We start from the raw sequence: 72,089 nt of genomic DNA on the forward strand, positions 1-72,089 counted from the left end.
AAAGATTCAAATGAACTTGGATCATCTTAAGGAGTGAATTAACAATTTTCAAACAACTAGACAACACACACACACCCAGCAGCAAGGTCTTCAAGCTTTCCTCTTGGATTTGGAGACATCAAAGCATCTTGTTCAACAAAAAGGTCATATGGCAAAGCAGAGGCTTTTATAGTAATAGCTAATAAATAATAAAAAATCTTTAATTCAAGAGCAAGAGTCTTGTGATAGTGCCCAAAGAGAGAGGGAGAGAGAAGCAACAATAAATTCCAAAAGTAGAAGAAACCACCAAAAGTAGAATGCACTGTATTTATCGCGTTAACCTCAGTCAACGAAACCCCCTTCCCTCTCCATGACCAGCGACCTCAACACGCATTTTTTGTCAGACACACCTATCATGTCCTCTTTGTCACACTCTCCAACGACTTTGTCATCTCTGAGGTTGGTGACGGCGGCGCATTGTTGAGGCGTTTTTGCAACCTCTGGACACGATGGTTACATGAATGCATTGGAGCTTCCTACGGACGGGTCGGTTATCGCGAGTGGAAGCACATATGAGGTGGTGAAATTGTGAGCCATGGAAGGAGGCATCAATCTTCATCATGACTTGAGTTTTTGTCCCTTTCCAAGTATTGGTTGAGCATTTACAAAAGAGTCATTTTTGCGTTTGAATGAAAACATTCCTACTAAGAGAAAGAAGGATGTTTCTCTTTCTTTGGCCTTATTTTTATTCTTCAAAAACAATTCCCTCAAGAACGTTAAAATGAGAAGTTAAAGAGAATTCATGGAGGTTAATGAAGAAGTGGGAGCAGTAGTTAAAAGAAAATGTTACATATGTGGCAAAGAGAAATAATGAATCTTCAAAATTTAAAATTCAAAACTACTCTTTCAATTCAAAACCATCAATTCACGTAGACCAAATGTTTTAGAAAAAATAGAAAATGATGCAATACCCTTAATACTAAAATAAAAATCAAATATTGATATAAAGATAAAATAGGAAAAGAATTGAGAGCAGAAATCTCCTTTATATATAGGTATAAATAAAACATGAAAATGAAATGCAATATGTAGTACATCTTCCATTAGAGATTATTCACTCAAGACTCCAATTTGTAACAAAGGGTATATTAAAAAGTAGAATAACTAATGGTAGAAACTAGACTTTATTTACATAATAATTGCAAACCATTTTTCGACAAATTTTACAATTAAGGATTAAGGAAAAAAAAAGAAAAATATGAGATGCAACAAATAATATCACATTAAGAAATTAACACCTAAATTGTCGTTGTTTAATTTATAATATGAAAAACAATACTAAAAAAAGCCTACAACTTTTTTTATAAAAATGATAACAAAATTTGAATCTAAAACTTTGTACAATTCACTCAAAAAAAAATTTCAGAATGTACTTTTGAGATAATTAAAACAAACAAAAGTTCAAAGTTTTCATGAAGTTCCAGTTTTATAAGTGTCCTGGTTCTGATCTCAAGTTCCTTTAAATAGTATTATTAAGTTAATTATCACATCCGAAATATTATTTACCTTAAAATTTAAACTTTGATGTCAATAAAAAAATATTAAAAAAATAAAATTCTTCAAGATATTGTTGTGTAACATTGGCCTGTTAAAGTAGTTTTCCGAAACAATGAACTTCCTCTTCTAAAAGAACAAAGCATGGATGTGTTACATTACTAGTTATGAGAAGACATCATGTTTTCTTGTCATAATGCAAGTAGTTTCTTCTAACTTTCTATAGCATAAGTTATTTAATACATCCCTATAATATAAACCTACCCTTAAATAGATAAAGCAAAAATTGCTAGTAATGCTAATTTACAGAGACGTAACTCTCACTCCCAAAATATAATTGATTAGTCAATTATAAAGAGATTAATTAATTGTACAAAATTGCTTTTTTCTTTCTCTGCACTTGGAATTCTACCATCGTCAACAAAAAAAATTATTATTAATGTTACCAGTAATACTTTACTGATAGGCTAAGACAAATTATTAGTTTGATAAAGCATCACTGCATGTTAAGTGAAAAATTCTTAACTGTTAGCAAGTGTATAAAAAATGAAAATCTTCAGTGCATGAAGATAGTAATTATAGGGTTGAGTTCAACATTGTGATTCATTTATAGCTATAAAAAGGTGTAGAAGATAGCAGAGCTTTATATTCTCTCTGTCATGAAAAATAAACAAGCCATGTTTCCAGTTTCCATCATTCTTTTTTTCACTCTTGCATCAATTACTTGTTATGGGAGCTATAGGGCCTGATTCCGCTGTTAAGGATAATAGTTTTGAGTGCATTGAGTTGGAAAGGAAAGCCCTTCTTAAGTTTAAACAAAGTCTAAATGATCTTTTTCATTGCCTATCTTCATGGGTTGGCAGTGATTGCTGCAAATGGGTGGGTGTAAGATGCAACAAACATACAGGGAATGTTGTAAGGCTACACCTTAGAGGCACAGATATCTGCTCCAAGGCCACAAATAAGTCGGCCACACACACCAAATGGCCTTTGAGTGGTGAGTTGAATGCTTCTCTGCTTGACTTGAAATATTTTAATTATTTGGACTTAAGTCACAATGACTGTGAGAATGTTCAAGTCCCATCATTTTTAGGTTCACTTGGTAACTTGTGGTATCTCAATTTATCTCATTCATCCTTCACTGGAAAGGTTCCTTCTCAGCTAGGAAACTTGTCTCATTTGCAGTATCTTTCTTTGGCAACACCTTTTTCATCTTCATTATGGGCTTCTGATTTGAGTTGGTTGTCTGGTCTTACATCTCTCCAATATCTAGATATGAGTAGTGTGAATCTTAGTAGAGCATCAAGTTCATGGCTCCAATCTATCAATAGGGTTCCATTTCTTTCACTTTTGAGGTTGTCTAATTGTAGACTTTCTTGTTTACCTCAAACTCTTCCATTTTTAAATCTTACATCACTTACAATCCTTGATCTTTCTTTCAATAGCTTTGATTCCTTGATACCAGGATGGCTGTCCAATATCAGTACCTTGATAGAACTTGACTTGAAAAGGGCAAGCCTTAAAGGTCCCATCAGTGATGTTTCCTGGGAAATTTTTTGCAAGTTACATAGTTTACACTTGTCATCAAACCCTCAGGTTGTTGGTGAAGTCAATGGACTTGTGGAGGCTTTAACAATGTGTACTTACATTGGATTTGGCTTTCAATCAACTTACATGGAATTTACCAACCTAATTGGGTTACCTTAAAAGTTTGAGAACCATTTGGTTCGAGGGTAACAAATTGTCAGGTTCAATCCCTCCATCCATTGGAAATTTGTCATATTTGACATTTCTAGACCTTTCTAACAACATGATGATGAATGGGACTATTGCATCTAACATAGGTCAGCTCACTGAACTGTTGACACTGAATCTTGATGGGAATTTGTGGGAAGGCATCCTAACTGAAAACCATTTCCATAACCTCACACATTTGTCCACATTTCATGTGTCATCCAAAATGGGGTCTTTAGCTTTCAATATCCCACAAAACTGGGCTCCATCTTTTAATCTAGTGGATCTAGAAATGCTTGACTGTCAGTTAGGCCCTGAATTTCCAGCATGGCTTAAAACTCAAAGCAACCTAATGATCATTGTTCTCAAAAACACTGGAATATCAGATATAATACCAAATTGGTTTTGGGGTTTCTCACCACAAATCACTACTATGGACCTCTCCTACAACCAATTGAAGGGAAGCCTTCCAAAGTCCTTACACTTGGGTGATTTTGCATCAGTTAATTTGGGGTTTAATGCCTTGGAAGGGTCAATTCCAGTTTGGTCTGGTGTGACTTATCTTTCACTGAGCAACAACTTTCTCTCCGGCTCAATTCCTTCAAATATTGGCCAAGACATGTCACAGCTGGAAGGTTTGGATCTTTCAGGGAACTTTATAACTGGCACCATACCTTCATCCATGAGTTTGCTAAATGATTTGACTTTTCTTGATCTATCAAACAATATTTTATCAGGGAAAATACCTCTATATGGAGAGGAACACAAGCTACACCTTTATACTATTGATCTATCAGGCAACAACCTATCTGGAGGAATTCCTGCTTGGATGTGCACAACACCTTCCCTTAGAATAGTTCAACTAAGCAACAACAGTCTTTCTGGGGAACTGTCATCCATGTTGCCCAACTGCCCCTATTTGTACACAATATATCTTGGAGATAATGCATTTTTTGCATCCATACCGAAGTCACTAGGGAATAACATGACTTGGATAAATGAGCTGAGACTACATGGCAATGCACTTACTGGAAACATCCCTGAAAATTTGTGCCAACTATCACATCTTCATGTTCTTGATCCCTCCATGCTTAGGCAACATGACAGGTTTCAAAGCACCAAGTCCTTATTATGTTGACAAAATCCACTCATATAATCCTGTAACCTACTCTGAGCACATGAATTTGCATGTGAAAGGAAGATCAATGGAATACACATCAGAAATGCATGTTATAAATCTTATAGATCTTTCCAGCAACCATCTGGGGAGATCCCACACACACTGACAGAAGTTTCATACTTAGTTTCCTTGAACCTGTCTTGGAACCAATTAACTGGAGGCATTCCAGCAAACATTGGAGCACTACATCAACTGGAAAGCCTAGACATTTCTAACAACCATCTCTCAGGTCCAACACCTCCAAATACGGCTTCCTTGACTTTCTTGGGACATTTGAACTTGTCCTATAACTTGTCTGGTGAAATACCAACAACAAATCAGTTCCATACTTTGACAGATCCCTCCATCTATGAGGGTAATCCACACCTTTGTGGGACGCCTCTGCCGACTAAGTGTTCAGAGCTTGTTGATGAAAGCACCACAGGTAATGATGACACATATGAAGATCAAGACAGCTCCCATAATAAGTTGTGGTTATCTTTGAGCATAGGACTTGGCTACATCGTCGAATTTTGGGCTGTTTGTGGGAGCTTAGTGTTGAAGAAATCTTGGAGACATGCCTATTTCCAGTTTGTTCATTCCATGAAGGATTGGATTTTGCTTGTTACAATTACGAATTGGATTCGAATGAAAAGAAAACTGAACCTAGGAAACAATTGAGATTGTCTCTCTTTGTTCTTGTGATTATTTGTATGCCGTGAATAATGAAATGAGGATTAGGTTTTGCATTCTTTTTGACATATTCAGTAAAAGAATTTAAGGGATTGGTTAAGGATTTTTTTATTTTCTGGCATAATTATTGATAGATGATAATCAGCAACTGGTCATAAATAACCATGAAATTTCTAAGTGATTGCATAATACGCAACACTTTCTTCACGTATGTTTGATTGTTCATCTTGCGTTTCCAAATTTTCTTAACTAACAAATAACACGAACCAGGAATATTTTCAGCTATATATAAACCTAGCAGTGACAAGAAATGGATATACAAGAACCACAAAAACATTACATCATTGGAGACATTAAATCAGGAAATAATGATGAAAGATGTGAAGGTGTTGGGTGTGTGGGTGAGTCCATTTAGCCAGAGGGTTATTTGGGCACTGAAACTGAAATTGAAGGGTGTGAATTATGAGTACAGTGGTGAAGATCTTTCCAACAAGAGCAACCTGTTATTGCAAAACAATCCGGCGTATAACCGCAGAATCTATTAGGTAATACTTGTAACCGATTTATAAGTTTACGTGGGACCATAGTCTCCTCTGTCTCACCAATAAACGCAGAACTAATGTTTTACATGGGAGCATAGTCTCCTCTGTCTCACCAATAAACGCAGAACTAATGTAATTGTTTGCATTGGGAAGTTGAACACGGAGGGGTGTAGAAGAAAGTGTAAAGAAAGTTGAGAGTGTTTGATTTAAAATATGTTATATATATAAGAAAAGTTTAATAAGATACCTCATAAGCGAAAATAGATCCCTCCTTTCATTTTCTTCTTTATCTCACACTATGTTTTTTCTCTCTCCCTTTTTTTTCAATTTATCTCTTATAACTCATCTATCTCCAAATCTAATCACACCCTGTAGTAACTCAGGAGCAAGGCTACATTTTTATCAAGTCAAATTTTCAAATAGAGTAAGTTTATTTTTATTCTAAAGATCTCCTATTTTTTGTTTTTCTCCATGATTTAGTTATCAATCTTAGTGAGGTCAGTTGAGAAACGTGTTTCTCTCAACTTGATTAAGCTCAAATTAAAATTTGGTAATGTTTGGATAACTTGTTTTAAGTCCCTAGATTTTATAATGGTTCCTCACCTAATTTCCTCAGGATAAGAAATTACAGGTAAGAGAAGTTATTTATGTTTTTTTATATAGAACCTTAGATAGTTGATTTAAATATCAAGTTAATCTAGTAATTGTATGCATGTTAGGTTATAAAGTTAGTTAAAATGAATTTGATTTGATTATTAGTTTATACGAGTATGAATTTGAAATATACATGTAATTGATTTGACAAATCTTAAATGATGTATGTATGAGTGATTGATATGCATTGTATGTGAATGATATATGTTATAAGTGAATGATATGTGTTGTATGTGAATGACATGTGTTGTATGTGATGATGTAAGTTGCATGAACTTGATGTCATACATTTAGGGTAAGTATGAGATGTGTTTTGGTACATTAAATATGAAAAACTTACAAATAGAGATCATCTGGCTTCACTGATGATCTAAGTCGTATAGACTAAGGTATCAGTTGGTGAGAAGCTAAAAAGGGAGTTCATACACACCGTGACCGCTTGTAGTCACACGGTATGGATGTTTGGACTTACCTTGATCCGATTGGATTGGATTAGATGTTAGTCGCTAGTAGGGGTATACTTAATGAGTCTTCCAGAAGAGAATAAATCCATATGTTATCATTGATTGAAATGAAATCAAAAGGGTCTTGGGGATTGAAAGGAATCAAGGTACAATGAGACGAATGGATTTATGTGGCCACAATTTGATTAATGAGTCTTTCTCCAAGTGATATGGCCCAACCAATCACTCATCATACCTTTCATGCACCTACAAGGAACCCATAGCTCTAGATGAGCCCTCCTTGATCCATCACATCCATTGCTTCCGCCACCCTTTTCAAATCTCCAAGAAGAACAACCTATCATTTGGTATCAACCCATCATTTGATGATAAATTCATATGTAATCATATGATTGGCCTGAAATCAAAGGTACCGAGGGTTGAAAGGAAATCAAGGTACTGTGATACAAATGAATCTATGTCAAGTCAGTATGATTAAAATGAGATCAAAGTACTGGGGATTGAAATGAAATTGAATTATTGTGATTGATATTTGGATTTTGTATGACCATGTTTGAGTAAAAAGAAAACTAAATTTATTATGAATTACTAATCAAATTAGTTCTTTTACTTATATTTTCGTGTCATAACTTTATTTTGATAGCTTACCCTTGCATGTGTTTGTTTCTGTATGAACTGCGGATGACTGTACTATGTACACCAGCAGTCATAAAGGTGCAGGAGAGTTTGGAAGACTATAGAGTTTTGTTTTGAGTTATGAATTTGTAAATATTTGTATATAAGTCAAAATCATGTATTAGAAATGTTTTGAAAAACTTTAAGCTTGTATAAAAATATGTAAAACTTTTATTGTAATAGTTATATTTATTTTGTAGTGTTACAGTTAAATTAATGTATTTAAATAATTTTAATATTATTTATGATTAGTTAATTTATAATATATTATGTTATATATATATATATTAAGTATATGTTTTTTTAATATAAGAAAATTAATATTAATGATGATTTTCATTATTATTATTACAAAAAAAATTTAATATATTTTAAAAAGTAAATAAGTATTTAAAACATAGGATGAACATAAAATAGTCATTCATTGAAAGTAAAAATACATAAAGTCATTACATTTAATTTGGATGGATATGATTTCTTCTTAATTTTGAAATTAGGACAAAATTAAGAACATAATAATGTTAATTAGAAAAAGAAAATACACCACTACTAACAACATTTGAATCCTTTTTGTGGAGACTTTCGAACATTTTCTCTAAAAGGCATATTGTATTCCTTTGTCTGACAATAATTGTATCTCTTTCATCTCAATGCATCATTTGAAAAAATTACAGTCTAGAACCATGTCATTTCTAATTTGTTTTTGAAGAAAAGCATAAAATTCAACAATGAATAACTTTAAAATAGCATTTTTAAATTTGAATCAAACCTAATTGAATAAATTGTACCTTGTACTTAGGATAACCCCAAAATCGTTTTCCAACATTTTTTTTTCAGTTGTTATTATTCTCAAAATAACAAAATCTCCACAATCACTAATAGGTGCAACAAAGACACTCGTGTTCCCACCAACCTGGGTAAAAGTATAACATTTTTGCACACCACAACCGGTAGAATTAGTCGATGATGAAGTGTGATATCCAGACATTGAAGGTCACTAAAACAATGTTCTCAATTCTCCAAAGAAGGTAATGGAGTCTAATTTTGATTCATGGAGAATGTTCTCGCCGGCTCGAAGTCGGTCGAAGTATGGATGAGCTCTTTTCAGATTCCTTTCTAGTGGTCGGTCAGCTAGTGGATGGGGTGCTTAGGAATGGCCTCCAGGTTTCAACAAAGCGATCTTCTGGGGATGAGGGGGGCTCCACCTGCGATTACACTCCGACGCTCAAGTCAGTGAGAGCACAAAATATAATGTGTATGGTAAAATACATTGCAAAGATGCTAGTTGAGATACTCCCTGTGGGTGTTTGTCTATTTATAAGTGTCCATGGGCTTGGATTTCTGACCCTGGTCTTTCCAGGCATTAATGTGTCATTTCACAGTAACTTTCTATAAAATATGGATATAAAACATATAAATCGGAATAGTTAAACAACGTAATCAGGGATACTGAGGATAATATTTATTACATTATTGGGGATATGGTATTTATATTCATTACGCTATCGGGAATATGTGTTTGTAGGAAAAACGTTATACTTTCCTTTAGTGGAATTTGTCCCTTGCTAGCGTTGTGCGATACTGGGCAAAGGTCAAAACAGGTAGTGTTTTTGGGCCTGTTAGGTCGGTTCGCGGCCCATGCTAAGCTTTCACGCTGTCACCTTCCCTAGATGGGCCTTAGTGACCTCGGCCAAATACCTACCCGATTCGGGACAGTACACAACCCCTCAGCCTTGGGCCGAGCCTACGAGGCGCAAAGGCTAAAGCGCTATCGGACTATTCGAGCGAACTGTGTGAAGGATCATGGTGAGATCGACAATTTTCCTGATTGTAAGAAGGACAAAGGTCGGTCCACATTCCACTTCGTGTGGGTCTATGGTGAGATCGACAAACTTCCTGACTGTGTGAAGGACAAAGGTCGGTTCACATTCCACTTCGTGTCGGTCTACGGTGAGATCGGCAAACTTCCTGGTTGTGCGAAGTACGGAGGTCGGTCCACATTCCACTTCGTGTGGGTCTATAGTGAGATCGAGAAACTTCCTAACTGTCCATCGGGTTGTCGGTAAAGGAAATGACCGAGCCTTAAAGGTGAGAGATGGTTGGTGGCGTTTAATGTTGGTCAGCCCAACTCCTGACAGTCTCAGAACAGTACAGATAATATAAATAAAATGTTACAAAAATTACATTCAAAAGAATATTAAATGATAACGAGTAGCATAAAAACTTAAATATTAAATAATAATATTCAACATAAAAAATAAAAATAACAATAACATAATTAATAATACAAGTGTTCAATCTCATTTATTCGATCCTTTAATACTCATATACTCATATAATATGTAACAATCTGACAAGAGATTACACATATAGTTCAATAAACTTTCATTGGAGAGACTTGATATAATGTTAAGTAACTAAGTTTAAACTGGTCACAAAATTCTTAATTTCTTTTCTTTTTTTCTCCTGTCTCTGTTTTGTACTGTCTTGTCTTTATAGTGTTAGACCATGGTCTCTGTTTTCTCTTCAATTTCCGAAAATAACATTTAAGTACTGTTTTAATTATTAGTTACAACAATGAACCAAATATTGTTCATTTCCATCATAAAATAACAACAATAATTTAGTTGCGAAATTTGGAAAAGGACAAATCATAATCGGTCAATTTGGCAAGTAATGAGTGTTCAAGATAAGACCTAATATTAAATCGTTGTTCAAGGGAGTTATATCATGTAAGATCGTGAACATGTTTTGGTAAGGTACTTTTATAACTTTCTTTACTAGTTGTTCCTACGGAATACTAGTTCAAAATTCGTTTAATCTACGATGTTTGCTAAATATTTTATGCTTTGTAACTTCTTTTATACGTTATCTATTTTTTTTCAATATCAGCTTCTAGTTGTTTATATTCATTTTTTATCTTTATAATATTTAATAAATTTGTATTTTGATTTTTTCAAAATAAGGTAAATTGAAATTATTTTATTACATAAATCAACATAATAAAAAGGATATTTATTTTAAACTTGACTGGAAAAATGTTTTAAAATATGCTATTGCATTAATAGTAGAATACAAACTATAAAAAATATATAATAATTAAAATAAAGAAATAATTAAAACAATTGATTTATAGATAAAAATTACAAGACAATTAAAATTTTAAATTATAATTATTCCTCAATGTATTTTATTAATAAAACTAAATTATATTCGATAGAAAATATTATTTAAATTTTTATCATTTATATTTATAGACTATTTTAATAAATAATTTATGAATTGGTTTATTAAAAAAGAGTGAACTTTAAGCCTAACTCAACCCCATATAACCGGCTCATAGGATTGAGGTTTGCACCCACTTATATACAATGAAAGGCTCTAATCTCTAGTCGATGTGGGATTTCCAACTTGATTAATTAAAATCAACTTAATATCTCTAGTGTGGTATGCGAACACATAGCTACATAAATCCACACTATACAACAGATTTTATAGTCCACTTTTTAAAACTGATATTAATTTTTACAAAACCCATTCGTTTGATACGCACTCACAAACAAAAAATGATGGTGATACTTTACCAACACACAGTAAAACATATCCATTCTACATATCTATATATATAATTTAGAACCTTATTATATTATTATATTATTATAATTGGATGTCAAATGTATGTTATTTATTGTTTGAATGTTAAAAAAACATTTTCCACAAAAATATATGCTTAAAAACATTCACATGTCATTCAAATATTCCATACATAATGTTTAAATTCAACCAAATTTAAAATGAACAAATTTTATTATATATATATAATGTTATAAATATTAAATTATATAATAAAATATGAATTAAATAAGAACAAGAAGATAAATAAAATAATTTTTTCTTATGTATATATTTCATAAAGACAACGATTGAATTTCAAAAATTCAATCTGATTAACCCTTGTTTGCATTCAACACTAATAAAATCTAATGATATTGATTATCATTACTTTTTATTGGGTTGACAGAGGTTATCTTATTGACTTTCCCTCTAGCTTTAGGATGACATCCTAGTCTACTGGAGCAGTTAATCGTCTTCACTTAATAATTTCTCTTAATCCATCTTTTCAACTTAAAACTTAGAGATTAAATTGGTTTCTTCTAAGAAAATATTAGTCGTGGTAGATTCAACTATATTTGTTGTCAAGATGGACAAACATAACTCTTGAACCTCTTGTTCATCACTAGAAGGACATTCAAAACAATTTTGCAAGACTAAATCTTGAAAAATAGATTTAGATGTAATTTGTTTGAAAGCAACTAATTTTAGGACTTGTTGCATTAGTTGCAGATTTGAGATGAAAGATTATTCTAAAATACCATAATTTTCAGGAGGCAAGAAGTTCTTTTTGTTAGCAAATCATCTTATTCATGGGCATTCTCCAAAGACGACATGTCAGCAAAAATATTACCCTCCACTTGATAAAAAACAAAGATGCAACACAAGGACTTCACATAAGATCACCCATCTTAGTACTAGTCTTTTTTTATTCGGTATATTTTAAACAGTTATATTTTATCGTTTTACCATTCTGGTGTTTCGAAGGCAAGTTTCGATCTTTGTTGTATTTCATGCGGTGGGTTTTGAACAGGTTTTACGGCATCCGAGAAAGTTGATAAGAGAGCAGGTTCATTTTGGCATGGTTTTGTGAGGTTCATTTTGGCATGGTTTTGTGAGTTTGGTTGTGGGTGAAGGATTTTGATTTGTATTTGTGATTTGTAACCGTGTTGGTAGACTTTTGGATGAAGTAAGGTTTGATTTGTGTGTATTGTTTAAACTAAAGACCGGTTTTAGGATCCGGATATGATAGTAGTAGTTTTCTTTTGGTGTGGTTTAATAGAGCTGGAAGAATGTATGTTGGTCAAGTGTTGAGCAGGTTTGCCTTGGTCATATTTGTATAAGGGTTGGGACACCCTGAAGTGTCTGTATAAGGATTGGGACACCCCTGAAATATCTAATTTTTTTTTATTTATTCTCTGTCGATAAAAAAATGATAGAGTGAATGTCAACAACCTACAAAATTTGTGAGTAAGTTGATAACATACAAAGATTGCTTTCAAAATTTTACTCAAAAATGCAAATCATACCTAAGCATTTTTGATAATTTATAGGATTGTTTAATAACAAAAATAAACAATAAGAAAAAATTTATAAATTTATTACTTTAAATCTTTAAATAAAAATAATATTTTTTTATATATAAAATACTCATAAGTCATTGATATGGAATTATTGACGATATATAATATAACAAAAACATATAAGGCATGTATCCATCATTTTGAATAAAATAACAAAAACTACAAACATAATTGCGTATTGTCTTTCACGATCAACATTGTTAAATTTAAGTATGGTAGACAAATGCATGACATATGATGGCAAGGTTTCATATATTTCCCCAAAAACTTTAAATTAGAAATAGGGCAAGGTTTCATGCTTTTCCCCAAAAACTTTAAATTAGAAATAGGCTCTGTTTCCTTCCTGACAAAATCATATCAAATTTGTTGAAAACTGAAAGAAGTATATAACATAAAGCAGAATCAGGCAAAGGCAATATATTATATTTCAAGTTTTTTTTTTCATTTTTTCTGAAAAAAGTTATTTCTAATTTTTTTTTTTTGCCAAATAGACATTTAAACTTGATTTATTTTTCTCTTTTGCTTTTTATTAAGTTGGTTTCTAGTTAGAAGATGATCCATCTTTTTCAAAACACTTTACAAAGAGGTAGTTAATAATGGTGCATAGTTTTAGAATATTCTTCTTGGAGTGGTTCATGAATCCTAACAAAAACGTAGTGGAATGAGAAAAGTAAAGTGTGACGTGTTTGATCGATCGGTATAGGAACAGTTACAATGTATTGATACCTTTTACAATCTCTTTTTTTTATGGAATCAAAGTGTAAGAGATTCCTTAATAGAAGATGTGCTACAACTTAATTTGTTATAACTTAATGCCAAATTTTGTTAAGTGGCATAATAATGATAAAGAAGCAGAACTAAGACTTAAATCCAAAATCATTAAGTGAATTGTGAAACCCAAATTACTCTCAAATTAATATGGTAATTAGTTTGTAACTATTTTAAGAAAAATTATGTGATCAATGTTTTAGAAGCTATCTTAACCTAATTATATTTTAACACACATATTTTAGGTCTCTCTCAAACATGAGCATAAGTGTTGTTGAAAAAGCCATTGAAGTAATGTGCTCTTGAATAAATACATGGATTAGAATTTCTACTTAATTTTGACTTCATTACACGTTTGTTTCACTTGAGTTGGATAAAATTAAAATTAAATAACTCACTTAGCTTAACCTTCACTTAAAGTATTATGGTATTCATATTAATGCAAGAATACCATAATAATTAAATAAAATTTAATATGTTCTTACACTTGAAATAACCTGGTATTTTGTTTTTAGTTCTTAAAATACTTTTGTTTGACTTTTGATTTTTCTGGTTTCTTAATTGTTTATATTGTTGTTTTGTTTTACTTACCGTTAAATATATTTTTTGTTTTGTTTTTATCTATGTAAAATATTATTTTTCATTTTTAGTCTCTATCAAATATTTTTTTACAGACTAATAATTCAAAATGAACGATAAAAAAAACAATAAATATATCACAGGACTAGAATAAAATTTAAAAAAGACTATAAAACTAAAAAACTTATGGGGATTAAAAGCCAAAAATAGAAATAAAAAATAGCTATATTTTATTTATAAAAATATATTTAAACCCTTATTGCATTTTCAGACACTTATGTTAAACTTTGGAAATTTGAATGTCTCATCAAGAGATGAAGTACCAACCAAGGCACACATCTTTATCTTTATTTCAATCAACTATACAAATTGCAAGAGCCTTTTGAATATTAATCTCTTCTTGATTATCATGGTGATAGGTACAAACCAATGCATATAGGAATTAAGAATCATGGTTGATGTGGGAAAAGTTGACAGCTAACTAAAGCAACATCAGATGCATGACCTTCTGTCTTGTTTATTATACTAAGCAATTCAGTTTGTGGCACACATCACATTCTTTTCTGGTCACAACCATGTGCATGGCTTATAAAGTAATTGAGAAAACAGTTGTACAATTGCAGGAACCTATTGTAAATGGTTTAAAGTGTTACTAAAAGTTGCATGGAGAGTGAAAGATGCCTAGAATCTGTCTCACACAGAAAACAAATGGTGTTACTTCCTTAGAGTGGTCATGCCATGTGGCATGAACAAATAGGGTGGCTTCAAATTAGAGCAATGAATCACAATGTTGTGCAGTTCTAATCATTATAGACTGAAGATGGAGGTGCTGTTTTAAGCATTAGCTTCTGCTACACTTTCATTGGCATCATCTATCTACCATATGAACCGTTTTCAGTGTCTTTTAAGTTTTCAGTGTCTTTAAGCCATTCTCAAAAGACACCGAAGTTCGTGCCGAAAATAAAAACACATAAAGTTCATACTTTGCTGTGCTCACGCCTTTGAGTGTTTTTGTTTAATGCTAGACCTGGAAAAGGTACCACTGACTTCATCAAACTAACACAAAGGATATTGAAATTTAATCCTTGATAAATATAGTATTCGTGTACATGATAACATAGATAATGAAACTTTGATTCAACCAAAAGGGAAAACAACAACAGATGATAAACCTTTGTTAATCAATTGCACCGCGAAGCCTTCCAAACTTAGTGTACTTTAAGGAGGAAAAATTGTAGAATTTGTCATCTCATTGTATTAGTTGGGAGAGAATACGAATAAGATGGCTTTTCGAGACCGGATGAGCTGTCCTTGAAAACTTATCTGCATTCAGGGTTTAAATTAATCATAGACAAAAGAAACTTAGTAAAAAGAACTTACACATTCTTATCACACACACTCGGAGAGTGAACATGGTAGGATTTGAACTCAACTATGTAAAAAAGCTTAAATAAGGTTCACAAATTCATGCACACAAGGTCCCCCTCCTTTACTACCTACTTTAAAAATGTAAGGAGTGTCTTGATATATAAACCCTTTAAACGTGTATAATCTAGGTTATGTGAAACTCTATATGTCTTTTGTAATACCCACAATTCACAACAATCTTCCACATATTGTAAAAGGCAAGAGAAAGAAAGAAGAAAATTACGAGTCTCATATAACATATAAAGCTGGGGGATCTGAGGTGGATCTCTAGTGGGCTGGGGGGTTTGTGGTTTGTTGCTCTTGTAGCTTTGCTAGACAACAACTTGAGGTTGTTCTCTCCGGTTTGTATAAGGGTTGGGACACTCCTGAAATGTTTCCTTTAATTCATTTAATTCTTTGCTGATAAAAAAAAATATAATGCAACATAGCCGGTATAACAAACTATATGAATTAGTCATAGATTGAGGAATTTAACACACATTGTAGTTGATATAACAAGTTATATGAAAAAAAAACACTTAATGTGTGCTAGTGGTTAATCAATAATGTACTCCCACAATTCACTACAAGAAAATCAATAAATAGAAACCAATTTTAGAGAAAAAAAAAATAATTAGTAACTATATTGACTAAATATATACTATTTTACAGACTAAAAAAATTATTTGTATCTACATTAATTTCTATTATTGATAAATAGTTTCTAAGTTGTTATCTAATTAGCTACCAATTATTTAGATTCTAAAGTTGGTAGCTAAAACCTTGATAGTTAATTAGATAACAATTTAGAAATGATTATTTTTGGTCAATATAGTATATAATTTAGTCAATATAGCAATTAATTATTTTTAATCATTAAAAACTTTATTCAAAGTTAAAATTCCTTATACACATAAATTTAACTACAAAGTTTATCCTCTCAATGATACAATATCCAAAACTTCTAAACACCATAGGAATGGACAAGTTGATTTTATATCAGTTTTAATGCTAGCAGAATTGACAAGTGCCTTGTTTTTATCCATACGAACCTTATTCATGGGATCTCCAATCACAAAAGATTGTGTTATCATTACTTGTTTGTTTGCAAGTGGCTTAATTCTCATTTTCCTTTATGTTTCTAAAATCAAATTTCTCAATAGAGGTTTCGTTACAGGACTTGCTAGATTTTGTTATAACTTAACATGATCAATGGAATTGTTTCACTCTTTAGTAGCTATTTTATCAAATTATGTCTCTATTGTATATGTTTGTTCTTTCCATTATTAGTTTTGTTTTTAGCTATTGTTGATTGGCAATCACAATGCATTGGTATAGATGTGGTTGGTTTCATTCCTAATGAAATATTTGCTAAGAAGTTTTTCAACCACTCAACTTCACTTTAAGCCATTTTAAGAGCAAGAAACTCTAATTTCATTTTTTATCTTGCAATAATCATGTGCTTTAATGATCTTCTTGTAATCACACCACCCCAACTGTAAACACATAACCACTTATGGATTTTGTCTCATATGAATCAATGATCCAGTTAACATCATTATACCTTTTAGAACAATAGAAAATCCTCTATATTCAATGACATAATCCATTGTACCTCTTAAGTTGCAAGTACATCCTAATGATCTTGATTAGGAAATTGAGTGTACCTACTCAATTTACCTAATGCATAAATAATGTCTAGTCTAGAAAAAACTTTTAAAATGCAATACTCAACTATTTGGTCATATTTAGGTTGAGAAATAGATTTTGTTGTAGATGACATCAATTGTCTCATGGGATAGGTTAAGTGCGCTAAGTCACGATCAAATCTCAATGCTTGGGTTGTTGTGCTATTAAGTAGAAAAAGTTGCACCTTGACTCAGCTATAACTTTTGGTCTAGTGCTAAGTGCTCGATCCAACAATTAACATCAGAGTTAAGATCACGAGGCAATTGTTTAAGGAGAGATTGTTACAGGTAGCACAATTATGTTGTGGCATAGACCAGATGAGTCGAACAAGCGAAGAATTTGATTCATAGTGGAACAATTGTTAAGAAGAAGATTGTTGTAAGTGACATTGATGGTCCCGTGACGAAGGTCAGGTGGGCAAAGGTCACAATTGAATCATGGCACTTGACTACTATGATCTTAAGTAAAAAGAGTTGCACCATGAGTATCATCTATAACTTTTGGTGTAGTGGTAAACTCTCCACCCAATAGATTCTCCTCTATTTTTATTTAATTTAGAGTCAGCATCATAAGGGTTGCTTACTGGTTTAAAGTCATAATAGCCAAAATTCCTAAGAAGTTTCTCGATATATTGTTCTTGAGATATCTTTCTTCCTTATGACTTTAACTCCTAAAATTACATTTGTTTCATCCATGTCTTTCATTTCAAACTTAGATCCCTTAAATAATTTTTTTCTCTGGAAACTATATCATTGCATGTACCAAAAATTAACATGTCATCCACATATAAGCATATAATGAAAATTCACTTTTTCAAATTTAGTGTACACACATTTATTAGCGTCATTAGTAGAAAATCCATCACAAAGTAAAGCATTATTATAAATTTTTAATTCTATTGTTTTGGTGCATGTTTTAGCCTATATAACAATTTTAAAATTTGTATACTTTATTCTCTTGTCCAGGAACTACACACCCTTTAGGTTGAGTCATATAAATTTCTTCATCTAGTTCACCATTCAAAATTGTTGTCTTAACATCCATTTGGTGAATAACTAACTTATGGATTGATTCTAGAGCTAGCAACACTCGGATAGAGTGAATCTTAGTAATTAGGGCAAATGTGTCAAAGTAATTTATGCTAGGATTTTGAGTAAAACCTTTTGCTAATAATCTTGCCTTATATTTTTCTCTGAATAAATCAAGATGGTAATTTTTCTTAAAGATCCACTTACAAACAATGAGGTTTTCTTCTCTAGACAAATCTACTGAAGTCAAAGTATTAGTTTTCTTAATTGAATCAATTTTAAGTCCTAATGGCTTTATCCCAATGTTTTGTATAGGAAATATTAGTAGCTTCTAAAAAACTTAATTGATCATTTTCATGTAGGTAAGTGTAAAAGTAATCTTCAAAAGAATTTTATTTTCTTTGTCTTTTAGTTCTCCACAAATCCTCACACATAACATCATCACTAGTAATATCTATAAGTTCTTCAAATGTATCATTAACCTTTAAAGGAAAAACATGTTCAAAGAACTCAACATCTTTTTGTCTCAACTATAGTATTATGTTCAAATACATAACTTTTAAGAACAAGAAACCTATAGGTAGCACTATGTTTCGCATAACCTAAAAACATACAATCAAAATTTAGAATCTATTTTACTTTTCTTAGGATCATATAACATCGCTTTAGCTAGACATCCCCACACTCTTAGGTATTTAAGATTAGGTTGGTAACATTTCCTCAACTCATAGGATATTTTTATCAATTTTCTTATGTGGTATCCTATTTTTGTAAAAAATATGTTCTAAGAAGGGCTTGTCCCCCAAGATTATCAGGGGCACTAGAATTAATAAGCATAAAATTCATCATTTCCTTAAAAGTCATATTTTTTTCTCTCAACTACTCCATTATATTCAAGTGAATATGGTGGTGTTACTTCATGAATAATATTTTTTTAATAAAGTAATCATTAAACCAAACATATTCATCATCTTTATCTGATCTAATCCTTTTAATTTTTCTATTTAATGGATTTTCTACTTTCATTTTATAAGTGAGTACTGATTAAACTAGTAGACACATGCTTTACTGGTGAGTTTCAAGTTGAATAAAATTGACGCATGTTCAATCTGGTTTAACTCTGTTTGAGGATTGAGAAAGGAATAATCTTTAGAGAACTTATGAGGAATTCATTGGTGGAAGAACTTGGGAGTTAACCTGCATTTGTTACTGTTTTAAATCATCATTTATATTTTCTTGCTTAACAATCACAAGCCCTTTTACTTTACTATTATTGCTAATTTTCATTGCTAGCATATAGGTTTTGAATTATGTTCACTGGACTCACTGTTGGGTTAGTTGAGAGACGACTTGTGGTCATTTGACCACAATTATACTATCATCTCTTTAGCGTTAGACAAATCTACGATGTAATCGTTTTAATTTGACAACAAAATGATAGCTATCAATATCACATTTCCAATTTTGTTTGTCGTGCATATTAATTAATCCTAATTGTTGATATTTAATAACATACAAAGAATTTACATGTCCTAATTTAGCATGCCAAACGTCATAAGAATCAACAATATAACTAAATATCATATTCAAAATTCATTAATAACTTCATAAATGTTAAGTACAAAGAAACCTTGATCACAATATCCCTTCCCTCACAAAAATATTATTCTTTGTCATAAAATTTTGTTATCCCAAGTAATACTTTAACCCCAACCTTTCCCAACATTGCCATAAAGATTGAATTAACTCTAATAGATGGAAAATGTACCGCATCACTTAAAGCCAAAGTCTTTCCAAATGTGAGTTTTAGAAGAACTTTTCCTTTTTCTAAAATCGAAGTTGTTCTGGACTATGTAGCACATACACTGACACAGACACTGATACAACACGGAAATGGACACGAACACGGAGATACGTATAATTTCTAAAATGTAGGACATGAAGACACGAATCTATATATTATATGATTATGAATTATGTAAATTGATAATAAAGATTTATGTATGCAAGTATGTTTTTGTCTTTTTTTAAGCTAAAAGATGTTTTTCATGGCTGGTTTAAGAGGATTTGTTCCTTATTTTTATAATCATAATAAAAATCTATACAATAAGTTTGAGTTTTAAGAAAATTAATGTATTTCTCCTTATTAAAATTGTGTTAGAACTCTGCTAGAATTGTGCTAGAATTGTTAGAAATCCAACAAATATTTTTTGAATTGGATCCTTCACTGATACATGTCCTACGAGTGTCGGTGTCGGATACGTGTGTTTGAGACGAACACGCCATTTAAGAGGAGTGTCCGAGCCTCGTACTGGAGTCACTGAGATCTACTTGTTCTTTTCCATCTCCCACAATAAAGTAAAAGGAAAACACATTTATGTTTACAGAGATGTGTCTGATAGTCCTAGAGTCTACCACTCATTTTCTCACATTGGTCACAATGTTCACTTGTGAAATGACCGCAACAATTATGTCTTCCCCTTCGACTATATTTTCCTTGGATGATTTTCGTTCTTGACTTTATGTGTGTACGGATGTGATGGCATAGCCTTTGATGGACAAAACAAGGTACATTCTTCTTGAAGGTGGGGTTAGATCCAATGGAATGTGAAAATTTAAATTTACATTTCTTTGTGATAAGGTTTTATCTCGTACTTTTTTTAAACTAGTTTATCTTCTACCACATTTGCCTTAGTAGATAGTGCCTTAGCCCTTACAAAAACATATTCCTTTTTGTTGATATCTTTGATGATGATGATGATGAGTGATAAAGTTAGATAGTGATATCTATTTGTGCTCGTGCTTCAATTGTTGTTTGTAGTTAGTTAGGATTGTAAAAGTTTTTTATCAGTAATTCTAAAATGAATTCATCAGGTAGGACTATATTTTTTGCTTTAATATCTTCAAGAAACTTGTGGTATTTATTGATTTATATCTTGATGTTCCTATCTTTGATCATCTCCCAACAACAGTAATTTCCAATAACAAACCTTTTTTTGGTGACATCTTCAACGGTGTATTTGAGAATAAGAGAATCCTAAATATCTTTGACTTCTTTATAGAAGCAATACATATTGAAAAAATTGTTAGATAATGTCTTTCATGTGTTTTCTAAATGTACTTTGGAAGTCATAAGAGCAAAAACAACTTCATACATGTATAACACATTATACACATGTTCCTACCAGTGTTGGAAGTTTTGACCAATGAAAACTTCAATATTTGAAATATTCGAGAATGGTTTCGCGAAGAGGATTGTGTTATAACAACAATGTTTTACTTTTTATGGTGTAGAGTTGGTGTCGATATCCATGCCGTTAGTAATAAATCCTTAAGAATCTATTAACGACCGATAGAAAACATGAACAAGATGGTGATAATAAATTCTTCGTTCGTACCAAGGATCATAAAACTAGCAAGTAAGGTGATGATTACTTTAGGACAAGTGTACCATGTTAGAAGTAATAAGTTGTCCCTAAGGACGGACATTGAACCCACAAGGAACAATTGAATTATCAAGTATAAGATTCACTAAATAGAAAACAAAATAATAAATTTTGTTAGAAGTTTGTTGTGTATGATTGCAAGAATTATAAAGAAAGAAAAGTAAAGAGTTTGTTGGTTCAATTGGAAAATTGGGATTGGTGTTCATCATTCTTACTTTTTTGTATTTTGAAAAGCATAATAATATTCTATCCTTTGTTTGATGTTGATGTCCATATAAAATTCATTTATACTGATTTCTAGCATATAAAATTATTTAGAGAGTCTCCTAAATATTGATTCCTCGCATATTTATAAAAACTCTTTATCATTACGATTAGATGTTGATAGCAATTATCATTTCAAATTTATTCCTAGCATTCAATTTTTTTTCCTAGCAATTATCATTTAGGTCATAAACTTATAAGTACTTTTCAGTCAAATCTAAGGTTCAAAATCATGGTAAACAAGCCTTGTGAATAAAATGACAATACCAATCATCAATCAAGAACAAAATATTATATTTAAATATCACCTCAATACATAAGAGTTTGAACCGATTAGTTCCAATCCCAAAGGGTAGAATTAGTCACTCATATTGGCCATTACAAGCATGGAAAGCAAGAAAATAAGATCCAGGATGTTTTTCCTTGATGAATACCTCCTCTAGGATTTTCTATCACCTTTTATTCTCTCAATGATGTCCAGGATTGTGCCACACACCTCATGTTTAACCTAATTGGGTTTGGGCTAAGTGACTTTTTGTCTTACGTGATCGGACTCGCCTGGACGAGTTGGACGAAAACAGGCCCCACATCTCTGGAGTGATCTCACCTAGGCACAATTGAGCTTGCTTGGGCGAGATCCTCTAGAAGCTTCTGGCTTATGCAAGCTTGGGCGAGTGTTGGAGCGTTCCGGCTTTCCCTTTTTATCTTTGTATATGTTGAACAAGATGCTTTGATGCCTCCAAATCTATGTAGAAAGCTTGATGACCCTGCTGCTATGTGTGTGTGTTGTCTAGTAGTTTTTGACTTTTTAATTCACTCCTCGTTTTGATCCAAGCTCACTTGATTCTTTATCTCTTTGAAAATAAGTGTTTTCTAAAAAACTGTAAAAATTTCAACTTGTTGAATTGTCGAAACAACCTATTGTTTGACACTTAGTGGTTTTTAAAATGATTTGAAAAAGCTTTTCTTTGTTTTGTCTTTTCTGCTGGTATAAACAATTGGTTATTTCAATGAAACAACCTGTTATTTTTATGAAATCCTTAACAAAAAATGTATTTCAATATGTTGTTTTGGAAAACAATCTGTTGTTTTTATAACAAAATTCTGTTAAGAGTTTGAAACCTTTTTTAAATTATTCCAACTGCTTTTAATTAATTATATAACAGCTTTGACCACTTGTTTGAGTTTATATAAAGGTTGTTTGATATTCTTTTAAAAAAAAAAGAAGATTATTAAAAACGTTTTTCAAGAGTTCAAGAACTTTGGATCATCACTTGTGTGTGGAATAGGACTGGTTGTTTGTATACTTTTGTTCTTCTACTTTGTAAAGTCGAGGTGCATTATTTTCCTTCACTTTGAACACTGTAATTCTGTGTATTTGGTGTAAGGCAGTTTCAAAAAAGTGTTTTTGAAAATTGTGGTATTGCCACAAAATAGTGCGTGTTCTTGAGGGGTTCAAGATCATCACTCCTTGTTTTTTTAACATCACTCCTTGTGTGTGTTTTGTAATCTATGTTTGATTACATAGTGAATTCTCATTGGCTAGCTGAGGGCTGGATGTAGCTTTTGGTTAAGAGTGAACCAGTATAAACTTTTTTGTATGATTCTCTCTATCCCTCCTCTTATACATTACTTTTAACATTATTCTATATTCTACTGCTATAAACAACCTGATGTTTTGATAAAGATCTAAAAACAAATTTTATCCAGTTGAACAAAAAATCAATTGGTTGACTTTTAAGGACTTTTCACTCTATTTCCAAACTTTGCGAAAATTTTGTGAAAAAAATCCACTCCCCCTCTTGTTTAGGCCACTAATTCTAAGAGTATATTCTCCTTTTTCCCTTTCATCTCCATTTCTTCCTAGAATCCTAAAATTAACGTAAATTTGGGAATAAATAATTTTTATTAATATTATAATCACAAATATGTAAAAAAGTTTAAATTCATAAATTATGGGTTATATTATAGTTATTTCATCAATTAATATCCACAAGTGCCTGTATATATTTTAATATGAAATATGATACTTATCACAAGGTCCTAAGAACGAAGAACAAGATAAGAGAAGGAAGGAGAAGAGATGAGAGTGAGTGAATGTTTGTTTTGGATGAGAGGAAAGACATCTATTTATAGGGAGACTTGACCTACATGGTCACAAGGTCCCACATTACGAAAAACAATGTGAGCATTGTGGAAAGCATGTAACATGTTGTGGAGAAATGGGTGACAATATGCATGAAATTTTGTGGCCAAGGATCCCATAAATCCTAGTTTCCAACGTTCACAAGCAAAATAAATAAGGAAATTTAGATAAACTTAGGGTTTATATTAGCTAAAGGCAAAAATTAAACAAAATTAACAAACCAAGTGATAAAAAGAACCTAAATCTCCTTATCGCACACATGAGAGAATCAACAAGATTTGAACTAAATTGTGCATAGAAGGTCCAAATGAGGTCCACAATTTCATGCACAATAGACTTACCTCTTTTACTACCTACTTTGAAAGTGGAAGGAGTGTCTTCATACAAACCACTTAAAAATATCCGGTCCATGTAATGTAGCACTTTATATGCATTTTGGAAATACTCAAAATTCACAATTTAGTGGTTAGAAAGACTCTTCAACCAATGAATATGATATAATTAATGGATAATAATATTTTTTATAACTTTAATGTGTTTTTATTTCTTATAAAGGGCTTGATTTTGGTTATCATTTTTTTTTATTTCTATTAATTTTTAAATTTAAATTTTATTAAAATATAAAAATTTTACTTTAAAGGTATCTAAATAAAATTTCTTTTAGAAATCTAGAATATTTTTTAATATCATATGTTGACATTTACTGAATACACTAATGAGTGTTATATGCGATCTTTTGCTAGACATATAACCCACTAACTATAGTATTATTAATAGTATGAATAGAAAACAAGATTTCAACTTTTGAGATATTAAAACAATGAATTCTTTTAATGGGCTAAAAACAAAATTCATTTGCAAATAGAAACAAATTGAAGCCTATCTTTCAACTGTGTTTAGAGATTTGATTTTTACTCTCCATATCAACAATATATATGTATAACTACATTTATTTAGGAATATCTCTAGTGTGTATGAAATGTATCAGTGACAAAAAACAAATTGTAATTGATTCATTGGACTTCTACATTAAATTACTTTAGCACAGTCAAGAGAAGAATATAGCATGTGGGTGTTCAACAAAATCACATGATTAGAGAGAAAAGAATAATACCCATATAATAACAGACAATGAACATGAAGGTCTTAAATTAAGGAAGCTGTTGTCACTAAACGAATGTCAATTCCCTGTATGACAGCTGATCCAATAAAGCTTGAGCTGTCTGATTCCTATTGGTTGTGAAGGAAAAACATGTTACAGAATGCAGCCATAAATTGTAAGTAAAAAATGAAATCCTTATAAAGAAATATACCTGATTGAAGCCACAACATATTCCTAATGATAAAAAGTAGGTTACTTTTAGTGTTATAATAATAAACCTTAACTGATACCTGCCAATGTGAGGTGTGCCTTAGTCCTAAGGAAATGTATTTAGTGAAGTGCATGCATTTTAATAATTTCTATCTGTCAGTGTTCTATCTCAGATTTACTGTCTGAAGGATCTATATGAAGGGTACATTTCTAAAGAAGGAAATCTTCACTCAAAAGAAATTTCCAACTTGTTTGCAAGAAATGGCAACAGGATCAAAGTTTTTGGACACTGCAATAATGGTAGGAGGTTCTCACTCTCTCACTGCCTATCTTCATGTGTTAAGAAGTGGGGCAACCTCATCAATAACATCATCTCAACAACTTCTTTCATGTTCAAATTCTACCTCAATGAAAGAAGAGGCACCTTTAGCCACATGGATTAGTCATATCCCTGCAAAGTTCAATGGCCCTCAAGACATAAAAAATGTCATAGAGAAAAACCAATCCAATTCTATCTTCCCAGCCTCAGATACAAAAAACAGCTCCATTCCTCTAAATCTTTTGGAAACTCTCCCACCATTAACTATGGCACCATGCTTTGATGAGCCAGTTGCTTCTTCAGCCTCTTCTTCTGCCCCACCCAATTTTCCAAACTTGACTTTGGTTTTGCAGGAACCCTCCATGGTGTACTCATCAAATATGAAAGGTGGTGAAGTCATGTCTGTAACTTCAGATCCCACCTATCAAGTGCCTCACTTTGGGCAAAACCAGCATCAAGCAGGTAGTGATGCATACAAAATGGACAAGATCAACCTAACAAATTCTCGGTCCAAGTCTTTCAATGAGAATTGGTTGAGTACCACCAGGACTCAGCCTATGAAGTATGGTGGAAGAGGCAAGCTGTTTAAAGGGGTGAGGCAGAGACACTGGGGGAAATGGGTGGCAGAGATTAGATTACCAAGAAACAGGACAAGGGTTTGGCTAGGGACTTTTGACACAGCTGAAGATGCTGCCATTGCATATGACACAGCAGCATACATACTGAGAGGAGAATATGCTCAGTTGAACTTCCCAGATCTCAAGCATGTAATCCAGGCCAATTCTCTGAATGGAACCACTGCTGCACTTGTGGAGGCAAAACTACAAGCAATTTCTCAAGGTGTTTCTTCTCAAAGGAAGCCCACTGACTCACCAGCAGGGTCAAGCAATAAGCACAGTGATGAGAATGGAAAATTGAAAAGTACAAATGCCAAGGATTCAACCATGAAGGAGTGGCAGTTTGATACAGATAGAAGCAAAAGTACACACCATGAGATATCAGATGTGGAAACTGTTCAGTTAAGTAGAATGCCCTCCTTAGACATGGACATCATTTGGGATGAACTTTTAGTCTCTAATTCATGACCAGTTTTTCTTTTTTCTACTTTGAAAGCATACATATAATAGCCCTTGTTTTATCTCAATTATATTTCTCATTGGGACCACAACTTCTGCGTGAACCTCATTACTTCATTCTACATGATGCAGTTCTAATGCCACACTGGTTAAATTTTCCTATAATGATTTATTGAAAACTAGTATCCTTCTTGATACCCTTTGTTCAGGGCCAAATACAGATAGAATTTTAAGTTATACTAAAGGTTGTTAACATTGAGAACGGTACCACAGAATGTAATTTTGAAGAAATACTCTTGCATAGATGTATAGGCAAAAGAATAACACAGAAGCTAATAGTATAACCTTATTCTTTTGTGCTTCAAAGCTTGAATAGAAGACAAAATATAACAAAACTTTGTCTCCTTAACATGATTCTACTGCCATATTGATATGTACAACCGCTGTAACACCAAGATTGGCGAATATGGATTCATTACACTTCTGCTTTTGTAATAATAGTACTCTGAATCCTTGATATTTGGGTGGGTATAGGGTCTTCTACCTGATATTCAAATGTGACTTTCCTTCCCCAATTCCTAAACCTGTTTGTCATTATTTTTAATATTCAATTTTTTAAATTTAAATTAGATAAAGAAAGAAGGACGAATATGTATATATTTACTCGTTTTCATTATCTATCCCGTTTTATATTATTAAAATATTTTTTAATTTATTACGTAAAAAATTTATATTTAACTTTTTTTAGTTTTTAATTTTATAACTTGACATACATTTTATATGTTATCATATTTTTTTATGAGATTCATCTAATTGTTATTTAATATTCTAATTTGATATTTATGCAATTATATTTTTTAATATTTGATATTAAAAAAAATATCTTTCTTACATTAAATTTTTATAATATCAGTCTTTTCTTTTGTGTTATTTTTATTTTGTTATAAAAAAACATTAATTTTTGGTTCAAATGCGAAAATGTAAAAGTAAACCAACATAATATCTTATAGTACTTATATTATACTAATTAGGAATTTATTTATATGCTCTTAAATAAATAATTTAAAAAACAAAATTCTAAATATTTTACTTTTACGCTTTACGTTGTCTCTCTGATATCTTCTCTCACCTTACGGTATCTCCACATCCTCCTTCATTCCGACGCACCTCTAAAACTATTTGTGATGGTTCTTCGTATTTTTTTGAAAGCTTTTCATTTGTGATTTTGTGGCTGTAGAGATGAGTATTTGGATTTTTTGGAGTATTTTATGGCAGTTCGGTAATATTTGGTTGCTGTTTTTTTTTATTCAGAATTCTCAATTTACGTAAACCAGAAGGATAAAATGGGAGCAGATTTGAAACTAGATTACATAATCCACAATATTGAAATCTGAAAAACATGTACATGATTCCATAATTTAGAAGATATCTTCATGATTAAATAATCCACAAGTCATTTGATAACTAAAAAATACTTTATAAATTAAGTAATCCATAAGTCATTTAATAACTCAAAAAATACTTTTCGAATTGAGTAATCTATAAGTCATTTGATAACTTCAAAAATACCTTCTGGATTTTGTAATTCAAAAATACCACGGAAAATAAGCCGAAGTGCTATTATGGATTCGAGAATGAGTTCTGTATTACCCAATCTGAAACACAAAAAAATCACAATATCTCTGCAACGCAACCATGGGTAAGGAAGCTAAAAACTCATCTGAAAATGTCACCATCACCACAAATCACCGCCAACTGCCATCAACACAACCCACCACCACCACTTTCAACCCACGCACTATCTTCACTCACCAACCAACTGTGAAACACCGACAATACCTTCTATTTTAAACTTTTTAAGACAGGAATTTTTTTATTTTTATTTTTTAAATTTACAGGGTGCTTTAAGAAGTCATGGGGATGCAGGAAGAAGCAACCTTCATTTGTCTTTATTAAGAAATTGACTTTAAATTTAACTCAACCTTATAAGGAGGTTTTCACCCACTTATATAATAAGAAATGTCTTTATCTCTATTAAATGTGAAATCTGCAACACACCCTTTCACGTTGAGACATGTTAACTTGTATGTGAGATTATATATTATGTACAGTTCGATAATAGTCCAATAACGAGTGACCTTGTAAATCCAACAAACTCTTGTTGGGATAAACAATTTATATACTATGAAAGTCTTGCATACTATAATAGCAAGTAACACATCATTATGAGTTCAACCATTCTTTATATAACACATAATTAAATGTAAGTAATTTTTTTAATTCTTAAATCTCAATTATAGATTGTGTAAGAATGAAGGAGAGGATAGGTATCTCACGATAAATTATGTAATATTTTTTTTCCTGAAAGAGTAGTTTTGTTGTCGTTGAGATCTGAAAAGTAAAGTGGAAATTACGAAATATTATTACTAAAATTATGCCTTAACTAAATTACATCGTATTTTATTTATTAATGGACTATTGGGTTTGAAGAACAGGGACAGAAATTCTTACCAAGGAAAAAAAAAATCTAATCTTGAAGAAGAGGTAACATTTTCTGAATTTATAAATCTAGCAAGAAAGATTTTCTATTTTAATTTCTCTTAGCCAAATATGATTTCCGGTCATACATATATTTAATACTCTTTTAATCAGTTCACATGAACTAACACAGAAAAAAAGAAGTTCACAGGAATTAAAGGATTTAGTTAATATGATTAGATTTATCAATAGTTTGTATGAATTTCTGTATTACTTTTCATTATGTAATTTCTTTTCATCTAAATTAATCAATACATTTCCCTCCAATAAAAATAATATTTTAGTATATACATTTGAGACATTATATTCACATAATTTAATAATCTACTACTTGTATAGTACTTTCCATTATATTATTTATGTTGTTTTGTTACTTTTTCCATTATCTTATCTCTAAAAGAAAATTAACGAATTTTAAGGTATAAAGAAGATTTTTCTTTTGTAATTTCTTCCTGCATTTACATCTTTTTCTTACATCTTTGCTCTTTCCTTTATTTTATTTCATTGATACTCCTCTTTCTCTCTTTTTGGATTCTAAAATTTCAAATTATAACATTCATAATAAATTTTATAACAAATTCTAAAGTTTGAAATTGTATTTTTGAATTGCATTATGAATTTTAGAGTTCAAAATACATTTTCAAACTCAAAATTTAGAATACAATTTTGTATTCTAAATTTTAGAATTCATAATTTTTTTCAAACCCAAAAAATATCTTCAAACTTTAAAATTAAGTATTTCGAATTCTAAAATTTAGAAGATCTACAAATTATACAATTAAGAAAAAAACAAATCCTACACCTTTTGTCTAAAGGTGTAGGATAATTTTGGAATTGAAAGATTTGTGGACTTGCAAGAAAATATGGAAGTAGAGGAAGAAATTGCATTTCTCTTTTTGTTCTACGTAGTAGGTACGTTGCATGTTGGGCCCAGTTTACATTTGTTTTCTTTCTCTTTTAGATTAAATTACATTTATGCCACTTTTAATAATGTAAAAACATATCCTTCTTGACACTAAGCACTACTAAGCAAGAAAGTATGTTTGAATAAAAAATAATTACAACTCATATTGAGGAGTATAGAAGTAGAATGGTAAACATTATTCCTATTTTATTATTGAGGAGTATTAGTATAGTAATATATTTTTTAATACACTTTTATAATTGTATCTGTATGGATGATGGACGTAGGTAATATTTGTTTATTGGTACACAATTCACTGACATGTTGGTAGTCTCCTAATTTCTTGAAGATCTTTCTCTCGTTGTATGTGTTCCGCCATTCGGGAGTACCTGCGATTGCACTCCGATGCTCAAGTCAGTGATGGTACTTTTTGTGTGTTCTCCTAGGATATGAAAAACGTACATTTTCCCCCTTCAGAAGTTCCATTTATAGGTTGACTTAGGCCCTCACCTGTGTGGGTTGGATAAACGGTCCATCAGGACGTGTGTAGTGGCTCCTTGAAGTCATGAGAGTGTCTCTTTCAGTTTATCGTTACATTGAGATATTTGCCCCAATATTTCAGAACGTGCCTTTGACTCATTCAACTCTAGTTGTAACTGCCTTTTTATTACGTATTTATTATGCGATAACCATTTATTTAACCAGGTCATCGGTCGTCCGGGGTCTGACCGGTACAATTGCCCCCAGGCTCGAAGAGATGCCTCATAATAAAAGTTGTTGGAGTCTGTCATGAAAGTTGTTTTCTCTTTATCACGTTGGTGCATCTGAATTTGATTGTACCCTGAGCACGCATCAAGAAAACTGAGATATGATGCCCAGCCGCTCCGTCGACCAGTCTATTGATAGTCAGTAGAGGATAAAATTCCTTTGGGCATGCTTTGTTGAGGTCCGTGTAGTCCACGCACATCCGACATTTACCGTTAGACTTTTTAACCATCACCACATTAGCCAACCATGTGGTATAATGAGCTTTTTGAATGAAACCGGCTTTACAAACTTGTCAAATTCTTCTCGGACAGCTTTGCGTCTTTCTTCACCCAATTTACTTTTGTTCTGGGCTACTGGTTTATCCTCCTTATATACAGACAAACGATGAGTAATAACGTTAGGGTTTACCCCGGGCATGTCCGCGACGATCCAAGCAAAAAGGTCTGCATTCTTGACTAACGTTGTGCTTATCACCTTTCGATCGTCTGACTTTAGTGATGTTCCCATGTATGTCTTACGGTCGTTGTCACGAAGAAATGTGGGTTGAAGGTCTTCACCGACCTCCATCCAAGGGTCATCTAGTCGCGGATCTAGGTCTACAAGGGCAACCAAGTGCCTTCTGAAGTTTCGACCCCTAGAACGCCTCTCTGGTGACCGCCCTCTTTTGCTGGGAGATCGGTCGTTCGACGTTGTAGTGTACAACCGTCTGGTCGGTTCAACCTTTAAGCTAGCTACATAGCATTCTCGCGCAGTTTTTTGATCTACATGTACAGTTGCAATGTCTCCGATAACGGAAGGAAACTTCATGGCCAAATGTGGGGTAAAAACAATGGCTTTTAACCTGTTGATAGAAGGACGTTCGAGCAGTATGTTGTAAGAAGTATTGGCATTAACCAGCAAGTACCGGACGTTGATTGTCTTACTGAGAGAGTCATCACCGAAAGTGGTGAATAGATCGATGTAACCCTTGGTGTCCACTCGTTCTCCTAAGAATCCAAATATCTGTTCATCATAAGGTTGTACTTTTGTTTCAGGAATTCGCATCTTCTTAAAGGTTTCCCAATACAGAATGTCAATCGAACTACCATGGTCCACCAGAACTTTAGCAATTGCAAATTTGTCTATATCCACCATGATGACCATGGGGTCATCTTGGGCTGGATCGATTGCGGTGAAATCGTCATTAGTAAACGTGATTGGAGGTATGTGCGGACGCTTATGTGTCGAAGTAGAATGAACGGATTGAATTGCACTTAAATGTTTCTTTCTTGCGGAGTTAGAGCATCCCCCACCTGCAAAGCTACCTGCGATATAATTAATTTCTTGATCTGGTGCACTGAGCAAAACTAGGCCAACAATAGTGTTAATAACTTCCCAAACTTTTTGTTTGGTTCGGCTTCCTTGTTAAGGGCTTTCACTTCGGAGACGGGTCCTTCTGATCGGACTTTCTCTTTGTTTTCGTCGTGCTGTACTGCGATAATCATCAAGACTTCGGGTGTCTCTTCGTTCGGAGCGTTCCATGTCTTTAGAAAAATAATTTGTGTCACACTGGGGTGATCGTGGGGTGGCGGTAGACGTTTTAACAAATTTACAGAGATGGCCATCTTGGACGAGTTCTTCGATTTTATCTTTCAATGTTTGGCAGCCTTCGATCGTGTGGCCATATTTACGGTGGTATTGGCAGTGTTTAGCTGTGTCAGCATTTCGTGGTGTCTGTGTGTTCCTGGGTATCGCGATAAGCTCAACTTCCAAAGCTTCATCTAGAAGTTTTCCTCTAGGTACTGTCAGAGGGGTGTAGTTATGGAAACGAGGACCCCAGTTCGACCGATATCCCCGCCATGGGGGAACAGAGGCCTTTGTTTTTCTCCTTTTCTTTTTCTTAGGCTTTGGTCTGCGTCTTCCTTTGATAATCAATGTGTTCTTCTATCTGCATGAACTTGGTAGCTCTCGTCCTCAATTCATCCATATCGTGTGGTGGCCGTTTTATAAGGCTTTCAGTGAATCGGCCTGGGAGTATGGCCGAGACTAAATGATGCATCGCTATCTCTGGATTCAGGTTCCAGATCCCAATGCAAACTTTTTTGAACCTGTCCATGAAGGTTCTCAATGACTCTCCTTTTTCTTGTTTTACGTTGAGGAGAGACATGGATGAAGTACGGTGGGGTCTGCTCGTGGCATACTGGGTGGTGAATTTCGTTTCCAAGACCTTGAAATTCGTCACAGAATTAGTAGGAAGTCCAGTAAACCATCCTAACGGGCCTTCCCGAAGAGACGTCGGGAAGACTTTGCACCATATCGTCTGGTCGATCGTGTACAAAGTCATTTGGGTTCTAAAGATGTTCAAGTGTTCGTCTGGGTCAGAAGAACCATCATAAAGGGTCATAGTTAAGCCTCTACATTTATCAAGAAGTGGTGTAGCAATTATGTCGTCCGTGAAATGGTGGCCTTTCAGATTTTCTTCATTGTCGAGAGTAATATTTTTGGAACTTTTGTGGGTTGGATGTGTAAGAAAGGTATGATGTGTCTGATGTGTCTGATGGGTTTGATGAGTTTGATGAGTTGGTGGCATTGATGTGTGGGACTATTCCTCCCTTACGGATTCTCCGAGTCGCTGCAACAGCCTTCTATTTTGTTCTTTTAGATAAGTCACCTCATCTGCTTGTCGATGCCATTCTTCTTCTTGCTTACGCCGGTCTTCTTCATGACGTAGTTGATCCGTAATTCCCTTTTGCCATAGTTCCTCCATCTGAGCTTGGAGGGCTTGGATCATCAAGATTTGTTCTTCCGCCATACTATCGTTGTTCGTGTTGTTCCTTGTAGATACCTAGGTAATATCTGTCCACTGGTATACAATTCACTGACGTGTGGATAGTCTCCTAATTTCTTGAAGATCTTCCTCTCGTTGTATGTGCTCCGCCGGTCGGGGTTACCTACGATTACACTCCGACGCTTAAGTCAGTGCTGATATTTTTTGTGTGTTCTTCTAGGATATGAAAAGCGTACCTTTTCCCCCTTCAAAAGTTCCATTTATAGGTTGACTTAGGCCCTCACCTGTGTGGGCTGGATAAACGGTCCATCAGGACATGTGTAGTGGCTCCGTGAAGTCATGGAAGTGTCTCTTTCAGTTTATCGTTACCTTGAGATATTTACCCTAGTATTTCGGAACGTGCCTTTGACTCATTCAACTCCAGTTGTAACTGCCTCTTTATTACGTATTTATTATGCCATAACCGTTTATTTAACTAGGTCATCGATTGTCTGGGGTCCGACCGGTACAATAATAATTTTTTAGTTAAACATTATTAAAATTTACAAAATGGTAAATGAAATTTATTAAATAACAATCACTATTTCAAAACAAACAATTATTTTTATGATAACTTATTCAAAATGGTTTCTGATTTTAATTTTTTTTCCACTTCTAATGCTATTTTTAAGAACGAAAACAAATGCCTGAAAAACTAAAGTAGTGTTTTTTAAAAGAAAAATTACTTCCTTAAAAAAGCTGTAACGAATCAGTGTCAAAATACGGTTCCAATCATGATTTTATCATCCAAACATGCTTTTTCAAAGCATACATACATATTTTGAGCAAATATGTCTAATTTTAAATCTGTCACACTAAATTAATGCAAACTACAAAATAGGGTAACACAGAAACTAAACTCTTCAGCTTTAGAATTTGCTTCTTCAATCATGCTCATGGAAAAAAAGAAGAGATAAGGTCCTTATGAGAAAAAAGTGTTACATCATAATATTGTTTTGCTGATTGTTTTGCATAAACAACCTTATTGTTACATAATGAAAGATAACCATAACTAAGATTTCTGAGCATAGAACACATTATGCAGGCTGAAGTGATTTAACCCTGATACCACATGCATCTAAAGTGCAAAGGATGTGCCATCTTACATTATCTAGATAGAAATAATTTACTTTTTGCACATCACACCATGCAGTTCAACATCATGCTCAAAAAGCCTTAGCTTGCTCAAGTCTAGAACTCACTGCATCCCAGGAAACAAGCTTATCCATGAACACTGATATATAATCAGGGCGCCGGTTCTGGAAACATAACAAAGAATCATTATTAAATTTATCTGTTCAACACATTTCTCACTAATAATTGTATGAAAAGTGCTACCAACTCTCTGTTACACTCTTTTTTGTTGGAAACAGAATGTTGGTAGTTTTTCTCTTAGCTATATGTATAATGGTTTGAGCAACATAGCACCTGAAAGTCAAGGTAGTAAGCATGCTGCAAAAAAATGGAAAAAAAATTACATAGTTAGCAATTTGTTATCGATGACTGTTACAAAGCTTGTGTGTGCAAGTTGTTTCATCAGTAACAAACAGAATGCTAATTTGCTTAATATATACCTCCCAAACATCAATGGTAAGAAGTGGCTGCAAGAATTAAGATGAAATTACATTAGAGTTTATCAGGGAAATGAACCTCATCAAACCCAACTATCATTCATATTTTAAGATAAATAATGAACATTAACATTAACTAGTTCTTACTACTTACATAATAACTTCCCCAGACAAGGGGGTTCACAGCATTGGGACTCTTGATCACCACTAGCTTGTTGTCCTCGTGGGTTGAAGGAGGATTTTCTGCATTTTCCCCACCAAGTTTGCTTGCTCTATCTATATTTCATCAACAAAAATGAATGAACAAGAAGGGCATGTAATGTAACTTGCTTATGTTATGTGGATAAATTTCTTAGTAAACACTAACCCAAGAAGAAAATCAGAAAGTAATGCGAAATAAGCCTTTTGATTAGTTAAAATTAACTATAAAAAACTAAGTTTTCAGAAATGATCTCATTTAACTTTTCTAAAGAGAGGACTTTAACTCACATGCAAGCCAGGCCCAGCCAGAACCGAATTGTGTTGCAGCAGCAGCCTTAAACTCATCAAGGAATTTTTCAAATGAACCAAAGTCTCTTTCAATGAGTTCTAGAAGTTCCCCAGATGGTTTTCCACCTCCACCTGGTTTCATGCACTCCCAGAAGAAGTCATGGTTCCATACCTGCAGTATGCATTACAAGATTAATTGCCAACAAAGCCATGGTTTTCAAACATGAATGAGACTAGATTCTGGTTACAAGCATGCATGCATACCTGTGCTGCATTGTTGAAAGCCGGAAGAATGTCACCCTTGTTGTATGAAGTGACTATAATCTCTTCCAGTGACTTCCCATCAAGCTCTGTCCCAACAACTTGTTTTTTCAGATTTTCCACATAAGTTTTGTGGTGTTTCCCCCAATGAAACTCAAGTGTCTGCTGGCTCATCACAGGCTCCAAACCATTCTGAAAGATTTCATCATCACAATATTTTTAGAACTTCCTGCTTCTGGTCTTCTCTTTATTGGTAAAATTGGTTTTACAAAATAGGATCAAGTGGTAACTAATTTTTCCCAGTAGAAGAACCTTGTGTGTTTTGAGAATCATCATCATCATCATATATATATATATATAGATAGATACTGTGTGTGAATGCTTGCATTTTTAAGTTTCTTTACTAAATAAGAGTAACCAAAGTTTGAATAGAATATAATATATGAAATCTATAATAGCCAAGTATTCTCTCTTCAATGTGAAATTCTAACATTGAAAATCACAATCTATTATAATTTGTAAAAGCATGTAAACTTTAGGTATTTTTACCAGCGGATATGGTGGCGGCTTCAGCTCAAACTTTGCATTGACTTTTGGACCCTGCAGTGTACAACATGCTTTCTTAAACAAAAGGACATGAAAACAATATGTCTCAACATGTGAAGAACACACAGACATGGAGGAAAGATAAAGTTAATGGGCCAATATACTAGGCCAGCTCACACCAGACTTTCTTGGGTCTGTTAAAATTGGGGTTTTTCCTTCTTTAAATCTAGAATTCAAAAATACATTATAGAAAAGAAAATTCAGAGTTGATTTTTAGGAAATAAAATTTTAAAATAGAATTCAAAAATCAATATCTTATTTTTGAAAGCCAAATCCAGAACACAAATAATATATTTTGGAAAAGAAATTCTGAAAAAACAAAATCTGAAAACATATTATGAAAAAAAAAATTCTGAATTTTTTTTTGAAAAACATATAGGATGCAAATTGGTGGTAATCCAAGGAGGATTCATTTTTGGGATCCAGTGGTGGAAAAAATTAAAGCCAGGCTTAGTGCGTGGAAAGGAAAATGTCTATCGTTTGCTGGTAGGCTATGTCTGATTAAGTCGGTTTTAACTTCTATACCTTTATTTTATTTGTCGTTCTATAAAGCACCAATTGCAGTTTGTGATAAGATTTCCAGTATTCAGAGGAGGTTTCTTTGGGGGTGGGGCAAAGATAGCAAATACATTGCCTGGGTTCGGTGGGAAAATGTGTGCAAATCAAAGGAGGAAGGGGGATTGGGGGTCAAGGATATTAAGAAGTTTAATCGGGCTTTGCTTGCAAAATGGAAGTGGAGAATGATGAGTGAAGAAGAAGGGAAATGGAAGGAGATCTTGGTATCTAAGTACTATAATGGTTCGGTTAATTTTCAAGGGTGTGGTAAAAATTATTCTTGGTGGTGGAATGATCTCGGAAAGGTATGTGAAGAAGGAGAAGGTGAGGGTTGGTTCCGTAACCATGTTTCATGGAAAGTGGGAAACGGGGACAAAATCAGGTTTTGGGAAGATACTTGGTTGGGCAATAATAAGCTCAAATTTCTGTTTCCTAGACTATATACCATATCCCTAGACCAAGGAAAATTGGTGGGTGAGGTAGGCACGTGGGGGGAGTTAGGTTGGTCATGGAGGTTAGGTTGGAGAAGGACTAGATTTGAGTGGGAAACTAGTGTAGAGGAAGAAATGATGAACCTTATTACAAGAACAACTCTGAACAGGGATTCTGAGGACTTTATTGAATGGGGGGGGGGGGGATCCCAAAGTGTGTTCTCTGTCCGATCTGCATATCTAACTCTGTGTAACTATCCCAATGACAGCCCGACAAATGTTTTCTCGTTGTTGTGGCAAGCCAAAGCGTTACCCAAGGATGTGTGCACAACATGGAGGGTACTAGTTGGGAGGTTACCAACGAATGATAATCTTATAAGGAGAGGTCTTGCAATCAACCCCTCGGTGTGTGTTTTCTGTAAGGCTTCTGAAGAATCAGCTCAACATATTTTTTTGATGTGTTTGTGTGCACAAAAGATCTGGGTTCTTTGCCTACGATGGATGGGTATAGTGTCTGTGCAGCACAAGGATCTCCCAGTGCATTTTGAGAGTTTTCATCTCCCTCACTTAAACAATCAGCAGAATCAAGTCTGCAGGGGTCTGTGGATTGCAATCATTAGGAGCATATGGGATCAGAGAAATCTGATTGTGTTCAAACAGGGGATTCCGGATGCTGAAGAAATTTTCCATTCAGCTCAATTGGCCACGTGGCTATGTCTGAAATTTGGTACGGCTCCTTTTAGGTTTTCTTTCTCAGATTGGATTCTTAATCCACTAATTTGTATAAAGGATTTCTGATATGAGGGTAGAAGCTGTGTTGGGGGTAGTTTATGCAGACTTGTAACAACAGAGGCTAGATCGTTGGGCACTTCCTAGGTGGTGGAACCGCTGCACTGTTGTCTTATAAACTAAGAGAAACCCAACAGTTTTCTTCAACAACTTGTGACACATTTGGTCCAGCTGCCTGCATGACGTTGGAGTTAGCTGAATTCGGAATATCCTTTATCACTTTTATAGTCAAAGGTTTCTGACATAATGCCTGCATTGTCAGCTTCTTCTGTCCATGTCTTCTTTTCTGAGCAATTGCAGGACATGCAGTAAAGAGTTGCACCGAGGTTCCAGGCTGCATGTTGAAGTTGGTTTTTGACCACAGAGAGGAAAAGGCTAGCAGTGTAGGACTTCAAAGAAAGAGATGTTGGTTCTGATTCTGCTGATTGGGGCTGTTGGGGTATGAAGAGGTCTTGTTAAGGGATCTAAAGATGTGGAGGGGCCTAGAGTTGATGATGGTGGAGCGCTGGGAAAGTTGTGAGGCAGAGCTTTTTTACAGCTGGGATGCTATGATGTGCTTCATACGGAGGTGCATCTCCTATGAAGTTTGATTTGGAGAAGAGCTCCACTGGAAAATCAGCGTTGCAGAGTTTTCTTTCCACCTGGTGGTTGTGCCTGAACCATCTGTGGAAGAAACCATTGAATTTTGAAAGGGTTGAGTATTGTGGTAAGAATATGAGGCCTTGTTGCTGCTCCTGCCTTTTCAAAGATGCACATCAGGTTTAGCTCCATAGTCTTTAAGCTATCTGTTGACAAAGGCTGTGTGAGTGCCTCGTTGGATGTGGAGGAGTTGGCATGAGCTCAGCAGATACATGTGGTATGGAAGCACGTGCAGACCGGATCATGGAGTCCTAGTAGTCGGGCATAGCAGGGGAGATGCTGGTGATAGTCACGGTTAAACCATGGAGAGGCGCAACTGGTAAGCTGCTGGGCATGGTTTTGGGGCACTTACACTGGTGTTGTGTTGAAAAAGTGCTATCTTGATTACTGTTATGTTGCTCATTCTTGTTATTATACGCTACATGCTTAGCAGGTTCAGGGTGATCTAAATAGGTTAGGTGAACATTCGATGTTTTTTCCCTTTTTCGTCCTGTTTACAACACCTTTGGATGTATACGGGTTGGGACACCCCTGAAGTGTCCCATGTTTATATTTATTAATTCTTTGCTGATAAAAAAAAAATAGGATGCAAAAGAAGACATTTTTGTCCTTTTATATTAGTGATGGAATGCATGTTCAAATTTATTCCACTCTTGTTTAAAAGCAAAAGAGGACATTTTTGTTATTTCATATTAGTGATAGAATGCATGTTGAAATTTATTGAGTCCATAAATGAAAAGCCTAAAATTGGATGTGAATTTATTTACATTCATTTCTTCTCTTTCTACTTCCCTTATTTTTTTTATTTTATTTTTAAAATAGGTGATGATATTTTGACACCTCCTCCATTTTACACCAACAACAAAATATTAATATTTATAATAAAAATAAAAGAAAAATGCAAAATATTAAAATAATTTTCAAAATTAAAAAAAAAAAACCATTTTCCTTTTAAAATACTAAAAATACTTTTTTTCCTTTTCCCTTCCCCTTTTCTTCTCTTTCCAACAACCCTCTTCTCTTCCAACAATCTCAACATCTTTTCTACAACCTTCTTCACATGTCTTTGTACCATTTCCACTACTTCCTTTGCCACTCTCCCTCTCATTTTCTCCCCCACAAATTTCTCAAAATATATCAAATGCATTTCTTAAAAAATTATTTAAATTATTTTGGAATAAACTTTTTATATATTGATAATAAGCTCACAATCAGATTACTGAGAAATCTTTTAATGCTATACATGGAAGAAGTATGCAAGTGTTCAATTTTAATCAATTTTAAAACTATATGATCTATGGTTGAATGTTTTCATTCTAAAAATAAGTCAACAGTAAAATTACCTAAAAATGTCAAAATTCAAAATCAATTATGAATATCAGAACTAACTTTTCAGTATATAGTAAACAACATTAGTTTCTTTTTTTTTTATCGGCACATTAGTTAATAGTTCTACTTGATTCAAGTTCATCTGACTTAAATCGAAACCTACACAAAGAAAATCATTTAAGGTAAATTTGTGAATCTTACAATAAGTAAAACACTCATTAAATAATTAACAACAGCAAAAGTTTTTGTTTTTTCAGAAATTGAACACATGATAATAAATTGACTATAACTTTAACATCTTGTTGAAGTAACCTTAATAATATAGAGTAAATGCATTTCGAAATAATTTAGGTGATGAGAAGAATTAATACCTCTTTGAAAAGCAGATTGATTCCAGTGACATTTTGTAACCCTGGAAAGCAAACACGAATTAACAGATGAAAAGGGAGAAATTAAGATTGAAGATAGAAGAAGAAAAGGATGGATGGAGTTTGTGAAAGGTACCACCCAATGAGGCCATGGCTTGTGAGGCGTGTGGCAAGAGTGAGGCTTTAGAGCAATGGTCAAACTTTTCCTAGCAATATAGCTAACAAAAACATGTGTTAGTACAATTCCAATGTTGTAGTACACAACGTACCACCACCAGAATGCCCCTGTACTACAAACTTTATCCATGATTATCTATTATAAAAAAAATATCTATTACTATTACTTACAAAGAAAAAAGTTAATAGTAAATTAGTAATTTTAACAATTGGGATTCTCTCTTTCTCATTATGTTTTTGGACATAATTAACACATATTTAATCAATACAAAATATTGGTATAGCATTTTAGATTGAAAATCACTTCTAATATACACTACAATAAAATTATTAAATATAAACTAATTTTAAAGATAACAAATAATTAAGTACTGACTAAATTAAATATTATTTTATAGATTAAAATAATTATTGATATATAGAATATTTTCTATCATTAAATTTATAAATTAATTTATAAATTATTATCTAATTAGTTACTAAAGTTTTAATTACCAACTATTTTAGATTTTAAATTTAATAGTTAAAACCTTAGTAGTTAATTAAATATCAATTAATTAAGTATTAGTTTGAAAATTAGTTTATAAATAACATAAAATAAAATGTACCAATAATTTTTTAATTTATAAAATAATATCTAATTTAATTAATATTAGTTTTTTTTTAAAATTAATTTTTTAATTTTTAAAATAATATATAATCTGACTTCTTTCATTTATTCCGTTTCTATTTTAAATCTATTTTTTATAGATAATTTTTCCCGTGTTTATCTTATTTTTACTTTTGTATGTGTGACTTATTTTAAATAATATTATTTGTCTTAGAATCATTTTAATATAATTTATATTTTTGTAGCTAGATACTTTCATCTTTTGTCTACGTTATTTCTTAAGAATAAGGCTTTCAAAAAGTTTGGATATGATGTTATTATTTTTTTTTAATCTTAATCTTAATTATATGTGTCTTTAAGTCTTTTCTATTTAAAAGGGTGCTATATATGTAATTATACTTACTGACTAATCCATATTGAACTATATTAATTAACCTTAAATTTTATAGCATTATTTATATTAATTACTAATCTTATTTTCAAATTAAATTCATTAAGACAATAAATGAATAAATTTTATGTTAAAACTAATTATATTAAAAATATTAAATTCAATACTTATTTTACTATTTCTACATGGATATTTCTAATCATGAAAGTTTGATAATTTAAAATCACTCATTATTTCTTATTATATAATATTTATTTAATGAAATACATTGTAAAATTGTGATGTATAATCGATTTATATAAATTTACATAAAAAAATATATAAATATTAAAATAATAGAAAAGAGAGTGTAAAAATAATATCATAACAAATATTTTGTGATGACTCATAAGGCTTAGATAAATAATATCACAAAAAGATAATATAGATTACCCTTTTTTTCCTTCATGGTTTTCAAATCCTAACCATAACATTTTCATGAGGGATGAAAATGGTAGTGTTGTTAAGCAGAAAACAACAACATGAATGTGTATGTGTTCAACAGTCATGTACAAAGTATGCTGTATATATGAGTGAATCTTTCAAACCAAGCAAAACTGTTTTCTTCTTCAATCAATATCACAGAAGTTTTAGTCACAGTCCTTACATTATTATCAGATATGTAGCAACCATAACAAAAGATATAAGTGCATTCCTTGCACAATAATTGACAGTTCCAGCTGAAAGATGTGTGCTCTTCTTTGATGAAGGAGAGTGTGAAAGTGTGGCAGTGTTTTCATCTGATCCAGCCACAGCCTTAGGTGCTATAGTTGGAGCAAGTGATTTGTCATCACCTTCAACATGAACATGAAGTTTCATCCCTCCAAGACAATACAACTTGTTTCCACTTACAAAATACCTATCTCCACCTCTTGTTAATGGCACTGTTGTGTTCCCATTCCCATATGTTGCCAAAACATTGGTGATGTTACATGTGTCATAGTTTTCTTTTGTAACCTCTTCTACACTTTGGCCTGATGAATATTGGAAAACTGCAAAAATCAAATAAAATTATCAACATGATGAATATCAGCATATAAGTTGAATAACCTGCATGAGAATATGTAGCCATTATTAGATGTATTTGTCTGAATAATTCAAATGAACATGCTTTGATTATAAGAATTATGGAAAATTATGTTTTTAAGAAAATAATCAGTTAAAAATAAATTGTCTTGATAAGTTAGAAAGGTTTATGAGTTATTGTTATGAATTTAACAAGGTCTTCATAAACTCTTTCTGGTTTCCTTTGAGTTGAAAGAAGTATTAAGTACTTACCAAGGGCATCTCCTACTTTGAACATCTTATCAGCAATCCATGTATCAAGATTTGTGCTAATGTCCCAGCCAGAACTATCTCCAACAGTGTAAGTAGTAGCTGAGCATGTGAAGGTGATAGTTGCCAAGCAAAAGAGAAGAGAATAATAAATGAAGAGTAACTTTTCCATGTTGATAGAGAGTTTTAACAATTTGAACACTATAGGATCCTTCTTATATACTTGGGGTTTGATAACCTACCCAACAAAAATATAAGAAAAATATTTTAAAAAATGGAATAAGAAGAAATAATAGTTTCTTTTATATTGCAACTTTGGAATATGCATTTCATCAAGTTGGTGTATTGAGACGGGGTTGTGTGTTAGCTGGCAGTGGTTAAACCACATTGAACTGCCATCAAGCTTTGGTTATGTTTTTCTACCTTTATTCTTTTTAATTCACCAACCTTAATGTTTTTAAAAGTGAAGAAAATAAGTTAAAAGAGAAAAATTCAAATGCGCGTATATATATATATATATATATATATATATATATATATATTTATAAGTAAGAAAAAAAAAAAATATATATATATATATATTTATTTATTTATTTTTGTTTACACTAGTTATCTTAATTTGATTTGTCTGAATAATTCTGATGTGTTTGTTAATCGAAAATACTAAAAAAAAAATATTATTAGGAAAGTTGTTGTATTCCTGTTTACCCGAGTGACAAAGTAACAGTACGCTGATTATAGGTGCAACCATTGCACCACTTTGAGAGTATTTGTTTTTCATGGTGAAGGTTTTCTTCTCAATAACATAATTTATTTTTCATAAATAATACTTTCACAATCCTGGTCGTTGTATATAATTTTTATATGACAATTTTAACAAAAATAAATATAATAAAAAAAATTATAATTAAATGATATAAAAAATTACTAAAATGAAAATATTGTAAGTGGTATATGAGTGTAAAAAGAAATGTTTTTTCAAAAATAAATTGTAATTTATTGTGACATGTGATGAATGATGAATGAAAAATAAATATAGAAAATATTATTTTATGAATTGTTCCATGGATAACATTCGTCACAGATAAATTTTCTTCTGAAATAGTTAGAGTTTTTGTCCCTTATATTTTTTTATGACTTTGACCTTTTAAACTATAAAATATACTTTTTTTTTATTTATTTCGAATTCTAATTACATGAAAAAATTGAGGTAAATTTTTCCCATAATTCTACGGTTTCTGTTGGAGATCCCATATCGACTAGAGATTAGAGCCTTTTATTCTATATAAGTGGGTGCAACCCTCAACCCTATGAGCCGGTTTTATGGGATTGAGTTAGGCTTAAAGTCCACTCTTTCGTAATAGTTTCTTCTAGCATTCCATATTTTCAAAAATATTAAAATAGTCTATTTTGAATTAATTCAAAATATAAAATTTGCATAGAATATAAATTTGTATCTTTACAATTCAGAATATAAATCCTAGTTGTATTTTAAACTCTAAAATTTAGAATAGTATTTCAAATTCTACAATTTGGTAATAAAAAAAAAACATTGTAAACGGTGACGATGATTTTCGTATAAACTGATGTTTATAAACGCCACAATATACGTGAGTGGTGTTTTTCAAACCGTCATAGAACTGACCGTCACAAAGTTTAATGTGACGGTCTTAAGCTACCCGCCGCAACACTCGTCATTTTAACGCTTTGTTTAAAGTGACGATTTTTATATGTAACTAGTTTCAGTCATAATTGTCGCACTTTAATTATTTTTTTTTTATCGGCAATAAAAAATAAATAAATAGGAACCACTTCAGGGGTGGTTCAACCCTTATACACGTGCCGGCCTAGAACCTTCAAACTTACAAAACAAGCCTAACTCAGGAGATTAACCTCATGCAAACCAAAGGTTCTAAACACCAGTCAGAAAAGGAAAACGAGGCTGATCTACAGTTAATAGAAACCCACAACCAGACCTTTACTTGTACCAAAGAAAAAACTTCAGAAGCATCCCCCACTCCTCTATTAAAAATAATGTTATTCCTGTGCTTCCACAACTCGTTCACCACCCCAACCCAAATTGTGGACCAGACGTTATTAACCGTTTCTGAGGCACTGCTCAACCTGAAATTATCAAAATTACACTTTGGCTGAATATGAGACGCCACCGAAACCCCAAGCCACCTATGGCACAACCCCCACACCCGCCTAGCAAAACTGCAATCGAAGAACAAATGACAACAAGACTCTTCCACCAACCCGCACAAACCACACGCTGAGCTAACCACCAAAACCCCTCTTCTACTCAAATTTACCCTGGTAGCAAGCTTGTTTTCCAACAGCCTCCAAGCCATAAGAGTTGCAGAGGGAATTGCCTTGCTCTTCCATAGCTTACTGAAAATTGGCGAAAGCGAAGTCTCTTTATCCTTTCTAACAAGATTATAGGCAGAATTAACCGAATAAGATTGGGAATCCCCTCCCTTCCAGATCCAACCATCCATCTCACCCGAAACAACTCGAGCCTCTAACAGAAGCTGACCCAACTGCTCAGCCAACGACTTCTCCCACTCAAAAAACGGTCTTCTCCAAGACAACTGCCAAACCCACTCACCATTCGACCAAAAGCCAACCTCAAACACCTTAGCGTTCTTGGAAGAGCTAATAGAAAACAACCTTGGAAATGAACTCTTCAGTGACTCACCGTTCAGCCACCTGTCTTCCCAAAAAAGTATATCCTTCCCTTCCCCTATTTTCCACTTGAAACCATCTGCAAAACTTCTCCCCCAACCCTTCGAGAACCACACCTCTTTCAAATCTTTCCACCATAGAGAACACCTTCTACCTCTTCCTTCCTCTCCCAGGCTTCTCCACCCTCCATATTTAGACTCGAGGATCTCCTTCCAAAGGCCTCTCTCGGTCGACCCCATCTTCCAAATCCACTTCCCCAATAAAGCCAGATTGAACAGTCTTACATCAATTACCCCTAACCCCCCAAACTTACGTGGCTTGCATACCTGACTCCAAGAGGCCTAAGCCATCTTCCTTCCTTCTGCACCCCATCCCCAAAGGAAGTTTCTTTGCAACCTAATCAGCTTTCCAGCCACCCCCGAGGGCAATTTAAATAAAGACATATAGAATAACGGAATAGAGGATAGCACCGACTTGATCAAACAAACCCTCCCAGCCATCGACAAACATCTTCCCTTCCATCTGCTTAATCTAGTCTGAACCTTCTCGATCACCCCATTCCAAAAATCTCCTCTTTTATGACTCCCTCCGACAGGCATACCCAAGTATATAAAAGGAACAACCATCGTTTCACAATTGAGAATAGCTGCAAACCGCTGGAGCATTCCCTGGTCCAAACCCGTCCCACCAATCCTACTTTTCCCGAAGTTAACCCTTAACCCGGAAGAAAGTTCGAAACAATGCAAAATCGCCTTAATATTAAACACGCTTTTGACATTTGCTTCACAGAAAAACAAAGTATCATCTGCATATTGTAACATATTGACCTTTACTTTATCCTTCCCAACCTCCAAACTATCAACCAACTTCTTTTCCTCCGCTACCCTTGCCACCCCAGCCAAACCTTCTGCTACAATGAGGAATAGAAAAGGAGCTAACGGATCTCCCTGACGAAGACCCCTTCTATGAAGGAACTCCCTAGTTGGGCTCCCATTTACAAGGACAGAGACCGAAGCCGACTTTAAACAACCCTTGATCCACTGAATCCAACGATCACAAAAACCCAACCTCCTTAACATATAGTAGGTTGAAAATGATTTCAATACAAATGTATAATGTGACGTTTTTAATTGTCAATATTATAATAAAATTGTAAAAATAATATGTCGGTTTCAACTGACGTAATTTTAAGTCTAAATAAATGGAATTTAGCCACCATTTTTTTATAATCTGATTTACATAATTAAATTAAACATAATATATTTTCATAATAAAAAAATAAAAAAATGAAATAATATGTAAAGTTATAAGCATCCATTCATTGCATTGAAAATTAAAACACACATACTTGTTCAAAAGTTTATACATAATTGAAAATTAAAACACAAATAATTGTTCAAAAGTTTATGCATAATTTAAAACTAAAACACACATAATTGTTCAAAAGTTCATACATAATTTAAAATTAAAACACACATTGTTCATCCCTAATCAGTTTTGTTTCCAACACTTGATCCGATTTTTTGATTAGGTGATGGAGCACCACTTCCAATATCTGATGCCTGAAATAAATAATTTTAAGTTAATGATTTTCAATGTTTATAATTATAAAATAAAAGACACCAATAAACACTTATATATATTAATACCTCATTGATGGATGCATGGACCAAATTAATTGTCATTGTAGCAAGATGTTATGGAACATATTTTCTCGAAGCAATATATGCAAGCAAAGTGTTCATTTGAATTTTTCACAGTTACAAGCTCAATTTCCATTTAAACCACCTTGTCCTCCACATTTGATGAAGTTGAACTAGAGGAAGTATAGTTCATACCACTTAGCATTATTGTGGATCTTTTGAAAGCAAGACTGAGACAAACTCCATATGATAGCTCTCTAACTCGACTCGAATGCTCCTTACCAAATATGACACCAATTGAGTCTTCTGGAGATATATCTGAAGCAGTTTTTGGATTTGTCAACATTAACTCATCAATTTTCTCTTGGATAAAATTGAAAATAATCAAAAAAACATATACTTGTTAGAATATATTAAGACAGAGCAGTTCCAAAAAATTGTTATGAATCAACACCATCAAACATACAAGATATTCACCATCAACCTTATCAGACCAGCAATTCAACAATTTCAGATCATCAATTAAATTATAATATTAGACCAGCAATGAACATCCAATTTTAGACCTAATTAAAATGTGTTCTGAAAACTAATTAAAATGTTTAGTGTATGAATGACAGTGAAACCGCTAAAAATGTTCTCGTTAATTTTTGGGTTGCCATTTTCACTCTGGTGTAGCATGTGCAGGTATTTTATGACCTATCATCACTCATTGATGCTTAAAGACAACGACGTAGCATATTTATTTCTCACACTAAATAGTTCACATATATGGTTTCATCACCATGTGCTAGGTAGTTGCTACCATGCGTTTTTTTTTTTTTTTTATGTCCATTGGGATTTTGCCTTAAAAACATGTAAAGTGAACAATATTTGAAATCATAGGACAATTGGACAGGGAAAAATGCAAGGCAAACTAAAAATAGTTAACACAGATTGCATGCAATTTTAGATAAACTTTATCCAGATTCCAATATTGGATTCATATGCATGTCAGATAAACTAATGAAGGCTTGCATCTTTTTCTTCTCCAATATACTATCTAACAATGTTAGTCAATCTTTTTTAAAAATCATACTAAGAAATAATTTTCATCTCAAGAAGTCAATAATACTCAAAATCAAGAAAAACTCAAAATTAAAAAAACTAAACTCAAAAAATTTGGAATTGTCACATGACAGAAGATTATCCAAAAATTATGATAAATAAAAAATTAAAGACTATCAAGAAATCACAGCTGGCCCAAAATAGCTGGGCCCAATTACACCTCTACACCAATTTTCATAATGTATTTTTACCATTTATCAATTTCTCGTCCACTGTTTCTTTAATTGCAAAACAATAGAACAATTTATTTTCGGAAGAAAAGCAAATCACGTCAATTCTTGTTGTTACCTGAGAGAGGTAATGATATATTAACGATCCATATTTTTTATACAATTAATTATAACTCCCAATTTTATTATTTTAATATTTTATTATATTATTTAATATTAAATTTATATTTTTTTATATATATTTACTTTTAAACTTATTATATCAAGAATTGTATATAATTCTAAAAGTTGTGAAACTATATTTTTCAACGTGCCACTGTTTCAATTCATCAACGAGCATTATTCAACAAGCCATGGACCCCACTATAAACCAAATGCTTGTGTCAATTTCACCAATGAAATACTCAAGAAAAATTTGATTCATTCCAATCAAAGCACCGTTCTAAATTGCTAATCTTCAATTGCTGAATTTTTTTTCACCTCAATCACGCTGCATTACTGTAACAGCATGTATCAAACTTGAATGAATCAAATTTAAATTTACGAAATTTCTAGCAATCACCAAATCTGCATCAAGACTTGCACCAGTAAAATTCTGGCTTCAGAAAAATTGAACCAATTTAGTTGCCGCACCGAGACCAAAAATTGAACCAATTCCGCATCAAAACAAGTATTACATTGCACTTCATAAAACTAGTTTTAGATTTCCACTGCTGGAATATAAAAATTCTGCACCACACTCCTCAAGCTAGCTACTACAATTCTGAAAATAACTACAAGTTGCTCAATTACAGTGCAAATTTAACCAAATTAAGAATCATATGTTTGCACGCCAGGTGTTTGAAGAAATGTTTAAACCAATTTCTAGTTACAGAATAAGCACAGGAAATATTCAATTACTTCCTCCAACAAACTCAGTACCATTTTTATTTTCCACCACAGATTAATAATTTCTAAAACAAACCTGCAGGACTTTCTGTCCCTCCGTAGAATCCAAATTCACTTCTGTCACAATTTACTTTGATCAAATGAATCAGTTTTTCACCACATCAATTTTCCCCAAATTTACTTCACTGAAACTCTTTGACCAATGCATTTACCTCTGTTACTGCAGAAACCTGAGCATTAGATTTTTGGCAAGTGAAGGATCACCCATTAACACAGGAAAACTAAGAACCAACACAAGGCAAATTAAGAACCAGTACAGAATAAAGACAATCAACTATTAACACAATCAGCATAATCATACACAATAGATTTCACAAATTAAGAACCACAATAGATTTCACATATTAAGAACAATCCAACAATAGATTTCGAACTTGAACAAATGATGGCGAACAAAAGTTTGAAATCCTTGAGAGGAGACGGTGATGGTGGAAAGAAGAAACGATGACAAATCCTCATGGAGATTTGATGTTTCAAATCCTCATGGAGCCTGAAGCTGTGTTGTGTTTTAGGTTTGGGTTTAGTTAAGGGGTTTAGAATCTTTGTAAGATCAGTCTTGATTTTCAAACAAAGCTCATTTCAATCTGTTTTAAAGATTAAAGTGTTTTTCCATGCAAAGGGAAAACAACCGATTAAAGTTTCGAGACAATCGGTTGTTTGTCACTTAGCTGACAAAAGAGTTTTTGAAACTGTTTTTTGAATCAGTTGTATAACTGCTGAAACCATTCAACTGGTTAAATCGCGATTTCAACCGATTAAATGTAAGTTTTCTTAACAGCTTTTTGAAAACTTGTTTTAACTGTTTCAGTTTTTTGAATATGCCTTAAACGGTAGTTTTTCAAAGGTTATAAATATAGTCTTCCTTCAAATGTTTGATATGAGAAAAAGAGGGAAAGTTTTACACTCTGATTTGAGAGATTATCAACTGTTTGTGAAAAGGTGTTTTTCCAAGTTTAGCAAGATTGCCTTTGGGCTTTGCTATGATTCAAGAACTGATCAATAGGGTTTCTGGTGTACTGTAATTCCAGGTGTTTTCTACCCTTGCTTAGTTTCTTGTAATTGTTCATATTACACTCTGTAAAACTGTTTGTAAAATCCTGTAAAGTCAGTGTGATTTTGGCTTGAGGTGTTTGTTGTGTGCAAAGAGGGCGAGTAGGCTTTGTAGGATTCAAAGTCACCTCTTTTTGGTGTGTGTGTTTGTAATCTGTGATTGGTTACTTAGTGGAATACTCAGTGATTTGACTGAGGACTGGATGTAGCTCAGGGATTGAGTGAGCCAGTATAAACCTTGTGTGTAAATCTCTCTCTCTTCTCTCCATAACTGTTTGATATTTTTGTTGTCATAAACAACCGGTTAAATCGTGCTTTTAATCGATTGAATTTCTGATATCAGTTTCTGTTTGACTATTTGATTGGCTTTCTGAATTGCTTATCTGAATTGATTGTTAAAGATTCATTATAAGGAAAGTATTTGTGAAAATCTTTTATAAACAATTCACCCCCCCCACTCATGTTCTAGCCATCAATCCTAACAATTGGCATCAAGAGCTAGGTTCTTGAAAGTTACTCAAGTCTTTGTTTTCTAAAAATATTTTGATGGTTGATAAAATGCCCTTTGGGGAAGGTGCTTCTATAAACAGGCCACCACTGTTTTGTGGAGTTAATTACCAATTTTGGAAAGTGAGAATGAAATTTTTATACACTCAACTGAGAAAGGCATTTGGGAGTCAATTGAAAATGGTCCTTTTGTACCCCAAGATAAGAAAAATGATGTTTTAGTTGATAAACCTTCATCCGAGTGGACTGAGGCAGAAAGTAAGAAAGTTAAATTTGATTGGATAGCCAAAAATATTATATCATCTGCTCTAAGCTGTGATGAGTTTTTCAGAGTTTCACAATGTAGCTCGGCCAAAGAAATGTGGGACATCTTGGAGGTCTCACATGAAGGTGTTGAACCAAGTGGTGTTCAAGCTTTGAAGAATCCAAATCCTTTGAAGGATGTTGAAGCCTCTGCTGTGCTTGATGTTGCTATGCTGGTTTAGCTTAGTTCTGAGGTAGTTTATATGTTGTAATCCACCCTTTGATTAAATCTAAAGCATTAGCATTCTCAATCTTTGTGAAAGTAAAATGTTTTCAAACTAAGTTAAAACAACCGATTGTTTTGTCGAAACAACCGATTGTTTATACTTAGGTGTTTTGAGAAAAAGATTGAAAACTGTTTTTAAAATGGTTGAACTGTTAAGTACCAAAACAATCGATTGATTCGAGGAAACAACCAATTGTTTGTTTTGGGACCATAACAGAAAAACTGTTTTCTGTTTGATTGAGCTTTAAATGATTTAACTGCTTACGCTCTAGTCATTAAATGCTTTGACCAATCTTTTAATGCAATTTAAGAGTTTGTTAAGATTTGGTAACAAACTACATCTTTGAATATATTCAGAAAAACAGATTTGCAAATTAAGAATCTTTGACAAGTTTTTGCTAAGAGTTTTTTGAGTTTTTCAAAGAGCTGAGATTGCTAAGAGTTTGTGATTGATCAAAGTGTATGGAATAGGATTATGCTTGTATTGATTTCATATTATCTTCTGTAACAAGTGTAATCCTTGTACTCTGTTGAACAAGTATTCGTTTCTGTGTTTTGCTGAGATTGGCTGTGTGTTCTTGAGTGGATCAAGATCAGCAATCTTAGTGTTGGTGTGTTGACCAAGGAGAGTGTGTTTCTTGAGGTGTTCAAGGTGTGATTGCTTAGTGGATTTCCTTAGGGTTTCTGAGAAGACTGGATGTAGCTCTGGGTTTGGAGTGAACCAGTAGAAACAACTATGTACAATCTCTCTATCTCTAACTCTTTAAATTCAGTTTATTTGTTGTTTGCTGGTATAAACAACCGATTGTTTCTGCGAAACAACCGATTGTTTTTGCGAAACAACCGATTGTTTTTCTGGTACTACAACTTTTGCTTGCTGTTTTGGCGAACTGAATTTCTGAATCAATTGTTTCCTGAGATAAATTCATTCTTGTTTTAAAAGTTTGCGAAAACCCTCTTTAAACAATTCACCCCCTCTAGTTTAAAGCCATATTTTCTAACAATTGGCATCAAGAGCTTGGTTCTTGAAAGTTATTCAAGTTGATCCTAAAAATCTTTTTTAATGGCTGATAGACTACCTTTTGGGGAAGGTGCTTCAATTAACAGACAACCTTTGTTTTGTGATTTGAACTACCAGTTTTGGAAAGTAAGAATGAAAATATTTATGGAATCTCTTGACAAAGGAATTTGGGATGCAATTGAAAATGGTCCTTTTATCCCAAAGTTTGAAAAGGATGGATCTGTCATTGAGAAACCATGGTCTCAATGGACTAATGCAGAAATCAAAAAGGCCAAATTCGATTGCATTGCCAAAAATATTATAACCTCTGCTTTAAATTCTGATGAGTTTTTCAGGGTCTCGCAATGCAAATCATCAAAAGAAATGTGGAACACTTTGGAAGTCACTCATGAAGGAACAAATGAGGAGAAAAGAGCTAGAAAACATGCTCTTATCCAAGAGTATGAGATGTTTAGAATGCTTAAAAGAGAAACAATTGCTGAGGTGCAAAAAAGATTTACGCACATCATCAATCACCTTATGAGCCTTGACAAGACCTTTGATAAAGAAGAGCTGAACATCAAGATCTTGAAATGTCTTGATACAGCATGGCAAACAAAGGTAACTGCTATTTTCGAATCTAAAGATCTAACATCATTAAGTGTTGCTTCTTTGTTTGGAAAGCTTAGGGAACATGAGCTAGAGATGAATAGACTCAATGTTCAAGAGAGTGAAGATAAGCACACAAGGAGCATAGCCTTGAAAGCTTCCAAGCACAAGGGAAAGCAAGATTTTCCAGTGATGATAGTGATGAGGAAAACCTTAGCTTGCTGTCAAGAAAATTCAGTAAATTCCTAAAGAGAAACCGCAACAAAGACAACAACAAGGATAGGTATGGAAACAAGAAACCCAATGATTTCAATTCAAATAACTATACTTATTTTGGTTGTGGTGAGCAAGGTCATATAAAGGCAGATTGTCCAAACAAGAGCAAAGAGAAAAATACTAGCTACAAGGAGAATAAAGGCAAGACAAAAATAGCCTACATAGCTTGGGATGAAAATGAGGTGTCATCATCAAGTGAAGATGAAAAAGCAAACATATGTTTGGTAGCTGAAAATGATGATGAATCTTGCAGCTCAAGTGAGGTAAGTTCATGTGCTTCCTTAAATGAACAAAATTATAGTGAATTACTTGAAGCTTTTCAAGAAACACATGATGAAGCTAATAGATTGGTTCTTTCAAACAACCGATTGAAAGATCTTAACAGTTGGCTTGAAAAGAGAGTTAAATCACTTGAAGAGGATCTGGAAAAAGCAAAAAGTGATTTTGAAAAATTGGAAAATCATTTCAAAAATGCCTTTTGCAAGTGTGATACTCTCATTTCAGAAAATTGTGAAAATCTTGAGAAAAAGGTTCACTATCTTGTTGAAACTGTGGACAAGCTTTCAAAGGGGAAATCAAACTTTGAGAATGTCTTGGCATCTCAAAGTTGTGTTTTTGGAAAGGCTGGTTTAGGCTTTAATCCACAGAACAATCAAGATAAGTTTTCAAAAAGTTTTTCAAGAAAATCAGAAAAACAACCGATTGTTAAGACGAAACAACCGGTTGTTACATGCTTTTACTGCATGAAGAAAGGCCACTCTGTTAGGTTCTGTAAAATAAGGAAATATTCTGTTCCAAGAGGTTTTATGAAATGGATTCCTAAGGGATGTGATGTTTCTAATTGCAAAGAAAAGTCAAACGGACCCAAATTTGTAAGGGGACCAAATCTTGCTGCTTGAAATCTTTTATGCAGGAAAACTAAAGAAAAAGGAGGAACTCAGTCATCTGATCAAGCTTTTGAAGAAAAAGAAAGTCTTTGAAGCTGAATCAATGCCATGTAAAAGACCTCAACAGTGAAAAGAGACTTCTTGATCATAAAGCACATGACTCATTGAAGAATTAACATAAGGATAAGACTTTCCTTTATTTGTTCTAAATTTCTATTTCAAAGTTCTTTCTTATGGTTAAACAATCTTTTTATAATCAATGTCATCTGCTTTGAACTCCTTCTGCTCATGGTTAAAATTCAAAAACAAGTTTTTAACTGCTGCAGAAAAACAACCGATTGTTTCTTCGAAACAACCGATTGTTTTGGGTCTGACAGCACTATGTAGAAATTGTTTTAATTGCTATTTTGAATTTCTATCCGTTGCAGATCAATTCAAAAGAGAGAATCTTTGTCAAAGAATCTGTGTTGAAAGCTGATTATGTTCAGAGAGAAGTTACAACAGTCATAAAGGAAAATATTCCAAAATCTTGGAAATTCAAGAGCCTTAATGACTAGTCAAAGATCACATATGAAGACCATGTGATTCTCAGCTTTTTCTGACATTTTTTGTGCAGAGCAGAGTCAACTCCTCTCTCTCTGAAAATCAGGTACCCATTGAATGAAATTAAATTCAAATTGATTCTTTTACTACTATAAAATCTGGTGCAAATTTCTTCCACAAGAACAACCAATTGCAACATCTCTTGCAATATCTCTTGCAACATCTCTTGAAAAAATATATGAAGTGAGTTCTCCTCTGTTTTCGTCTCTGCCATCATGGAATTAACTCCTCCCACCTCAAAGAAAGTCAAAACCAGGGCTGTAAGGTCTGGAGGAAGGCTAGAAGGCTGGTTTTCTGGAGACAATGATCTCATTAAGAAGTATAGGTATGAAACAAGTATCAAGAAGATAAACAACCCCAAGGTTGTATGCTTTGATTGGCTGAAAAGTCAAAAGCTTGATAATGTGAGAAGGCTGCTCAAGGATCAATCTCTCAGAAAGTTCTTGGAGATGAAGGGAAACATATATCCAGATTTGGTGAGGGTGTTCTACACAAACCTAAAGTTTGAGGGAAACAATCTAGTTTCTCATGTGAAGGGTGTAGAAATGGAGATAACTCATGAAGTATGGACTGCTGTTGCTGGTCTCAAGTTCTTTGGTCTTAGAATCAACAAGGGAAACCTTGGAGTGGTGGAGGATTTTAACAAAATCCAATTCTACAAAAGATGCTTGAAGAATAAACATGCTCAAGTTAGTACATGCTCGGTTGAAGGTTTGAAGCTTGATGAGAGATTGCTTGCTCTCATTGTAACTTGGATTCTAACTCTAAGGGGGAGTAATCATTTTGTGCTAACTTAAGAAGATCTGGTTTATATCTTCTGCATCACCAAGAAAATCAAGATCAGTTGGATCCATATCATCAAAGAACACATGCAAAAAGCCATGAGGTTAGGTGATTATCATTATCCATATGCTGTTTTGATATCTAAATTTCTACTCTATTTTGAAGATGAAACTTCTGAGTTGGTCAAGTCAACTCAAGAGTTGAACAATGGATCACTCAGCAAGATGGGTTTTACAAAAGTAGGTGGAAAATGGATAAACAAGGATGGTGATCATGGTGCCTCATCTAGTGGTGCTGCTAATCTTGAACAAGATGAACCTGCTGATATGGATGTTCAAAATGAAGATCAACCTGAAGATTATCAAGATGCTGGACCTAGTTCTGGTGCTAGAGACCAGGAAGATGGAATGCCAACCATGTCTTCTTTTGAAAGATACATGATCAATATGCTTGATACTTTTGGGGAGAATAAAAGGAATCTTCATGATTTGTGTGTTAGCAACTTCCAGAACATTGATAACAGATTCAACAACATGGATGCAAGATTCATGACTCTAGATGAACAGATTGAAGCTATTAAGAATCAAATTTTTGATCTTCAGTTTGTTGATGAAGAAGAGTGACGGAAAAACAACCGATTGGTTATCGGAACAATCGATTGTTTTCTTGCTGTTATATCTGGTTTTTAAATTTCTTTCTTTCTGCTGTTGCTGCTTTAATTATGATGTAATCCAAACAATATCTTGTTTTATCTTTTACCTTTGTCTATTTGTGAAGAAAAATAGGGGGAGATATATGCTGTGTTTAAGTTTCTGTTTTTATTTTTTAAAACAGTTTGGGATATGTAATATTTTTTCTGATATTTAGCTCTGAAGTTTATTACTGTTTATCTGTGCCTAACAAAATATCAGAAGTTTATGCTTTGTTCAAAGTTCTATTACAGGAACTGCTTCAGATTTAATCAGGTACAACACAAGCATCAGGGATTTGTCTTCATCAAATAGGGAGAGATTGTTGAACCAAGTGGTGTTCAAGCTTTGAAGAATCCGAATCCTTTGAAAGATGTTGAAGCCTCTGTTGTGCTTGATGTTGCTGTGCTGGTTTAGCTTAGTTCTGGGGCAGTTTATATGTTGTAATCCACCCTTTGAATAAATCTAAAGCATTAGCATTCTTAATCTTTGTGAAAGTAAAATGTTTTCAAACTAAGTTAAAACAACTGATTGTTTTGTCGAAACAACCGATTGTTTGTACTTAGGTGTTTTGAGAAAAAGATTGAAAACTGTTTTTAAAATGGTTGAACTGTTAAGTACCAAAACAACCGATTGATTCGAGGAAACAACCGATTGTTTGTTTTGGGACCATAACAGAAAAACTGTTTTCTGTTTGACTGAGCTTTAAATGATTGAACTGCTTACGCTCCAGTCATTAAATGCTTTGACCAATCTTTTAATGCAATTTAAGAGTTTGTTAAGATTTGATAACAAACTACATCTTTGAATATATTCAGAAAAACAGATTTACAAATTAAGAATCTTTGACAAGTTTTTGCTAAGAGTTTTTTGAGTTTTTCAAAGAGCTGAGATTGCTAAGAGTTTGTGATTGATCAAAGTGTATGGACTAGGATTCTGCTTGTATTGATTTCAGATTATCTTCTGTAACAAGTGTAGTCCTTGTACTCTGTTGAACAATTATTCGTTTCTGTGTTTTGCTGAGATTAGTTGTGTGTTCTTGGGGGGATCAAGATCAGCAATCTTAGTGTTGGTGTGTTGACTAAGGAGAGTGTGTTTCTTGAGGTGTTCAAGGTCATTCTCTTGGTTGTTGTGTAAGTGATCAGGGTGTGGTTGCTTAGTGGATTTCCTCAGGGTGTTTGAGAAGACTGGATGTAGCTCTGGGTTTGGAGTGAACCAGTATAAACAACTATGTACAAGCTCTCTATCTCTAACTCTTTAAATTCAGTTTATTTGTTGTTTGTTGGTATAAACAACCGATTGTTTTTCTGGTACTATTTGCTTGCTGTTTTGACGAACTGAATTTCTGAATCAATTGTTTCCTGAGATAAATTCATTCTTGTTTTAAAAGTTTGCGAAAACCCTCTTTAAACAATTCACCCCCCTCTAGTTTAAAGCCATCTTTTCTAACAGAAGGCACAATTGATGTGAAGAGAGCTAGGAAGCATGCTTTGATTCAAGAGTATGAACTCATCAGAATGCAAAAGCGAGAATCCATATGTGATGTGCAAAAGAGGTTTTCTCAATTGTGAATCATCTTATGAGTCTTGGTAAGAAGTTTGATGAAGAAGAGCTTAACATCAAGGTACTAAAATGTCTTGATAGAATATGGCAGCCAAAGGTTAATGTCATCTCTGAATCAAAGGATCTCACCTCAATGACTGTGGCATCTCTTTTCGATAAACTAAGAGAGCATGAAATTGAGATTCAAAGGCTTGATGTCCAAGAAAGTGAAGACAAGCATAACACTCAAAGCTAGCAAACAACAACCAGATTCCAGTGAAAGTGAAGAAGAGAACATAAGTTTGCTATCAAGAAAATTCACCAAATTCTGGAGAAAGAGACAAGCTTCTAAAAGGTATGAGTCAAAGAAACCTAGTGAATTTAATTCTAATAAGTATACTTGCTATTGTTGAACATAATGTTTTGATGACCTCAAATCTATAAAGAAGCTTGGATGTTGTGTTGCTGCTGGTTGGGTTTAGTTTTTAATGTTTAGATTTTGTGTTATATCATTCTTGAAAAACTTAGCATAGCTAAAGCAATCTTGTTTGAATAAGAAAATGATTTTTTCAAAGCTAAGTGATAAACAACCGATTGATTTCACGGTTTAATCGGTTATTTGACATATAGCATGTTTGAGAGTTTTTTAACTAAACTTTGACTTGGTTGACCAACAAACTTACCATTCAACCAGTTATTTTGAGATTTCAACCGGTTGATTGTTGTATCTTTAACAGCTTTTCAAAAATCAATTTAACCTGTTTCTGTTGGCTTTTCAAACTGTTTTTGGCTCGTGATTACCTTGTTGAACCAAGTGGTGTTCAAGCTTTGAAGAATCCAAAACCCTTTGAAGGATGTTGAAAGCTGTGCTTGATGTTGCTGAGTTGTCTTAGATAGGATCTGGGGTAGATTGAGTATTGTAATCCACTCTTGATTGAATCCAAAGCATAGGCATTCTCAATCTTTTTAAAAGAAAAGTGTTTTTCAATCTAAGTGAAAAACAACCGATTGTTTTGTCGAAACAACCGATTGTTTTATACTTAGGTGTTTTTAGAAAAGGTTGAAAACTGTTTTTCAAATGGTTGAGCTGTCAAAACCAAAACTACCGATCGATTCGTGGAAACAACCCATTGTTTGTTTTGGTACCATAACAGAAAAACTGTTTTGTGCTTTGACTGAGTATTAATTGATTTTCTAACTGTTTACGCTCCAGTTTTTAATGCTTTAACCAATCTTTAAAGGCAATTAATAGTTTGTTAAGATTTGATAACAAACAACAAACTCTGATATATACAGAAAAATAGATTTGAGTTTTTCACTGATTTTGAGTTTTTGAAAAGTTGAGATTGCTTAGAGATTGAGATTGATCAAAGAGTGTGAGCTAGGATTTTCTCTTGTATTGATTTCAGATTTGCTTCTGTAACAAGTGTAATCCTTGTATCTGTTGAACAAAACCTTTGTGTGTTTGTTGAGAAGTGTTGTGTGTTCTTAAGGGGATCAAGATCAACATTCTTAGTGTTGGTGTGTTGACCAAGAGAAGTGTGTGTCTTGAAGGGATCAAGGTCACTTTCTTGGTTGTGCTATAAGTGATCGAGGTTTGATTGCTTAGTGGAATTCCTCAGTGGTTTCTGAGAAGACTGGATCTAACTCTGGGTTTAGAGTGAACCAGTATAAATCTATGTGTGCTTTTTCTCTATCCCTTAACTTTTTAAATTCAGTTTTAATATTTGCTGCTGGTATAAACAACCGATTGTTTCTGTGAAACAACCGATTGTTTTTCTGGTACTATGCTTTTTACTTTGTGTTTTGAAAAACTGATTTCTTTATCAAGATATTCTTGAAGTAATTTCATTCAAGGCTTAAAAGTTTTCGAAAAACATCTTTAAACCATTCATCCCCCCTCTAGTTTAAAGCCATACATTCTAATAATTGGCATCAAGAGGTTGGTTCTTGAAAGTTATTCAAGTTGATCCAAAAATCTTTTTTCTATGGCTGGAAAACAATCTTTTGAGGAAGGTGCTTCAATCTACAAACCACCTTTATTCTGTGGATTGAATTACAAGTATTGGGAAGCCAGAATGAAAATCTTTGTGGAATCTATTGATAAAGGAATTTGGGATTCAATTGAGAATGGTCCTTACATTCCAAAAATTAAAAAGAATGGTTCTTTTATTGCAAAACCTTGGTCTCAATGGACCAATGGTGAATGTAAAATGGCCAAGCTTGATTGTACTGCTCAAAACATAATAGCTTCGGCACTAGATACTAATGAGTTTTTTAGGGTATCAAAATGCAAAACTGCTAAAGAGATATGGGACACACTCAAGGCTGCTCATGGAAACAATGAACCAAAGGAGGCAAGGTCAAAGAGTCAAGCAAGAAGGAAAAGAAGGCAAAACAAGAAAAGCCTCAACCTCTACTTCATGGCCAAAAAGGAGGATGACTCAAGTAGTGTAAGTTCATCTAACTCCTCAAACTCTGAAAATTATAGTCAATTACTTCAAACCTTTCAAAAAACGCATGAAGAAGCCAACCGATTGGCCCTCTTGAACAATCGGTTAAAGGGAATGAATAACTGGCTTGAAAATAGAGTAAAATCACTGGAAGAGGAATTAGAAATTTCAAAATTTTTTTTTGAAAACCTTAAAATATTTTACAAAAACTCCTCTTGCAAGTGTGATACTCTTGTTTGTGAAAATTGCGAAAATCTTGAAAAGAAGGTCCACTATCTTATTAAAACTGTGGATAAGCTTTCTAAAGGTCAATCCAACTTTGAGAATGTCTTGGAATCTCAAAACTGTGTTTTTGGAAAAGCTGGATTGGGTTTTAACCCACAAAACAAACAAGATAGATTTTCAAAATCATTTTCGAAAAGGCCAGAAAAACAACCGATTGGACCATCGAAACAACCGATTGTTACATGCTTCTATTGCATGAAAAGAGCCATTCTGTGAGGTTCTGTAAAATCAGAAAATATGTTGTTCCTAAGAGCTTTATGAAGTGGATTCCTAAGTTCAATAAAGATTCAATTGATGAATGTAAACCAAATGGACCCACATTCATAAGGGGACCAAGTCTTTGTACTTGAAAATCTCGGAGGAGAGTAAGCAACAATGGTACTTGGACAATGGATGTTCCAAGCACATGACAGGGGACAAATCAAAGTTCCTGAGCATCTCCTTTAAGCAAGAAGGGCATGTCACCTATGGGGACAACAACAAAGGAAAGATTTTTTGGAGAGGATCCATAGGAGACAAAGACATCTTGGTCATCCATGATGTGCTCTATGTAGAAGGTCTAAAGCACAATCTGCTGAGCATTAGCCAACTATGTGACAAGGGATATCAAGTGATGTTCAAGTCAAACACATGTGAAATTTGTCAACCCAACACCAAAGAGGTAATGTTGGTAGGTAAGAGAGACAATAATGTGTATCTTCTAGATATCTCTTCACCATGTTCAATTGGTTGTCTTCTATCCAAGCAAGATGAGTCTTGGCTTTGGCATAAAAGAATTGCTCATATTCACATGAATCACTTGAACAAGTTAATTTCAAGGGATCTTGTGATTGGGCTACCAAAGCTCAAGTTTGAGAAGGACCATATTTGTGAAGCTTGTCAAAAAGGGAAACAAGTGAAAAGTTCTTTTAAAATAAAAAATGTTGTTTCTTCTTTAAAACCCCTTGAGCTTCTTCACATGGATCTTTTTGGACCATCAAGAACTATGAGCCTTGGTGGAAATTATTATGCTCTTGTTATTGTTGATGACTTTTCTAGGTTCACTTGGACTCTTTTCTTGGAATCAAAGAGTGATGCCTTTTCTGCATTCAAGAAGCTAGCAAGAAGGTTGCAAAATACAAAGAACTGCAACATAGGCTCTATTAGAAGTGATCATGGAGGAGAATTCCAAAATGAGAAGTTCAACAAGTTCTATGAGAAGATGGGGATTCTGCACACCTTCTCTGCTCTAAGAACTCCACAATAGAAAGGAGAGGTTGAGAGAAAGAACAGGTCTCTTGAAGAGCTAGCGAGGACAATGCTTAGTGAATCATCTCTTCCTAAGTACTTTTGGGCGGATGCAGTGAGCACTTCTTGTTATGTGATGAATAGAGTGCTCATTAGGCCTATTCTGAAGAAGACTCCATATGAACTCTTCAATGGAAGGAAGCCTAACATCAACCATCTCAGAGTTTTTGGGTGCAGTTGTTTCGTTCTCAACAATGGAAAGGAAAACTTGGGGAAGTTTGATCAGAAAGTGGATCTTGGCATCTTCATAGGGTATTCTCTCACAAGTCATGCATATAGAATCTACAATAAGAGGTTGATGACTGTAGAAGAATCAGTTCATGTTGTCTTTGATGAGGTAGATCACAAAAACAATCAAATCCCGAAGACCAGAGCTAAAGAGGATGAACAGAGCATCAGTTTGGAGAAGTTGGAAATCTGTGCAGAAAAACAACCGATTGATTCGCAGAAACAACCGATTGAAAATTTGCAACAGAGTGAGCTGCCCAAAGAGTGGAGGATTCCTAGAGATCTGTCAGTGGAAAACATCATAGGGCAGATAAAGGAAGGTGTCTCCACATGAAGCTCCATCTCAAACTTCTGCAGGCACACAACTTTCGTCTCACAAATTGAACCAAAGTCAATTGATGAAGCTCTCAAGGATGAGAAGTGGGTTGAAGCTGTGCTTGAAGAGTTGAATCAGTTTGCAAGGAATGAGGTATGGTTTCTTATCCCTAGAACAGATGAGATGAACATTATAGGTTCGAAGTGGGTTTTCAGGAACAAGTTGGATGAAGATGGTGTGATCACAAGAAACAAAGCAAGGCTAGTTGCCAAAGGCTACAATCAAGAGGAGGGCATAGATTATGGTGAAACCTTTGCCCCTGTTGCAAGGTTAGAGGCTGTGAGGCTGCTGCTGGCTTTTGCTTGTATGAGTGGTTTCAAACTATTCCAAATGGATGTCAAGAGTGCCTTCTTGAATGGCTAGATCAATGAGGAAGTTTATGTAGATCCACCATCGGGTTTTGAAGATCATAAGCATCCCAACCATGTCTTCGAGTTGAAGAAAGCTTTGTATGGATTGAAGCTAGCTCCAAGGCAGTGGTATGAGAGGCTTAGCAACTTTCTGCTATCTCATGGTTATGAAAGGGGAATGGTAGACAAGACTCTCTTCATCAAAAAGTCAAATTCAGAAATAACTCTTGTGCAAATCTATGTTGATGACATCATCTTTGGTGCTACACAAGATAGTTTGTGTGAAGAATTTGTGGCTGCAATGAAAGGTTGCAAGCTAGATAGAAAGAGCACAAGTGGCACTTGCCACCTTCTTGGCTCAAGCCTAATCTCATGGCATAGCAAGAAGCAAGCTTGTGTTGCTCTCTCTACTGGTGAGGTTGAGTATATTGCTGCTGGAAGCTGTTATGCACAGATTCTGTGGCTCAGACAACAACTTGTAGACTTTGGATTGAAGATCAGCAAAGTCCCTTTGATGTGTGATAACACAAGTGCCATCAATCTTACCAAAAATCAGATTCAACACTCAAGGACCAAACATATTGAGATAAGGCATCATTTCATCAGGGATCATGTAAACAATGGGAATTGTGAAGTGAAGTTTGTGGAGACCAAACTGCAGTTAGCTGACATCTTCACGAAACCACTACCAAAAGAGAGGTTTTTCTTCCTAAGAAATGAGTTAGGTATCCTTGATCTTAATAATCTCTCATAAATCTGTTTTGATACATGTTAAAGTCTATTTGTGAAGACAAATAGGGGGAGAATAATTTGGTCTTGTGTATCCTTATCTGAAACTGTTTAATTCTGTTAAAATCTCTAATATAAAACTGTTTTCTGCTGCTGCTGATAGAAACAAACAATTGTTTATCAGTGCTTTCAATGTGTGAAAATCTAACTTGCTGCTGTAAGAAGCATTGGATGGTATATATGTTTTTTTTGCAGGTACTGCTTCAGATTCAATCAGATCAAACACAAGCACCAGGGATTTGTCTTCATCAAATAGGGGGAGATTGTTGAACCAAGCGGTGTTCAAGCTTTGAAGAATCCAAAACCCTTTGAAGGATATTGAAGGTTGTGCTTGATGTTGCTGAGTTGTCTTAAATAGGATCTGGGGTAGATTGAGTATTGTAATCCACTCTTGATTGAATCCAAAGCATAGGCATTCTCAATCTTTTTAAAAGAAAAGTGTTTTTCAATCTAAGTGAAAAATAACCGTTGTTTTCTCGAAACAACCGATTGTTTTATACTTAGGTGTTTTTAGAAAAGGTTGAAAACTGTTTTTCAAATGGTTGAGCTGTCAAAACCAAAACAACCGATTGATTCGTGGAAACAACCAATTGTTTGTTTTGGTACCATAACAAAAAAACTGTTTTGTGCTTTGACTGAGCATTAAATGATTTTTTAACTGTTTACGCTCCAGTTTTTAATGGTTTGACCAATCTTTAAAGGCAATTAATAGTTTGTTAAGAATTGATAACAAACAAAAAACTTTGATATATACAGAAAAAAATTTGAGATTTTCACTGATTTTGAGTTTTTGAAAAGTTGAGATTGCTTAGAGATTGAGATTCATCAAAGAGTGTGAGCTAGTGTACTGTCCCATCCCCGGGCGTTGACCAAAGGGCACGGTCAACGCATGGTGGGACCCCTCAAGGGACCCCAGGGAAGAGAAGTCAACAGGTTGGCCGCTCGAGTCATTGCCTCGCTGAGGCATCGCCCAAGAAAGGCGTCGCCAATGAGAGGCGTCGCCCAAGAGGGGCCTCGCCTAATGAGAAACATTGCCGAGCAAAGACATCGCCCGATAGGCCTCGAGCCTTGACCATACAGAACAATAGTAAGGAGAAGAGAAAGGTGGCTTTAAGGCCATAAGTCTAGCACCAGAAGGGGATATCCTGACTCGTGAAGTACCCCTGCAACCACTGGGAGACTCTGGAACAGATACGGCCCATGAGAGGGCCATAACCAGGGGAGAACCACGTGCATGGTACGAGGGAAAGGTAGACCCACCCCCAGGGCAAGCAGCTAATGATTGGGGCGCATGAGTTGGTGCCCAGAAAGTTAACTCACGTACCAAAAGCACTTCGCAGGAAAGAGGGCTCACACGAGGGAATAACCCTAAGTTGGGTTGCGGCGTTGTGGGACCCTCTACTCAGAACAACAATCAAGTCAGAAGGGCACGTGCTCATTAAAGGTTTCAGTGAAAGTTTGCCAAGGTACGCGTTAATTCAGTTAAGATTCGAATGTTCCAAGGAATGTTTTTATACGCTTTCAATGCGCTTTGACGCGCTTTAAAGATGAGAAGGGTATAAAAAGGGACCTTGGGAGCATTTGAAAGTGATCAGAATTTTAACCTAATACACACAGAGACACAGAGCAAACCCTAATTGTCTTCGCGGCGCACTTACAGTGAGCACAAGGCAATTAGGGTAACACAGTTCTAGATACACAGTTTTAGTCATTCAGTACAGTTTCTTCGACCACCTCTTAAGGGTGTGTCCCCAGTTTTTGATGTTTTTCGTTAGCTGACTTGATTGTCGGAGTGCAAACGGCCGCGAGGGCGCCCCTTTGTTCACTTCTTTCAGGTACCCACGGACGGAGCAAGACGAAGGTGCCCTAGCTCGCAGGAAGAAGCCACGTACAATGACCATCCCGGTCAACCGGCGACAACATTTGGCGCCCACCATGGGGCTCGATCTAAAACGTTAGTCCCACCACGCAAGTTTCTCAGTTCCAGTTCTTAAAACCTAGATAAATTGAGAGAGTTTCCAGAAAGCCATGGCCACGAGACCAGCACGCGCTAGGAATGAAGAGATGACCATGCAACAACTCATGGGCATGATGCAAGGGCTGCAGGACGCAATGGCCGCCTCGAAAGCGGAGCAAGAGCGCATGCAGGCGAATCTTGCAGCTTCTCAGGCGAGAAACTATGAGCTCCACCGAGCCAATGAGGAGTTATGTCGCGGATGGCGCGATGTGGACGAGCCTGAGACCGCCTCCCCACCTAGGGAATTCACAACACCGTTCTCAAGGGCGATCTTAGAGACAGTAATCCCCAACACATTCACAGGGCCCAAAGTAACCTTCACAGGGATGGAGGATCCCGAGGCGCACCTCACGACATTCCACACACAAATGATGTTGGTTGGCGGCTCTGATGCCGTAAAATGCAAGCTCTTCATGAGCACTTTGACTGGGATGGCCCTGGATTGGTTCATCAGCCTCCCAGAGGGTCACATCACGTCCTTCGCATAGCTCTCACGACTATTTAGAGAGCAGTATTTAGCCAACAAGGCCCAACCCCAGTCTCGTACGACCTTTTTGACGTGAAACAATTCCAAGGGGAGACCCTGAAGGAATACATAAGTCGCTTCGGAGCGCAGGTCGTAAAGGTAGGTACCACAGAAGAACCCATGATCGTGTACGCATTCAGGAAGGGGATGTGTCCTGGATCCTTTAGCAAATCGCTCAACCGTAGTCGCCGCAGATCTTTTGCTAAAGTGAGGCGTCGAGCGATAGAGCACTTTGCCTCGGAGGGCGAGGCGTACGAGAAGTGCACGATTGCTACACCCGGGCGACCAAGGGCGCAGATACGCACACAGCCTGCTAGGGTCCATGAAGCTGCCACAGAGAGAAGGAACTCGGACAGGAAGCGCACTTACGAGACAAGGAGGGTCCCGCCAAGGGGTCGAGCCGAAGGAAGGAGAGAGGGGAGTAGACCACTGAGGCACAACTTTGTGGTGGAACTCAAAGACCTCATCGTTGTGCCCAACATAGCTGACAGGTTGAGGCCACCAGTGAAGTCTGACAAAATTCTGGGGCCTCACAAGGAATCATGGTGCGAATTCCACGAGGCGTTTGGGCACCATATTAACAACTGCTTGGCACTGGGCTATCAGTTGGATAAGCTTGTGAAGAATGGTTTCTTGAAAGATTATCTCGCTGGGTCCACCACGACCACAGAGGAAGGTCAAGCGCATGAAGTCCCAACTCACGGAGAAGTGCACACCAACTCTGGCAGTTTTTCTGGAGGAGGGCCCACTGCCTCTCAACGGAAGAAATATGTGAGGTCAGTGAATACAGTTGCAGAGGAATTTCCAGACGACCCATGGGAGTCAGATCTCGTTTTCACAAGGGATGACCTGCGGGACATGGTCCCTCACGATAATGACCCAGTGGTCATTTCAGTAGTCATGGCAGGAAGGAGGGTGCATAGGGTGCTCGTCGACCAGGGGAGTTCTGCAGATGTAATTTTTTGGTCCACTTTCAACAAGCTACAGTTGTCCCCCGACCTTTTGAGACCCTATACTGGATGTTTGTATGGGTTTGCAGATAATCCAGTAGAGGTACAAGGCTACTTGGAGCTGAGGACAACGTTCACTGATGGAGTAGCATCACGCACCGAGAACATCTGGTACTTGGTGGTCAACGCCAACTCAGCCTACAACATTTTGCTAGGCAGACCAGCTTTGAACAGATTGAGGGCGGTGTCCTCCACGCGCCACATGAAGATGAAGCTACCAGATCTTAGTGGTAAGGTAATTGTGGTCAAGTCGGATCAAGAAGAAGCCCGTAAGTGCTATGAAAATAGTCTGAAGACAAAGAGGGGCGTGGTCATGGTGATTGAACGACCATTCGTTTCAAATTCGCAAATAGAGTTAGAACTGTTGGAAGAGGCGACGCCCGCGAAGCCCACACCGGTCGAAGCTACCTCAGGGGCGACGCCTATAGAAGAAGCGCCTACAGGAGGAAGAAACGACGATGCCTCGACAAAGGAAGGAGTACACGAAGAGGCCTCGCCCACAGAAGGAGAGCCAGAGGAGGCGATGCCCGATGCACCCGTTGGGGGGACGCCTATGGAAGAGGACTCCACGAACGAGCCTCTTACAGAGAATGTACAGAATGAGCAACCCCGACCAGAAGATAACACAGTAGAAAGACAAATAGGGGGTAAGGTGTTCAAATTAGGACGCTTGTTGAGCCAAGAAGAACAAGAAGAGGTAGCTGCAGTAATCTCACGCCACCTAGATGCTTTCGCGTGGACTGCGGCGGATATGCTAGGGATAGACCCAGATTTTTTGTGCCACCATCTCACCATGGATGTAAAGGTTCGCCCTGTGAGACAGAGAAGGAGGAAGTTCAACGAAGAGCGATGCCTCGTCGAGAAGGAGGAAACACGGAAGCTGCTCAGCGCTGGGCACATAAGGGAGATACAATATCCTGAGTGGCTAGCTAACATGGTTCTAGTAAAAAAGGCAAACGGGAAATGGAGGATGTGCGTTGACTTCACAGATCTGAACAAGGCGTGCCCAAAGGATTCGTATCCGCTGCCTAACATCGACGCATTAGTGGACAGCGCCTTGGGCTGCAAGATGCTGAGTTTCTTGGATGCGTTCTCAGGCTACAATCAGATCAAGATGCATCCCAGGGATGAGAGCAAAACGACGTTCATGACGGAGACATGCAACTACTGCTATAAGGTGATCCCGTTTGGTTTGAAAAATGTAGGCGCCACCTACTAGAGGCTGATGGACAAGGTCCTTGCACCCATGCTGGGAAGAAACGTACAGGCCTACGTGGACGACATGGTGGTAACTTCGCATGAGAGAGGGCGGCACGCAGCTGATCTAGAAGAGTTGTTCACTACCATATCAAAGTACCACCTCAAGTTAAACCCAGAAAAGTGCGTCTTCGTCTTAGGGTTCATCCTCATAGAGAGGGGGATTGAGGCGAACCCTGACAAGTGTGCAACCATCATCGCCATGAGGAGCCCAACCTCAGTAAAAGAAGTTCAACAACTGACAGAGCGAATGGCAGCGTTATCGAGATTCGTATCAGCTGGAGGAGAGAAGGGCCACCCTTACTCCCAATGCCTCAAAAGGAATAGTCGTTTTGCGTGGACAGACGAGTGTGAAGCAGCGTTTCTCAAGATGAAAGAGTACTTGGCGATGCCACCTGTGCTCTCCAAGCCACAAGTAGGCGTCCCCCTCCGCTTGTACTTTGCGGTGACTGAGTGGGCCATTAGCTCTGTGCTGGTCCAGGAACAAAACCAGGTACAGAAGCTCATTTACTTCGTAAGCAAGGCCTTGCAAGGCCCAGAATTGAGATACCAATCACTAGAGAAGGCAGCGCTAGCAGTAGTATTCTCAGCACGAAGGCTCCGCCATTACTTCCACAGTTTCACAGTGGTGGTAATGACAAATCTCCCCATCCAGAAGGTGCTCCAAAAGCCAGATCTAGCGGGGAGAATGGTTTGCTGGGCGGTCAAGTTGCCAGAGTTCGATATCCAATATGAGCCCAGGGGGTCCATCAAAGGGCAAGTCTATGCCGACTTCATGGCAGAACTCTCACCAGGAGGAAACTCTCAAGAAGTAGAAGTAGGGGCACATTGGACGCTCTCGGTGGATGGCTTTTCCAACCAGCAAGGGAGTGGGGCTGGAATTATCTTGGAAGGGCCCAATGGAGTATTGATCGAGCAGGCTTTACACTTCGCTTTTAAGGCAAGCAACAACCAGGCAGAGTACGAAGCACTGATTGTTGGGATGCTCTTGGCTAAAGAAATGGGTGCTCAGAGCCTCTTGGCAAAGAGTGACTCACAATTGGTGACAAGTCAAGTAACGGGAGAATATCAAGCGAAGGATCCACAGATGGCCGCGTACTTAAGGTATGTCGAGATGTTGAAGAGAGCCTTCGCTGCATTTGAGCTGGTGCACGTCCCCAGGGAGCAGAATGCCAGAGCTGACCTGCTTGCCAAGCTGGCCAGCTCAGACAAGGGGGGAAGGCAAAGGACTGTCCTCCAAGAGACCCTCAAAACGCCGCGAAAGTTTGTTGCAAACAACAGGGTAGATGTTCTTCATGTCAGCACAGCAAGAGGAAACCCACGTAATCATCTCTCCCTGAGTCAAGACACGGCGAGGGCACCCTGCATCAGTACTTACACAGCCTCGCCAGATGGAGAAAGGGGCGTACAGGTATGCACTTTGGAGGAAGGCGACACTTGGATGACCCCCTACAAGCGATACCTAGCGGATGGAATCCTCCCAGCGTAGCCAGAGGAGGGCAAAAAGATCAAGAGGAACGCCGCCAGGTACACCTTAGTAGATGGGATATTGTTCAGGCATGGGTTTACGCACCCTATCTTAACGTGCGTAAGCGGCGACGAGTGCACCAGGATAATGGCCGAGCTTCACGAAGGTATTTGTGGGAGCCATGTGGGAGGAAGGTCCTTGGCGTCCAAGGTGATACGTGCAGGGTTTTTCTGGCCAATAGTAAGAGAGGATTGCGTGCGATACACCCAGCGCTGCAAGCAGTATCAGATGCACGCTGATTGGCACAAGGCGCCGCCAGAGGAATTGAGATCCATATACAGCCCATGGCCTTTCCATACTTGGGGGATTGACATCCTAGGTCCATTCCCATTGGCGATAAGACATATGAAGTACTTGATCGTTGCCATCGAATACTTCACCAAGTGGATAGAGGCCGAACCAGTAGCACAGATCACCGCGCACAAGGTACAACACTTTGTTTGGAAGAACATCGTGTGTCGCTTCGGGGTACCAAGGCGTCTTATTTCAGACAACGACACCCAGTTCGCAAGCCAACAATTGGGGAAGCTGTGCACGGAAGTAGGAATCAAGTAGGTGTTTGCGTCAGTCGAACACCCTCAGACGAATGGGCAGGTCGAGTCAGCAAACAGAGTTTTGTTGAGAGGTTTGAAGCGCAGGCTAGAGAAGGCTAAAGGGGCGTGGACTGAGGAGGTGCCAAGGATCGTATAGGCTTACCACACCACGCCTCAATCCTCCACCATGGAGACACCTTTCAGCTTAGTGTATGGATCGGACGCCATGATCCCGGTGGAAATCCACGAGAGCTCGCCCCGCTTCCTAGGCTTTGTAGCAGAAGAATCCAACGAGGAAAGGAGGGTGAACTTTGACCTAATAGATGAAGCTAGAGAAGAGGCGAAAATCAAGGCAGAGGCAGTGAAGAGAAGAGTGGAGCGGCAGTATAGCTCCAAGGTGAAGCTGCGACAATTCCAGGTTGGTGATTTGGTCATGAGAAAGGCTCACCCTTACGAGCTCGAAAATAAGTTGTCTCCCAAGTGGACCGAACAGTTCAGATTAACCAAAGCCAAAGGGAATGGTTCGTATAAACTAGAAACTTTAGAAGGGGGGCCCATCCCATGTAGTTGGAATGCGGCAAATTTAAAATTTTATTTCAGTTGATGTTGTTTCAAGTGAAGTTTGTAAAGGGGACACTCTTTTTCCCTCCCAGGGGTTTTTTAATGAGGTCACCCAAATAAAGAAAAGAAAAGTTAAAATATTTTTGCTCTAGTTTTTCTATCATTCGAATGTAAGATCAAAGGTTAAAGAAACAAAGACAAAGACAAGGCGTCGCCAAGATGAGGCGCCGCCAGAACCTGTCGTCGCCAAGATGAGGCGTCGCCAAGATAAGGTGTTACAAGAACAGGGCGTCGCCAGCACAAGACGTCGCCACCAGATAATCAAGCAGAAGCCAAGCTCAGAGCAAGATAACATGTATGTCTACTATGAGTTAAAATCCGGGAGCCTAGTCCTTGATCAGGGGTTAAGGGATTCCTTCGGGACACCCTCTCCTCAAGTATGAACAACTAGCCCCGGTGCCAGATGTCAATATAAGTTAAAATCTGGGAGCCTAGTCCTTGATCAGGGGTTAAGGGATTACTTCGGGGCACCCCCTCCTCAAGTATGAACAACTAGCCCTGGTGCCAGATGTGAGTATAAGTTAAAATCCGGGAGCCTAGTCCTTGATCAGGGGTTAAGGGATTCCTTC

General features: G+C 35.2%; 6 protein-coding genes across 6 annotated transcripts; 3 read left to right on the plus strand and 3 right to left on the minus strand.

Moving 5' to 3' along the window:
• The first annotated feature begins 2,262 nt into the window (after positions 1-2,262).
• On the plus strand, positions 2,263-3,240 carry LOC137829234 (receptor-like protein EIX1). Its single transcript, XM_068636032.1, has one exon. It carries the CDS (start codon positions 2,263-2,265, stop codon positions 3,238-3,240), a length of 978 nt encoding a protein of 325 aa, XP_068492133.1.
• An 82-nt stretch (positions 3,241-3,322) lies between these two features.
• LOC137828247 (receptor-like protein EIX2) lies at positions 3,323-5,176 on the plus strand. Its single transcript, XM_068634730.1, has one exon. The coding sequence runs from the start codon at positions 3,344-3,346 to the stop codon at positions 4,403-4,405; it is 1,062 nt and encodes a 353-aa protein (XP_068490831.1). The 5' UTR covers positions 3,323-3,343; the 3' UTR covers positions 4,406-5,176.
• A 20,138-nt stretch (positions 5,177-25,314) lies between these two features.
• Positions 25,315-26,843, plus strand: LOC137829592 (ethylene-responsive transcription factor ERF062). The gene has a single exon (XM_068636429.1). The coding sequence runs from the start codon at positions 25,484-25,486 to the stop codon at positions 26,690-26,692; it is 1,209 nt and encodes a 402-aa protein (XP_068492530.1). The 5' UTR covers positions 25,315-25,483; the 3' UTR covers positions 26,693-26,843.
• A 4,278-nt stretch (positions 26,844-31,121) lies between these two features.
• LOC137829235 (uncharacterized) lies at positions 31,122-32,036 on the minus strand. The gene has a single exon (XM_068636034.1). It carries the CDS (start codon positions 32,034-32,036, stop codon positions 31,122-31,124), a length of 915 nt encoding a protein of 304 aa, XP_068492135.1.
• Positions 32,037-34,596: 2,560 nt separating this feature from the next.
• On the minus strand, positions 34,597-41,023 carry LOC137828427 (superoxide dismutase [Fe], chloroplastic). The gene is made up of 9 exons (XM_068635005.1): positions 40,874-41,023; positions 40,741-40,781; positions 36,570-36,620; positions 36,024-36,212; positions 35,760-35,931; positions 35,425-35,546; positions 35,274-35,300; positions 35,128-35,151; positions 34,597-34,958 (listed from the first exon to the last, which is right to left on the minus strand). The coding sequence occupies exons 1-9, from the start codon at positions 40,887-40,889 to the stop codon at positions 34,866-34,868; spliced, it is 735 nt and encodes a 244-aa protein (XP_068491106.1). The 5' UTR covers positions 40,890-41,023; the 3' UTR covers positions 34,597-34,865.
• A 1,471-nt stretch (positions 41,024-42,494) lies between these two features.
• On the minus strand, positions 42,495-43,427 carry LOC137828251 (stellacyanin-like). Its single transcript, XM_068634733.1, has 2 exons — positions 43,233-43,427; positions 42,495-42,946 (listed from the first exon to the last, which is right to left on the minus strand). The coding sequence occupies exons 1-2, from the start codon at positions 43,399-43,401 to the stop codon at positions 42,558-42,560; spliced, it is 558 nt and encodes a 185-aa protein (XP_068490834.1). The 5' UTR covers positions 43,402-43,427; the 3' UTR covers positions 42,495-42,557.
• Positions 43,428-72,089: the final 28,662 nt, after the last annotated feature.

The sequence above is a fragment of the Phaseolus vulgaris genome, chromosome 7 (assembly GCF_000499845.2).
Source record: "Phaseolus vulgaris cultivar G19833 chromosome 7, P. vulgaris v2.0, whole genome shotgun sequence".
Classification (NCBI taxonomy): Eukaryota; Viridiplantae; Streptophyta; class Magnoliopsida; order Fabales; family Fabaceae; genus Phaseolus; species Phaseolus vulgaris.

Bases quoted from the DNA above. Each gene is read 5' to 3' on its own strand.
- LOC137829234 (XM_068636032.1), top strand. From the start codon at position 2,263: ATGGGAGCTATAGGGCCTGATTCCGCTGTTAAGGATAATAGTTTTGAG.
- LOC137828247 (XM_068634730.1), top strand. From the start codon at position 3,344: ATGATGATGAATGGGACTATTGCATCTAACATAGGTCAGCTCACTGAA.
- LOC137829592 (XM_068636429.1), top strand. From the start codon at position 25,484: ATGAAGGGTACATTTCTAAAGAAGGAAATCTTCACTCAAAAGAAATTT.
- LOC137829235 (XM_068636034.1), bottom strand. From the start codon at position 32,036: ATGGTCATCATGGTGGATATAGACAAATTTGCAATTGCTAAAGTTCTG.
- LOC137828427 (XM_068635005.1), bottom strand. The intron at 36,213-36,569 runs GTAAAAATACCT...GAAATCTTTCAG, and splicing joins AGCCGCCACCATATCCGCTG to AATGGTTTGGAGCCTGTGAT. The intron at 35,932-36,023 runs GTATGCATGCAT...TGCATACTGCAG, and splicing joins CTTTCAACAATGCAGCACAG to GTATGGAACCATGACTTCTT.
- LOC137828251 (XM_068634733.1), bottom strand. From the start codon at position 43,401: ATGGAAAAGTTACTCTTCATTTATTATTCTCTTCTCTTTTGCTTGGCA. The intron at 42,947-43,232 runs GTAAGTACTTAA...TGATTTTTGCAG, and splicing joins CAAAGTAGGAGATGCCCTTG to TTTTCCAATATTCATCAGGC.